Source organism: Arvicola amphibius, chromosome 10 (genome assembly GCF_903992535.2).
Source record: "Arvicola amphibius chromosome 10, mArvAmp1.2, whole genome shotgun sequence".
Classification (NCBI taxonomy): domain Eukaryota; kingdom Metazoa; phylum Chordata; class Mammalia; order Rodentia; family Cricetidae; genus Arvicola; species Arvicola amphibius.
In genome coordinates, this window is record NC_052056.1 from 96,933,586 (window position 1) to 97,005,674 (window position 72,089).

Below are 72,089 nucleotides of genomic sequence, written 5' to 3' on the forward strand. Positions count from 1 at the left end.
CATGGGTGTGTGCAGGTGAGAATCCGAGATTGTGATCAGAATAATGAGCAGGTTCCCAAGCACTGTGACCAGGTACATGGCCAGGAACAGTCCAAAGAGGACAGGCTGCCACCTTGGGTCTTCTGAGATTCCCAAAAGAAGAAATTGTGAAATTTGTGTTTCATTATTTGGCCCCATGTGGTTTATGTTACTAGAAATTAAAAACAAACAAAAGATAGAGAAAATTTTTAGGATGAGATTATGTAACCATATAGATACAGTTCATCTTCTAAATTCCATGCCCTAGTTTCTTGGGCTTTACATTGCAGTCTAGCTTCACAAAGTCCTCTCTCTAGTCATGTCTGATGTGGAAATCTTATGACACATGCAGCCTTTACTCAGTACATTACACACTGAAATATTTCAATATTCACCCTTGTGCTGAATGTGTTTTTTTTAACATGACACAAACATAGACATTTCTAACAAGAAAGAATCTTTACTAGGAAGAAAAAAAAAAACAAAAGGAAAAAGCCTCCATTAGATTGACCTGTGGGCAAGCTTGTGATGTATTTTCTTGATTTGTGATTGATATGGATGTGATAATCCAATGGCTATGTGGTTCTGGTATAAGAAACCAGACTTTCTTTTAGCAGTTCTTGTGCAAAAGAGGTAGAAGAATCCAAACCTTTTTAATCTCCCTAAAGAAGATGATATCTACCAATAGGTTATCTAAAAGTCCTTTAAAAGGAAGGTAAGAAGGACATCACAGAAGCAAACAAGGTCTAGTTCTTTATTATTCTACATACCCTGCAATGCAATGGTGATATATTTCTTTGAAGGAAGAACACACTAAAAAAAATCAAGGAAGAGATTGCAGAATATATTAAGCTTTTCGCCAAAGTAATGAAAGAAGGCAAAGAATGTGAAGTAGGGTGGGTGAGAGGAGGGTGAATATATGGGAATAAAAGAATAGCATCAAAATACAATGTACAAAAATTTTTTAAATTAATTTTAAAAAATAGAATCTTTAGAAGAAACAAATGATCAGAACTTGTAGCAGGGGAAAATGATGAGAAACAAAGAACCCTTGATGCTGCTGATACATGAAGGTACCAGTAGTGACTCAGATCACTAGTTTCATTTGCATCTTAATGTGGCTGAAAAGGGGTTTTGTCAGTTGAAAATACCTGCTTGTTATTTATATGTGTCATTTTTTTCATGTGTTTTATATAAAGTGTATCTTTGTACCTCATTTTGGAATATATTGAACAAACCTTGTCCTATCAAATCTACTTTTGCCACTACAGTCAAATAGACACACAAGCCACACAAACACACACACACACACACACAGAATGCACAGTTGTTGGAAACACGTCAGAAAACATGGTCTCATGATCTCATATGATTCTTGGTCTCTTATTAATAGTGTGTGCTTCTTGTCCCAGTAAAACTACGGACAATATTCCTGCATTATTCTAATTCTTTCAGTTTTGAAGTCTTTAAAAAATCCAATAAGCATATTCCACATCTGCCTTCTTTTTCCTCCAACATGCAAAAACCTACCAACATGTTCTCTGAAATTCTGCATTTACCAAAAAATTCTCCTTCACACTTAATTCAATTCTCTCTTTGGCTAATCCCTGATGCCGTCACATTGCACACCCCTATGTTCTGTTTCTGAGCTTTCAGGTGCAAGATTTATGTGAGGAAACCTCACCTACTTTTTTCAGTTTTACATTTTACAGTGATAGTAAACATGTGTGCATTATATAGAACAATAACAACAACAAAGAAAATTAGAGTTTGTGGTATACAAAGAATGCTAGGGACTATAGACAAAGTAAATAAGTTCCAAACATTTGTATGTTAAAGACTTTGATTTCTCATCAAGAATTAAATAAAAATACAATACCAATAAGTGATTGTGATTATCTGTCTGTCTATCATCTATCTATCTATTACTTAGCAGTAACCTACACTAAATACTCAGTGAAAAATTATCCTCTAATATTTTGACCAACTGAAGCAGCTTGATTATTACACATTGACGGTGTTTTTGGACATTTAATATAAGGTGAGAACACATTTTAGTTAACTTTTGAAACCTTCAACATATAAAAGCTAAAATTTGTTTGGGTTAGATGAGATAAGAAATTCAGAAGAGTGAACGCACCCCTCTCGTTCCTGACTTTCTCCCTCATGTTCTCGCTCCTTCTGCTCCTCATCGGGACCTTGGGAGCTCAGTCCAGTGCTCCAATGTGGGGCTCAGTCATCTTCCCCATCTGTCGCCAGCTGGAGGTTCCCTCACGGTCCTGACTTTCTTTCTCATGTTCTCTCTCCTTCTGCTCCTCATCAGGACCTAACGGTGGGACAGAACTAATGGGAGATCACCAACTCCAGTTGGAATGGGACTGATGGATCATGCGACCAAACCCGTCTCTCTGAGTGTGGCCAACAGCGGGGGCTGACTGAGAAGCAAAGGACAATGGCTCTGGGCTCTGATTGTTCTTCATGGACGGGCTCTGTGGGAGCCTTCTCAGCTTGGTCGATCACCTTCCTGGACCTGGGGGGAGTTGGGAGGACCTTGGTCTTAGCATAGAGTGGGGAACCCTGATGGCTCCTTGGCCTTGAGAGGGAGGGAGGGGAGGTATGGGTGGAGGGGAGGGGAGGGAAGGGGGAGAAGGAGGGGAGAGAAGGGGGAGAAGGAGGGGAGGGAGGGGGGAGGAGGAGGGAAGGAGATGGAAATTTTTAAATATAAAAAAAATAAAAATAAAAAAAAAGAAATTCAGAAGAAAAAAGATATATTTCACTTAGGAAGTTGTTTGAATATGTATAGTCGAATATGGAGCAACTCCAAAAGTATGTAAATATTAAACAGGAAAATTCTGGTGACATTCTTATAAGTAGAAAATAGTTATAGGTTAGCAATTCAGAGCAGTACTGGAACTCAGAAATAAATAATGTTCTAACTTCCTCCTCCTACTCACCATACGTAATGTGTAATTTTTCCTGTCCAACTAATGAACTATTAGTGTCTTTGACCTTTACCCTGCATATATGAAGTCTCCTCAAGCCTCTTTAGTCTCATTTTGATTAGCTCCCATTGCCGCCACTTCACAGTCAAAAATAATTCAGAATTGCTGACTTGAAGGTTCACTTCTGTTCCTAGCATACCAATCACACAAATTGGTGATTTCCTCAAAGAAGCAAGAAAGCATCCACAGCCACCACTAAGCCATCCCTCAGATCAACTTGGCTGGACTAGCTCTCAGGTGACTTTAAACAAATGATCGTGTCTTCTGTCTCTCAAAGTTTTTGCTGTGGTGTCCTTGAGACTCACCTGGATGAGTTGTCTAAACAAAAAGTTTCTGTGTGGAAAAACATGTTATCCCCTTGAAGGCTCACAGAGGAGACTGATACTGTGTAATAGAAGGCAGAGAGTCAGTCATTAGAGCCTGAAATATTGAGGACACTAAAGAAAATAACCATGTCCTCTGCAAACCAAAATTGTACACACCAAGGGAACACAGTAGGGGCAGTATTTACAGCTACGCATGTCTGCTCATTAGGTACATTTCCATCTCATTATTCCACCATTCAGTCATTTCCCCATGGGATGTGACTCTTCATAGAAATTGATTTCTTTCCTGCTGATTCCCTTTCCCCTAAACACCTGGTTGTTATCAAGTGAATCATTTGTTGATATTGTTACTTCTCTTTGGACTTTCCTGTTGTTCAGAGATCTAAAATTCTAACTCAGCCCACAGACCTCCAATTAAAGTTCTTTCCAGTTTCGATTACTGAATCTGTCATTGCTGAGTCCCATATATTCCAAACCCTCCCTTTGTACTTGGGAGACTGCAAGTGATAAATCCATGTTTTAATATTCCTCTTTTCTACAATGCACTAAGCTACGATCCCTTAATACAAAGCCATGAAGTATAGAATACATGTCTTTGTGATACATTTCTCAAAGCAATTACTAATATCAAGAGTTTTAAAAAATAGTGTTTCCATTTACTTTATAACTTAGAATTATTTAATATACCCTAAATATTCTATATTTAAAGTAAACATAACTTAAGTATTTAATAGGCAATTAATATATATTATTGTATAATACATAATTAAGTATTATTGCATCTTTCTGAATTTCATATATATTCTTAATCCCCCTCCTACTAAAGCCCTTCTTTCCAGCAATTCTCCCTAGTACTTTCATGTCTTTCTTTATATTATGCTCTGAGCTTACTTAGGGCCTCTTGCCTGAGCTGTGGGTTTCTATATTTGTTCCTATCTGCTGCAAGAGGAAGTCTCTATGATGAGGGCTAAGCAAGGTATTCATGTATGAATATAGCAGATTGTCATTGCCATTCATATTATTGCTAGGGTTTTTGGTGGGGGTGGGTGATGTTGTCTGCTGTTGTCTGCTTGAATGTTTGTTTATTTTACAATAGTAGTATTTGGTTTTATCCTAGGTCTCTGGGATATCTAGTTTTAGTGTTTTGGTTACTAAAGTAGTGTTGCTGCTGAGTAAATACTCCATTGTAGATAAACCATATTTTCTTTTTTTGATTTTTATTGAGCTCTACATTTTTCTCTGCTCTCCTTCCTGTCTCTCCCCTCCCCCTTTAGCCCTCTCCCAAGGTTCCCATGCTCCCAATTTACTCAGAAGATCTTGTCTTTTTCTACTTCTCATGTAAATGAGATCCATGTATATCTCTCTTAAAGTCTAGGTCCTCTGGGATTGTGATTTGTAGGCTGATTTTCTTTGCTTTATGTTTAAAAACCACTTATGAGTGAGTACATATGATAATTGTCTTTCTGGGTCTGTGTTACCTCACTCAAAATAATGTTTTCTAGCTCCATCCATTTGCCAACAAATTTTAAGATGTTATTTTTTCCCATTGTGTAAATATACCACATTTTCCTTATCCATTCTTTGGTTGAGGGGCATTTACGTTGTTTCCAGGTTCTTGCTATGACAAACAATGCTGCTATGAACATAGTTGAGCTTGTGTACTTGTGGCACAGTTGAGCAGTCTTTGTATATATACCTCAAAATTGTATTTCTGGGTCTTGAGGAAGGTTGTTTCCTAATTTTCTGAGAAATCGCCACACTGATTTCCAAAGCGGCAGTACCAGCTTGCACTCCCACCAGCAATCCAGGAGTGTTCCCTTTACCCTACAACCTCTCCAGCATAAGTTGTCATCAGTGATTTTGATCTTGGCCATTCTTACAGGTGTAAGATGGAATTTCAGAGTTGTTTTCATTTGCATTTCTCAGATGACTAAGGATGTTAAGCATTTCCTTAAGTGTCCTTCAACCATTTTAGATTCCACTGTTGAGAGTTCTCTGTTTAGGTCTGTACTCCATTTTTTATTGGATTATTTGTTCTTTTGATGACCAATTTCTTGAGTTCTTTGTATACTTTGGAGATCAGACCTCTGTCTGATGTGGGTTTGGTGAAGATCTTTTCCCATTCTGTAGACTGTTGTTTTGCCTTGTTGACCATGTCCTTTACAGAAACTTTTCAATTTCAGGAGGTCCTGTTCATTGTTTCTCTCAGTGTCTGTGCTACTGGAAACCACATTTTTTTATCCATTTTTCAGGTAAAGGGCATCTAGGTTATTTCCAGGTTCTGACTATTACAAATAATGCTACTGTGAACATAGCTGAGCAAGGGTCCTTGTAGTATGGCTGAGAATATTTGAGTATATTCCCAATAGTGGTAGCACACTGTATCTTGATTGATTCCCAGTTTTCTGAGAAACCACCATATTGAGTTTCAAAGTGGCTGCATTTGGACTCCCTACAGCAGTGAAGTGCTCCTCTCACTTCACATTCTCTCCAACATAACCTATCATTAATGTTTTTGATCTTGGCCATTCTGACAGGTGTAAGATGGTGTCTCAGAGCCATTTTGGTTTTCATTTCCTAGATAGTGGAGGATATTGAACACTTCCTTAAGTATATGTTGGTCATTCAAAATTCTTCTGTTGAGAATTCTCTTTTTAAATCTGTGCCTCATTTTTAATGAGATTATTTTGTAAATAATACTTCTTCTTCTTAAGTTCTTTATATATTTCAGAAATCAGCCCTCTGTTAGATGCAGAGATGGTGAATATCTTTTCCCAATCTGTGGGCTGCTGTTTTGTCTTACTGACAATGTCCTCTTCCCTACAGAAAATTTTCAGTTTCAAGAGGTCCGATTGTTGCTCTCAGTGTCTGTGCTACTAGTGTCATATTCTGGAAGTGGTCTCCTGTGCCAATACATTCAAGGTTACTTCCAACTTTCTTTTCTGTCAGTTTCAGTGTAAGTAGATTTATATTGAGGTCTTTGATGCAATTGGACTTGAGTTTTGTGCAGGTCTATACATATGGGTATATTTGCATTCTTCTATATGCCACCATCCTGTTATGCCAGCACCATTTGTTGAAAATGCTTTTTGTTCCTACTACTTTTTTTACTTCTTTGTCAAAAATTAGGTGTTTAGAGGTCTCTGGGTTTATCTCACGGCTTTTTATTCAATTCCATTTATCCTCATGTCTGTTTCTATGACAATACCAAACTATTTTTTCTATAGCTCTTTAGTAGAGCTGGAGTAAGGGATGGTGATACCTCAAGAAGTTCCTTTATTGTACAGGATTGTTTTGGCTATCCTGGGTTTTTGTTTTTCCATATGAAGTTGTGTGTTGTTCTTCTGACATCTGTGTAGAATTGTGCTGGGATTTTTATGAGAGTTATATTGAATCTGTTGATTGCTTTTGGTAATATTATCATTTTACTATGTTAAACTTACTGGTCAATGAGTCTGGAAGATCTTTTCATTTTCTGTTCTCTTCCATAATTTCTTTCTTTAAATACTCACAATTCTTGTCATATAGATCTTTCACTTATTTTATTAGAGTTGCCCTAAGATATTTGTATTATTTATGATTATCATAAAGGGCATTGTTTCACTAATTTCTTTATCAGTCCATTTATCATTTGTATATAGAAGGGCTACTGAGTTTTTTATTTAATCTTGTATCCTGCCATATTACTACTGAAGGTTTTAATCATCTGTAGGAGTTCTCTGGTAGAATTTTGAAGGTCACTTATGTGTACCTATTATCTGCTAATAGTGAAAGTTTGACTTCTTCCTTTCCAGTTTATATCCCCTTGATCTCCTTTCTGGGAGAAATAAAGAAAAGTGAGAGAACTGCCATAGAGACACCAGAATCAGACATGCTGAATCTTTCCCTGTAAGACACAACTTTATAATTATATACAGATTAATAGAAATGGATTAAATCAAGATTTGAGAGTTACCTAATAAGAGGCTAGAGATAATGGGTGAGGCAGTGATTTAATTAATACCATTTCTGTGTGGTTATTTAAGGTATAAGCTAGCTGGGTGGCTGGGACAGAACAAGGGCCTGCTTTCCATGCAACAGTTTGGGGCCCAATGTGATGGACTAAACCCACTTAAAAACCTGAGAGAGTTTAATTCTAGACACACAGAAAAAACAGAGTTTTTGCTGTTTGCTGGGGCATACTGCAGAGAGATTTTCCTGACTCAGCAATAGCCACAGAAAAAAGCCACGCCATTTTAAAACGAGGCTTGCTGGGCCCTGCTGCTGGTGCAAACTTCAGCTACAGAACATTTGTGGGCCCTGGTGTTTGTGTGCCCACTTGGGGTTTGGAGTAAAGTAGCTGAGACCATGCCTGTGGCACAGCTCTTCCTGCTGGGGAGTTGGCAGGATCAGGTCTACTAGAAAGTGGTGGCTTTGAAATATCAGTTTCTGGGCTGTTCCGCCAGCGCAACTTCTGACTCTTTTGGGAGAGCATTTGGATGGAGTTTGTGAGCAGATTGCTGCAGCTTGCTTGATGGCAATGTGGACCACTGTTCTTGGCTCTCAGAGGCATAAGCGGCTTCGCCATGCTGGACTGGGTGGGGCAAGCCCACTGTACCTATATTTGACCTAGGATTGTCACAGAAGAGATTCTTAAGTGCTTAGCATTTTAAATCATAAAGCAAAAGTGTTCCTGGACAGTAAAGAATTACAGATTTGCAATAGGACAGATTCAGACATAAAAGACTTCTAAATGGGTAACAGAGTTGGATAAATGTACTTAGGCTTGGGAGAGAGAAGAGAAAGAGTACAGAAAGTCATAAAATAAAGTTAATGCTTTAAAAAGGGTAAAGTCTTAAAGTGACAGGCAGTACAAATATTGATAGAATAAAAGGAGTAAAGAAAAATAAACCATGTAAAAATAAAAAATTCACAGAGAGTCTGGATTCTGTATATTATTGTTTTCTTTTTTTTTTTTTTTTTTTTTTTGGTTTTTCAAGACAGGGTTTCCCTGTAGTGTTTTCTTTGAATTTTTTGACTGTGAAGAAGCTAAGTACAGAGACACATTTTATTGAATGGGCTGCTAAGCTAAACCAGCATGTGTATTATAAAGGTATATTGACTTCAGAATTTGTGTCTAAGGATATGGTGCTATGGAAAAGAGGTTCTTCTTTTGTTTTCACAGAAGATGAAACCCTGTGGATTGCTTCTAAACCAATATGGTTTCATGGACCAAGGCCTCCTGAAAGGTCACTGTGAACAGCCTCAAAAAATTACCTTGCCCAACTGCTGAGATAAATCTAGCACACAGAATACACCATGAAAGACTTGATTAATAGCACCCCCAATTAGCATAAAGCAGTAAGGATAAATCTATGCCCATTTTCCAAATATTGTCTATAATTGTTCTTTTAATTTTAAAGGGGGATATAATATAGATATGAATAATTTACAATGGTATGGATATTGGTTTATTGATATAAATTTAAGGTCAGTGTTGTTATATGTATATTTCTGCTCTTGATTGAGGTGTTGTGATTGTGTAGTTCATTTTAAAAATGTAATGTATAATTAAGAAATATAGGTTAATAGATAATCATCTATAATAGTTTGTAATCATGTTCGTTTGATTTTCTAGATGTGCATAGATATATTTCAAATGGATAAGCATTCTTCATATCTTTCAAAGACTACAGAATATGGCATTTAAAATGTTTTAATAACTTAGAACTTTTCATGACAATGAGAGATATCTGCTCCTGGCAGCACCAAGCTACTTCCTGAGGAAGATGGGCATCAAAGAGGCTCCTTATGGAGTTGGTTAGCCATTTGGGCAAAAAACTGCTCTTGCCTTGACTGTTGCATAAGCTGGACATGAAGAACCCACAAAGAGCCCAGCGCCAATGTCCTTTGCTTCTCAGTCAGCCCCCGCTGTTGGCCACATTCAGAGAGACGGGTTTGGTCGCATGATCCATCAGTCCCATTCCAACTGGAGTTGGTGATCTCCCATTAGTTCTGTCCCACCGTCTCCATGAGTGAACGCACCCCTCTCGTTCCTGACTTTCTCCCTCATGTTCTCGCTCCTTCTGCTCCTCATCAGGACCTTGGGAGCTCAGTCCAGTGCTCCAATGTGGGGCTCAGTTACCTTCCCCATCTGTCGCCAGCTGGAGGTTCCCTCACGGTCCTGACTTTCTTTCTCATGTTCTCTCTCCTTCTGCTCCTCATCAGGACCTTGGGAGCTCAGTCCTGTGCTCCAATGTGGGGCTCTGTCATTTTCTTCATCTATCGTCAGGTGGAGGTTCTATGGTGATATGCAAGAAATTCATCAGTATGGCTATAGGAACTGGCCTTTTCAGGCTCCCTCTCCTCAGCTGCCCAAGGAACTAACTGGGGGCGTCTCCCTGGAAACCTGGGAACCCCTCTAGGGTCAAGTCTCTTGACAACCCTCAGGTAGCTCCTTAAATTAAGATATATGCTTCCCTGCTCCCATATCCACCCTTCCTATATCCCAAGCACCCCATTCCTCCGAGCTCCCCCCATTCTCCCCTTCACACTTTTCTCTCCCCATCTTCCCTTGGCCCAGTCTTGCCCAACCCTCAAGTTCCCAATTTTGCCTGGCGATCGTGTCTACTTCCAATATCCAGGAGGATTACTATATCTTTTTTTTGGGAGTTCACCTTCTTATTATCTTCTCAAGGATCCCAAATTTATAGGCTCGATGTTCTTTAATTATGGCTAGAAACCGATTATGAGTGAGTACATCCCATGTTCATCTTTTTGGGTCTGGGTTACCTCACTCAGAATAGTGTTTTCTATTTCCATCCATTTGCCTGCAAAATTCAAGATGTCATTGTTTTTTACCGCTGAGTAGTATTCTAGCATGTATATATTCCACAGTTTCTTCATCCATTCTTCCACTGAAGGGCATCTAGGCTGTTTCCAGGATCTGGCTATTACAAATAATGCTGCTATGAACATAGATGAGCATATGCTTTTGTTGTATGATTGGGCATCTCTTGGGTAGATTCCCAATAGTGGAATTGCTGGGTCCTGGGGTAGGTTGAACCCGAATTTCCTGAGAAACCGCCACACTGCTTTCCAAAGTGGTTGCACAAGTTTGCATTCCCACCAGCAATGGATGAGTGTACCCTTACCCCACAACCTCTCCAGCAAAGGTTATTATTGGTGTTTTGGATTTTAGCCAATCTGACAGGTGTAAGATGATATCTCAAAGTTGTTTTGATTTGCATTTCCCTGATAGCTAGGGAGGTTGAGCATGACCTTAAGTGTCTTTTGGCCATTCTAACTTCTTCTGTTGAGAATTCTCTGTTCAGTTCAGCGCTAACTGGGGCTTTCTTGAAGTGTCAGAGGTTTAGTCCATTATCATCATGGCAGGTGAGCATGACAACATGCAGGCAGATATGGCGCTGGAGAAGTAGTTGTGAGTTGTACATCTGGATCTGCATGCAGCACTAGAAGAATATCCACTGGACCTGGTTTGGGCTTTAGAAACCTCAAAGTCCATGCAAACTGATACACTTCCTCCAACAAGACCTTACCTCCTGCTCCTTTCAAATAGTGACATTTCCTAAACATTCAAATATATAAACCTACATGGTTTATTCAAACTATCACAGTGGAAATGGATGAAATATTCTAGTTGTATGTTTGGTTTCTTTATTTTTACCATTTCCTCCCACTACTTAATATTGTTTGGAATTTTTTTTATTTTTCAAGTCTTTTAGATTTATATTTTCATTAATTCATATGTATTTTTTAATTTTATGATCTCCATTTTAACATCAGATTCTGTTCTCAGAATTTTTAATCTTTCTTTCCCCCCTTTCATTTCTTTCCTTTCTGGTGTTTCAATTTTTATTTTACTTTATATTTTGTTGTTGTGACAAATACCCAAACAAAAAGTAACTTGGGGCAGAAAGGCAAGTTACAGTTCATAATTTTGTGTGTCAAGGCAGGGATTGAAGTGGTTAGTCACATCAGATTCATAGTACAAAGTATGGGGAGAATATACGCTTCCTGCTTGACTATTTAGTGAATAAAAAAAAGAAATTAAAGGAAAAGGAAGGAACATGACTGCTCCTAGGTGTGGTGGAGAAGAAAGTTTAGAAAGTTTATTATGGTTGTGTGGGAGAGCACATCCAGAGGCAGGGGCATCTGGGAGTTCAGAGTGGGCATGACCAGATTGAGCTGGACCATGAGGGGAAGAGAGGGAGAAGAAGGGAGAGGAAAGAGAGGGCAATCAGGTGCAGCAGCCAGAAGGCCAAAGGTACAAAGGAGTGGGTAACTGAATGTCTGGATTATACAAGGAAGAGCCACTTCCTATGCTGGAGAGATCAGGGTAGGGGGTAGGGTATACCAGCCATACTCTGTACCAGGTAGGGACTGGGAGGCTCTAGGATAACCTGGTGGCCAGGGAGAACTGATTTATTAAACAGGCACCTCAACTATTTGTCCCAGGTTTGAACCTTGATATTTAGCACTCAGTTAGTTTTTCATATTCTTACACAGTTCAGTGGCCAGAACATGAAATGGTGACCCCCACAATGGGTTGAGTCTTCTGACATCAATTAACAATCAAGACATATCCCACAAATATGCCCGCATCACAGCCTGATCTAGATAATTCCTCTTTAATACTCTCTTCAAGGTGAATCTAGTTCTTGTCAGGTTGACAGTATACACTAATGCACACACTAGCCTATTTTACTTCATCCTCCCAACTCTATTGTTTTATTTTTTTAAAAAACTTACCATCATAAATTGGTCTGTTTTTTTTAAACATATTTTTTGTAGTTACTGGTACTTTATGTGTCCTTAGTTTTGTTTGACTTCGGTCTGATTTATTCTGGTATTGGTGCTCTAGAAGTTCTTTCTCTCCATGTAGCAGTGGGAAGTGAGGGTATACACAGAGGCTCCTGAGAAGATCCTTTTTATAAAATAGGAGGAGCTCTTCATCCCTGCACAAATGGTAACATGGAAACCCGGGACTAGGACAAAAATCAGTCAAGTAACAATAGCTACTCACAAAGTGTACATGCAGGCAATAACTGATTCTGAAGATACAGAGGTGATGGGAGGCCAGGTCCAAGATGCGAAAGTGTAACTTTAGTGAGTTAGTAATTAATTGGGAGACTGTTCAAGTAGATGGATTACGTAGAGTCCACTGCAAGCTTCCACAACTCATTCAGCATCTCAGATGACAAATTCAGCAACGGGAGATTCTGAAAGAAAAATACAATCTGGAATCTTTAAAGGAAAAAGCTCAATAAGTAAAACATCCATTAAAAACTAGCAATGGAGCCGATGATGTCGCTGAAAGAATAAAAAGGAATGAAGATAAGGAATCCTTACAGCGAGACGGCTGTCAATGAACACGAACAGTCACGAATATGGCAGTTGGGACTCCCTTGTGAATGATGGATAGCACCTCTGAGTCTGTGGAGTACACGAGGATGTAAAGTAGATCCAAGACATTGAAAACATAATCTGTAAAGAAAATCACATCACTATAGTCTTCCTCCCAAACCAACTTTAACAAAACCAACACAAAACCAAAAGACAATCATCCAGCAATGGAAGCCCTTAGGATACACAAGTTGATGTGAATCAGTACCAAAAGGACTTTCTTCAAACCATCACTATACCGGTAGTTAAAATGTCAACAGCACAGAATAATGAAGGATGAAGGCAAGGATATAGTTATCTATTAGCATAATAGGTTTTTAAACTGAAACTCTAATACCAGAAAGAATGGGCTTACGTTTTTCATTCCCTGAAACAAACAAAATTGCTAAATGAGTAACTATATCCTGCAATGTTATTCATTAAAAATAAAAGAATAATTTACAGCCTTTCATGCTAAACTTAAGATGAATAATTGTTCAAATACTAAGGTGCCATTGCATAAGATCCTTAAAGGAATATTGAACACAGGGAAGAACAAAAATGAGCAAAATTGAAAGCTTAGGAAATTGAAAGTTGCTAATACCACACATTAGAATGAAGAAAGCACAAAATATTAGTAATTCAGCAAACTAGAACACCTTTCAGAGAAATAAGATATGATGTAAATGCCTATCATGCAAGAACACAAAATGTAATTGGTGTTAGGTTTCTTATTTAAAACTGAACACTGGCAACCTAGATTTAAAGAAAAACTTATCTGCTAGGAGGGGTCTCACTGCCTGTCCTCAGGGATCTACCTGGTCACATGGGTGTCGCCACCTCCATCCTCCGAAGGGATAGGGTACAGATAACTCCAAATGAGCTAGCTCCTGTCAGCACAGATCTCAGACAGTATAAGGTCTCAGTGCAATATGGCTGTGGTGGTGCACTACAGTAATTCTAGCACTTGAGGGGCAGATGCAGGAAGAAAAGGAGTCCACGGCTATCCTGAGCTACACAGGGAAAGCACTGTCTCAGAAGAAAGCAAGGAGCAAGGGAGAATGGACTGTAGCTCAGTAATAGAGCACCCACCTACCATGGACAAGGCTGTCTCTTGGATCCTGAGTACCACAAAGCAAACAAAACAAAACAAAAACAAAAACAAGCAATCAAATTCCTACTGCAGAGAACAAATACCTCCACAAAACAAAACAAAATAATGTGCCATTATGTGGCAGACAGAGCATATTGATCTGATTTTTTTCAATAAAGTATGTATGATGCAGCTGCTAAAAGATGTCATTGATGACACCTCAGTGGTGACTCCATTAAGATCCGCCACTGTTTGTCAGATGGAAACAAAAGCCTTCAGAACCTCTGGCATGGCAGAGCCAGCTGGAGATAGGAAGGTGCTGATGTTTCTACCCCCGTGGGTCTCCTTTGGAGGACGGAATCTGTCTCAGCCTGATGGCACTGCCACATAATTAAGTCGGGTCTTTCTTTCTACTGGGTGCTGTACCTCATCAATCTGTAATCCCCTTAGTGTTAGATAAATATTTTATATTTGGGGGTGACAACCCACCCACCGTACAGTTTTGGAGTCTCTGCTCATCCTCCTATGCATCTGTTCTTTCTTCCCCAGTTACCCCTTAGAGTCCTATTATAAGGGCAGTGAAGATTAGAATGTGACAGATGACACAGTTGCTGAGAGAAGCAGAGTCTCTGTGGAGCATCTGTCTGCACCTGCTTAAAAATCCAGGGTCCCGGCATCAGAGAGAACTGTCCTCCACTCTAATATCTGGCAGTGTGCCATCCCCAGCATCCTGTTTTCTCAGGGTACTTGGTGGTGGTGTTACTCATGGTCCCAAATGCACACCTTTACACATTCCTCTTGTCAAACCCATGGGAGTTTGCCAAGATGGCTCCTCAAGTAAAAACTTTCGCTGCCAAACTAAATGACTTAAGTTTGATTTCTGGGACTCATAATGTTCTGCAAACAGGCAAACTGTCCTGTGACTTTTCTATGCCAGTACATGCAAACACAGATAAATACATAAAATGAAATTTAAACTCATTGGTACATGTGGTGGTTTGAATAAGAATGCTCCCTATAAGCTCATATATTCGAATGTTTAGTCATCAGGAAGCGACACTACTTAGAAGGTTTGGGAGATACGGTCTTGCTGGGGTAGATGTGGCCATGTTGGAGAAAGTGTGCCACTGAGGATAGATTTTGATGTTACAGAACCCAAGCCGGCTCACTGTCTCTCTCCCTGCTGCCCACTGATCCAAATGTAGAACTCTCAGCTATACCTCCAGCAACATGGCTGTCTGTGTGCCGCCAAGTCCCCACCTTGGTGGGAATAGACTAAACCTCTGAATCTGTAAGCCAGCCCCAGTTAAATGCTTTCTTTTATAGGAGTTGCTTTGGTCATGGTGTCTCTTCGCAGTAATAAAACACAGACTCCGGCCGTGTACCAAGCTTTGTAGGAGTGGAACTGATTCTCCACTCTACTGTTTTTGTTCAGTCAGGGGTCAACTAGACATTTGCTTAGGAAAATGTCCTAAAACCTTTAAGAAGCCCCAAAGAAGCAATTTCATTAAAGTTGGTGTTTGCAAGCAGTTGTTTTGGGGATTGGGCTCACACTGAATTACTCTGGAGAGCTTTACACATTATTAACGTCAGTGTCCGAGAACCTGGACTCTGATTTCACCATTCCTTTATAAATTGACTTTGTCAGATTTTAAAAGCTCCTCTGGAAACAGTTGCAGAGTCAGAGGTTACAACCAGGAAGTCTGTACTTTGGGATGCGTGAGTGACGTGACCCTTTGCCTGATGCAACGTCTCAGCTCTAGAGGGAGAGACTACCTTGTCTGGCTAAAATCAAAGAACAAATTCAAGATGTGCTCCCTCGTTTGGCTATAAGAGGAAATGCATTCTCAGTAGACACATCTGTATGAATGCCGGTAGCTTCCAAGGAAGATGACTTAAGCACAGACACTGGACTATTGTCTGTGAGGGAAATTAAAAATTACATCCAGCAAACCCAAAAGGAATGGACATATTTAGCATGCATGTGGGATGCATTATACATATTTTCAAATTTCTCCTAAGATAAGCAATGAAAAGCACGGCATTGGTTTGCTAAATGGTAGTTTTTACAGTCCAGTTCAAACGCTTGTTTTGATTTTTTTAAAGTGAAAATTTAAAAAAAAAAGACACATAAATTTTCTCTTCTTGGAATCCATAGGACACGAACAATGCATATAGATTCATATGAAATTCATAAATTTTTCCTACTTTATTTACAAGGTTAAATACAGACCAATAAGAAGGAGGTCCTGTCACAGGCAGCCCTGCCTTAATTTACCTGCAAAAGCAAGGCCTTGGCATTCTGGCTTCACCCACCCGCGGAGTGAAGCGTGAACTGTCACTCAGGGTGGGACCTTAAGCATTACCCAATCAGAGGCACAGGACCGAAGGCTACCCAATCAGGCACACTGACGGGGCCTAGGGGGCGGGGCGTTCAGCTGCGCGTTCGTTGTTGCTGACCCCGCCATCTTTGGCGTCTGTGGCCGCTTTTCTTCTCTGCCTTGGCTTCCGAAGTGCACCAGGTGCCGTCGCCTTGTGACTCGGTGGTGCCTGGACACCCAGCGCGAAGGGGCCGCTCACCCGGAGTCCCGAAATGGTGCGTGTACCCGCGGCAGCGTCCCCAGCCCCGAGTCCCCGGTGGGAGCCTCCAGGCGCCCGGGCCCCCTGCGCTGTGGCCCGGCCAGGGCAGCTGCACTGGGGACCTGCAGTGACGTTCCCGTGGCCGGGGCCGAGCTTCCCTGCAGCCCCGGTAGGGCTCTGGTCAGCTGGGATGCTCGCTGTTCGGTCTCAGGGCCACCTAAGGCGGCCACCGGCCTCCCCGGGTTTTCCTACAGTCGCCCCGCCCCTCTCTCTTTCTTGCACCTCTGTGTTTGTGCCCGGCTGCCTGGGTCGCAATCTTGCGCTGTGTCTCCGAAGCGCTGTCTGTGGGAGTCTGAGAGCAGAACCTCCCACCCCTTTCCTCTGCTGCTAACGGTTCATCTTTCCCTAGTGTCTCTGGATTTCTCAGCATGTCTCCTCCGTGAGACCTTTCCTTCAGGTCCTGGAGACCCTGGTGACCTGGAGTAGGTACATCCCATTCTGAACCGTCTCCTTCGCTCTCCCACTGTGACTTCTGGCTCTGGCTCGCTATATGCTACTAGATGGAACCTAAGAATTCCTTCCTGCGAAATAGTGCATGAACGTGTACGGTAGTGCTCTGCCGAGAACCAGACTAGTTCCTCCTCCTTTTTTTCCGTAACGTTTTTAGTATCGTATTTTAATGGTACACGGTAATGGCTTTCATTACATTTTATACCTGTGTATAATGTATTTTCTTCACGCCAACCCCAGTTATTCTCCTGGTCCCTTCCACACTCCCACTAATCCCCTTCCTCTTTCCTAGTACTTCCCGTTATTCTTGGATGTTGTCAAGTATTTTTTTTAGGACCCCTGACTTTTACAGGCACATTGAAGGGGGGTTAGTTACAGGAGCATGGGCCTCAAACTGTTGCTTACAGTATTGAAAAAAGAACCCTCTCCCGAGCCGACCTTTAACTCCTTCTACATACATCCTGAAGGAAGAATGGGACCTTGTGAGCCTCTACCTAATTTGTACAGTTTTATTTGTTATTTATTTTATTTATTTTGAGATGTAGTTTTAACTGCAGCACACGGTGGCTTTGAACTTCCCATCCTCCTTTCTTAGCTGGGACGTAAAGAGAAGACCCCAAGATAGGGACTTATACTTGGCAGGAGTCCAGGTACCAGCCTGTTTTACATCTGTCTCTTTCTTGACCTTTCTGCTGTTCATGAAAGTTCTAGCTTCCACAGCAGCCTTGCCTGCAGTATCAGGAAGGAAGGATGTGGAATTCTAGCTCTTTTGCCCCACATCTTCCCTGTGGGTAAACTTTTCCCTGAGCCTTCCAGTTGTGTGGGAAGCAAGTTTTCAAATCCAGAGCCATGGCTAGTGTATCCAACACCCTCAGTGTCTCTGGCAGCAAATTCCTAAAATGACACTTCCTCATGTTACCAAATAATCAACTTTTTACTTTTGTGAATGAATTTGTATGTACCATATGCATGCAGTACTCTGAAATGGCCAGAAGATGGCATCATGTTCCATGGAATTGGAATTGTAGACAGTTCTGAGCTACTAGGTATCATTTCTCCAGCCCCCTCAACTTCATTTCCTACAGTACGATGAGCTGGCTATTTGTTCCTTGTAATATGTGATTTATTAAGAATAGATATGCTTTGTTATCTTCTTTTTTTTCCTGAGTCCTGGAGTAGTGGATATTTGAAGAATTTATTTCTGTTCATGAACATGTTACATTAGAGGAATGCTGAGAAAAATTCACTTGAGCCATGTGTACCCTAGGGGCAGAAACGTTTTCTGGTGACATTGTGTTGAGATAGCTCCTAGCAGACTTTATAGTGTTGTGCCCCTTTGTCCCAACATCTCTATTTCCTGGTCTGAATACCAGCCCTTGGGTTCTCTTCCAAAGGACAATCTTCATGTGTACTGTGGATCTTCTGGGAATAGGTGGATGCTCTGTATGTTGGAGGAATGCCCTGCCATACCCTTATCTAAGAGACAATTAACTATTAGCCTTCTTGGCAATGAATGTGAATGTGAAACCAGTTCTTAAACATTTAGCTGTTTGTTGCATACATGCCAGCCTTGGTGATAGTTGGATCATATGGAAGATCTGTTTCCATTTTTTGCAAAGCTTGAATACTACTTTGTAAAGCGACTGTACTAATTTTACACATCAACAGAAGAACACTGAGTTCCCTTTTTGCCACATCCATTATAATATGACCCTTGTAATCTGTCATTGTTTTGACATGGTCATTCTCACTGCTTTCCTGAAGTTGCAAGAAGTATGCTGTCTGCTATGTCTAATCCCTGAGGCAAATTGGTTACCATTCAGGCTGTCTAATAGCTTCTTAAAGAGCAGATGACTTCTGGGACTAGACTGGAATCTGTCTTGTCATTCTTCTCTGCAATATTTCTGGGTTTTAGACAGTTCCCCCCCACCCCCAGGCCCTAAATAGATTTGCATGTGTTAGATTGCTTTGTTCCCAGAACTTGGTTGGAAGTTTAGTATATATTCCCACAAACCGACCCAATTTAAAGCTGAGGCATTCAGTGAGTGTCAGCCTCCTCCTGTGAACAACTGGTGAACCTGGAGATGTGTGTGAGTAGTCTAAACTACTGAGTTTAGCTCGGAGTCTAAACTCCCATCGAGGCTATCAGAGGGTATTTATTTTTACATCCATGGTTATTATCTTCCCACCCACCCTTTGGATGACCTAAGGAGCATAGAATTGTTTTCCTTTTGTATAGTGTGATGCAAGTTGAGTTCTTGCTCATGTGTGTCTCACAATTTTGACTCATTGATGTGATTGGTGTCTCAGTTTCCCAGTATATAGAGGGCAACTCATTTATGCTTTTAAGAGAGAAAGGGTACAGGATGTTTTCCACTTATGATCCCTTTTTGCTTGAGAAACTTTGTATGAACTCAGATATATAGGTTCATATAAAATAGGAATACAAACCAAATATTTGTGTTTAATAAGTCCTATACATTTTAAAAAATAATTATGATTTTGTTGGTTGTAAAAGATGAAGTGAACTTTGCATATAAATGAACACAAGACAAATATATGCTAATTTCATGCTTAAAGAGTGAGAAATGAAGTTGGGAAAATACTTAAAATCTCTAATTTCCATGATTAAATCATTTCAATAAGAGTAGACAGCTGTATGGAGGGTAAAATTTGCAGTATAAGATAGCATCTCAGGCAGTGCTCATTGAAATTGCGTGGTGTGGTGGCATGAACAGTGCCTAGCGCACATGCTGTGTGTTCACAGCAAAGGCTACAGTGCCGTTACCCGATGAAACGCGGCCGAGTGCTGTCCTGACTCATCACGTCTTTCCGAGTTAAATTTTGGTCATGGAGTATTTATACATCCTCTCTGTTGCAAAAAATAATTTTACGACCCTAGATTCATGTATGGGGTCGTCATCTTGCTTTGAAGAATAAGATCTATTCTACTAAAGGAAGGGGGACTTGAGTTCATACCCCTATATCTTCTGCACTCTAGCACAGTGCTACCCTGCCACCCCAGCATCTGCCTTTTCATTGTGCTCTGCATGCCTTACAGATTTAATCTTGTTTTTATATGATTGGATTTCTAGAATCCATTCGCTTCCTTTTAGTGAAAACCTTACAAACCATGTCCCGATACAGTTTTGTTTCTAATATAATTCCGTGGAGAGCTCTTTAATTATGATTTCTTCAGTTAGCTCTTTAACACAGAGGTAAGATACTTGTGTTGATCTTAATGTGTCCCTCGATACAGAATACAAGTCAAGCCCCAGCTTCTATGTGACACTGGCAAGACACAGTCACCTAGAGAAAAGGATTTTTTTCCAGTTCTGAGGCCTTGGGTTGACAAAAGGTGTGTCATTACAGGGCTTGGTGTCATTTGAGGACGTGGCTGTGGACTTCACTTGGCAGGAGTGGCAGGAGCTGGATGCTGCTCAGAGGACCCTCTACAGGGATGTGATGCTGGAGAACTACAGTAGCCTGGTGTCCTTGGGTGAGTCTGACTCCCAGGCAGCTAACTTTTAATACTAAGTTGATAGACGTTTTAGCATTTGTGCATATATTACATTCTTCCTGATAGCTATTTTTAAAGATTTAATTGTCAAACATATTTATTACCACACTATGGAACATAAGTTCTGTGTCCTTTGCCCAGGTACCGAAAACAGACACTAACCCTTCCCTGTCTCCTCCACTCCCACGTCCCTTGTGTCTTTGCTCTGCTCTTATAACTGCCATTTTCTCTACTCCTTTGAGGTTACCTTAGCTTGCAAGTATAATGAGGACATGTGGAACTTCATTTTTTATGACAGATGTGGTTCATTGAACTTGTATCTTTCCTGTGTAAACATAGGAAATCATCTGTTTACCTCAATTGTGGAGTCAACCGCTCAATAAAACTTCCATCTACTCTAGTGTGGTCAATCAGAAAGTGTATTTGTTCTGGTCAGACAGCCAAAATGACTCTCAGACACTGGTAATCCTGACAACTCCACATCTTACTCAGTTTTGCCTTCTGTGGTACATACAGTTGGGCAGAAGGATTGGAATTTCTCTTGAGAGGTTCGTGACAGTCTTCTGAGGGAATTGGCGCCATCATTATTGTGGTGCTCTAGCTATTTTAATGCTACATTTGTATACCAAGTTCTTTTATGGACCACCAGTTATTTAGTTTTAAGATAGTGGAGGTAATCACAGGCTCAGAAATAGCGATTTACATCTTTACAAGTGCTCTCCAGTTCTGTTCCTGGATAAGTGTTTCTGTTTGTAGGGTGATGCGCAAAAAAAGGATGTTAGGATGTCAGCCTTCTCCCCCTTCTTTTGCTTTCTGGCTGTGGTAAGGTGAGGTACATAGCTCAGCCACTGTGACCTTTTCTGTGCAGGTGATTTTGAGTTTGATGTAATACGTTTTACTGACTTTGCTTTGATGGCTGTGCATCTGGCAGACATCAAAATACTCTTTGTCTGCCTCACTGTCCTGAGGAGTTTATTGTATATGCTAGAGATATCATTATGTCTGGTCTTACATTTAAATCTTTGATTTACTTTTGGAGTTTACTATGCATTTATAATGCAGTTTTTCAGGTTGGCTTTGAACTCACTTGATTTTGACCTTCTGATTCTCTTGGCTGTATCTCCTGAGTTCTGGGATTTCAGGTGTGTGGTAGCACACTCAGAACCTGAACTGTTGTAGTTGATGTCTATGTAAAGTTTAGAGAGAGGGGTCTCTTGCCTTTTATCAGCATGAATAGTCCATACTTCTCTGCAAGAGTTACAGATGAGAACTTCCCTCCAGGTTGAAAGGTCTTGAACCTTTGTTGAAAAGCAGCTGACTGAATGTATTAGTCAGCTTTTCATCACTCCAACACAGTACTTGAGTGAAATCGTAAAAGGAAGATTGATGTTGGCTCATAGTTTTCCAAGGTTTTTCCATGGTTTTACTTGGCCATGTCACTTCGGCCCTGTAGTGGGGTAGAGTCACATGAAGGGAGCACATAACTGAGGTGAGGCGCTTACTTCACTGACACTGGAGAGCAAAGAAAGGGTTCTGACATGTCAGCCTCCCTTTTGGGGCATCTCCTCATGGCCGCATTTCCTTCTGCTAGACTGTACCTGCTAACTTTATCAATGCTGTATTCTTTGGAATATGCTTCAAATCCGCATTATAACCCTGAATAGATATGGTTTTGTTTGGGGCTGTGTGTTCTCTTCCAGTAGTGTCTAAGTTTCTTTTGTGCCAGTTCTCCGCTGTGTCTTTGTAGTGGATTTTGAAGGTAGCTACATGTTGGTGCCTTTTCAACAAGATGCTTTGCTGGCTTCAGGTCTCTTGCACTTTTCCATGCTGTACATTGTTTAGGAAGTGCTCTTCTGTTTCTGGAGACGTGCATTGATTTTACTATGAAGATATTGTTAAATCTGTAAATCACTTTAAGAAGTATGGGTTTTGTGTCTTTTAATATTTTTATTTTATTTCTTCCATTTATTAACATAAAATGTGGTGACCTATTTTTTGTGTTTTTTTATTTCACAATATTAGTTTATTTTTACTCTGATAATCTCATACATGATGCAATGTATTTTTCACTTTACCGTCTGTTATCTTCTATGTCCTCCCCATTCCTCAGAGCACACTCCTCTACAGTCTCCCTCCACCTTTCCTCCTTTTGGTGTGTGTGTGTGTGTGTGTGTGTGTGTGTGTGTGTGTGTTATGACCACTGAGTTTGATTAGGATTCTTTGCATGAATATGGGACTGTGGATTTTGTGGATTAATTCCTGGATGGAGCACGGCAGTTTGTTTTCTTAGTTTTCTGAACCAGTGTTTCACTGTGTCTCCTGGGTGTCTTTGAACTTACTTTGTAGCTCAAAGTGTTTTCAAACTTACATCAGTCCTCCTATTTCAGCTATTGTATCCTGGGATTTTTCCATCTGGCGAGGAGGAGGGGGTGGCCTCTTAACTTCTCAGTGTTTAGGAATTTTCAGACTGGTATTAGCTTGTTGGTTAATAAGTTTTACATAGCTCAGTGATAGTTGGCCTGCAGCTGTTTTGAATAGGAATGTAAAATTGGACTTATCAACAATTAATGTTTTTTGTTTTTGATTGCATACATGGTGTTTTAGTTTTTGACTGTGTGTTCTCTAAGAAGTTTTTCATCTAGTGTCTAGGTTTTCTTTTTCTTTTGAGTCCTTTAAGTTTTTCTCTGTGCAGCTTCATTTACCATTCATAGCATGCCTCAAACAGCGCTGTCATAGCCCATCAGTGAAATGAACTTTCTGCTTGAGAACAATTTTTATATCGCTTTCTATTTACAGGGCACTGCTTGACGAAACCTGAGTTGATCTTCAGGTTGGAGCATGGATTTGGGCCATGGAGCATAGGAGAGACCTCACTCTGGAGTCTCCCAGGTCAGTGAATGTGAACTGAGGAAGGGAATTCAGCAAGGACAACTGATTGCTTATAGGATATGTTGAGCTGTCTTTACCAGCATTCCACAACTAGTCTAAGTAACAGCTAGTTTTTTCTGTCAGGCGTTTATTTTATGCAATTTCAACTGGGGAATTCTGTGTCAGTCCGTCTCCTTATTTTTATTATTGAAATCTGTTTTCCTAAATTTGCTTTAAAAAAATCAATATTTGTATAGATTTTCGCAGACATTTTTGTTGTTGCCTTGAGATGGGGTCTCATAGCTCAAACTGCCCTCCAACTTGTTGTATAGTTAATGCTGGGCTAAAAGTCTTCATCCTTTTCCCTCCATTTCCCACTACCCACATGTATGATCACACCCAGCATTATCTGTACATTTGTCAGTTAGATACTCTGTCTAAATATGTCATCTGAATTCTCACTTGTCATTCTTACCTTGTTTAATATTGAAGATTTATGTATTTCAGTGCTTAGTCTTGATCAGAAATTTTATTAACATTCAAATGCATCTCTTGAAGGGCTTGAGTTTAGTGAGAGAAAAGTGAAGCAGTGCTATAATAATGTGCCACAGTGAGGTAAGAGACACCAAGAATATTAACCTGAGGAGGGGGAAAACGCATGAAGTTTATTTTAGGAAAAGTATAAAGTAAGGCACTGTTGAAGGATTATTCATTTATTTTAGTTTAGTGTTATGATTACTCTTAAAATTTTTTTGAACTACCAGCACTCAGAGGCATAAGCAGGCAGGCAGATCTCTGAGTTCGAGGTCAGCCTTGTCTATAGAGCAAGTTCCAGGTCAGCCAGGGCTATACAGGTAAATCTTGTCTTAAAAAACAAAAAGAAAGAAAAAAACTATATATACATATATACACACACACACACACACACACACACACACACATACATGGATATAAATTGAAGACAGAGAGATTAGCATGGAGAAAGAAATTTGGAAATGTGGTGGCTTAAGGAAAATCAACTGCAGAATATAGTTTTAAATTAGGAAAGAACACATCGGAAGTTTAAGGGTAGGATGGCAGATAAAACGTTATTTCATGCTGATACACAAATGCCCAGTGCCAGAGTCAGAAAGGAGAGAATGTTTTCCAAAGAGAGCGTGAGAGAGTACTTGGGATCAAGAAGGAGGTGACAGGACAGTATTTATTAGAACAGAAAAGCTATTCTCTCTCTTTTTGAGAAAAGTGTGGCACAGAGTACACTTTTAATCTCAATCCCAAGTGGTAATGATCCTAATCCTACAACTAGGTAATGACCATAATAATGAGCAGAGTGCCCTGCTGCCACCAACCGGCATTTTTTGTCATGGGAAAAACCTGATACTGGCAAGTGTTAATATAGAGAAATAACTTCTCTGACAGTGTCTTGTAGATGTTGGCATAATAAGTTGAAAAACAAATTGTATTCATCTGCATATAGAATGCCATACCAGGGGCCATGCGCTATTGGGGCATGATAACTAAGACCAAACAAAATCTCAGGAGGCTGGGGACATACTGACACCTTCTGTGTAGTAGGTGAGCACAAGACGTAGTCATGGAAACTCATGTGGTAAAACGTAGGTTCCTCAAGAAAGGAGCACGAAATGTTAGGAATGGAGTCTTACATTTCTAGTGAGGAGTATGCCCTTTCCTCACAGACACTGGCAGAGAATAATAGTGGCCCAGTGTCAGCCAGTTGGTTGGCCTCAAGACCATTTTTTCCTTCTCCACTGTACTTTTCCATGTTTACTGTACCTTGGGATTTGTACTTAAAAATTTTGTACTAAAATTTTTGAGCCCAGGTCATTAGCCTTTCATAGCTATCTTCTTACCAGAATATGCTGTTTATTGAGCTTCAGAGGGCCTGAGCAGCCCAGAATCGCCTTACTCTTTGCTGTGTAGGCTAATTCTGGAGATACTTCATTCATGTATAGAGGTTTGCTTTCCATCAGTTAATATAGAATACTGACGTTTCTGAAGGAGTTGTATGGTGTCTGGCAGACACTCAGAAAAGCTTGAGCACAGCAGTGACTCCTGTATTGAGGTACATAGTTTTCATCATTGAATTCAGGCCTGTCACCAACAATATAAACTGTGTGGACTCAGTCCTTAACTAGTGTATAGTGCTTAAAAGTAAGTGAGAACAGAAAAATTAATGTTACTCCTCAGCCATTACTCAGCAACCTCAGCAGCCTGCTGATGGATTCCAGTCATAGTGGACGTGGATGAAATTCTTCTCCAGTACATCTGCTTTTTTTTTTCTTTCTTTCTATTTCTCAGACATTTTTAGTATTTTTATTTTTATTATTTTGTCCCAATTAGGGTTACTTTTAGTATGATGAACTGCCATGACCAAAAGCAAGTTGGGAAGCAAAGGGTTTATTTGGCTTACACTTCTACATTGTAGTCCATCACTAAAGGAAGTCAGCACAGGAACTCGGGTAGAGTTGGAACCTGGAGGCAGGAGCTGATGCAGAGGACATGGAAGGGTGCTGCTAACTGACTTGCTCCTCATGGCTTGTCAGTCTACTTTCTTATAGAACCCAGGACCATCAGCCCAGGGGTGACACTGTATCACAATGGGCTGGGTCCTCCCCAATCAATCATTATTTAAGAAAATGCCCTATAGCCAAATATTGTGGATGCATTTTCTCAAATGAGGTTCCTTCCTTTCAGAATACTCTAGATTTTGTCAAGTTGACATGAAACTAGCTAGCACATTTTGACTTTATCCTTTTTAAGTCTTTGATGTTTGTATTTTTATTATTCCTTACTTTTTGTAGTTTTATTTACCCTTTTTCTATATTTGAATATCTGGTTTGTTCTCTGGCTTTTTAACCTTTTCTGTATTCCTTTCTTCCTTTCTGCATAGTTATTTTAGCTTTTTTTTTTCATTTATCCTGCCCAGATTATTGTCTTACTCTTTAAACTTTATTGTCACAAATTGTTCTGCCTGTTTAATTTTTTTCTTATAGTTACTGATAGTGTTGCATTTGTTTAAATTTTTAAATAAATTTATTTTATAAAATGATCTTTTTTCATTTTACATGCCTATCCCACTCCCACTTTCTCTGTTCCTCCAACTCTTCTCACCTTTCCCTCTCTACCACTCCTCAGAGAGGGTAAGGCTTCCTGTGGGGAGTCAGCAAAGTCTGACACATCACTTTGAGGTAGGACCAAGGCCCTCCCCTCTATATTTAGTCTGAGCAAGGTATCCGGCCAAAAAGAATGGACTCTAGAAAGCCAGTTCAAGCACTAGCCTGGTCCCACTGCCAGTGGCCACAAAGACTGTCCCAACCAGTTATCTATTACCCACATTAAGGGGGCCTAGTTTGATCCTATTCAGGTTCCCTTCCTGTCTTTCTAGAGTCAGTGAGTTCCCACTAGCTCAGGTGAACTGTTTCTATGGGTCTGCCATCATGGTCTTGACCCTCCTGCTCATATTGTTGTTCCTGCCTTTCTTCAACTGTTCTCTGGAAGTTCAGGCCAGTGCTTTACTGTAGATCTTCATATCTGCTTCCATCAGTTGCTGGATGAAGGTTCTATGATGACAATCAAGGAAGTCATCAATCTGTCTACAGGGCAAGTCCAGTTCAGGTACCTTCTCTGCTAATACTTAGGGTCTTAGATGGGGTCATCCTTGTCATGGGAATTTCCCTATTGCCAGGTTTCATCCTAGCCCCATAATAGCTCCCATAATCAAGATATATCTTTCCTTTCTCTCCCTCTGTGTTCTTCCCCCATCTCAAATCTCCCGTTCTCTCATGTTCCCCTCCCTTTTCTGCCCTCCATTACCCCCACCCACATGCTCCCAACTCTCACAGGAGATCTTGTCTATTTCCCCTTCCCCATGAGATTCGTGTATGTTTGTCTCAAGGTTCTCCTTGTTCCCCTACTTCTCTGGGGTCATGGACTATAGGCTCATTCTTTGCTTTACATTTAATACATCTAATCTACTTATGAATGAGTACATACCATGTTTGTCTTTATGAGTCTGGGTTTCCTCACTCAGGATGTTTTTTTTCTAGTTCCATCCATTTGCATGCAAATTGCAAGATGTCATTGTTTTTTACTGTGGAGTTTCTGTAAATGTACCACATTTTCTTTATCCATTCTTTGGGTGAGGGGCATCTAGATTGTTTCTAGGTTGTGGCTATTACGAATAATACTGCTATGAACATAGTTGAACAGATGTCCTTGTGGAATGGATCTTCATCCTTTGGATATGTCAAGAGTAGTATTGTTGGGTTTTGAGATAGATTGATACCCAGTTTTCTGAGAAACCACCATACTGATTTCCATTGTGACTGTACAAGTTTGCACTCCCAGCAGCAGTGGAGTATTCTCCTTTCTCTGCAGTCTCGCCAGCAAAAGATATCATTGGTGGTTTTGATCATAACCATTCTGACTGGAGAAAGATGGTATCTCAGAGTTGCTTTGATTTGTATTTTCTTGGTTGCTAAGGATGTTGAGCAATTACTCAACTGTCTTTTGGTCATTTGAAATTCTTCTGTAGAGAATTCTCTGTTTAGATCTGAACCCAATTTTTAGTTGGATTATTTGTCATTTTAATTGTCTAGTTTCTTGAGTTCTTTATATATTTTGAGGATCAGTCCTCTGTCAAATGTGGGGTTGGTGAAGATCTTTTCCCATTCACTAGGCTGCTCTTTTGTCTTATTGATTGTGTCCTTTGCCTTACAGAAGCTTCTCAGTTTCAGGAGGTCCCGTTTATTAATTGTTGCTCTCAGTGTCTGTGCTACTGGTGTTATATTTAGGAAGTGGTCTCCTGTGCCCATGTGTTCAGTACTACTTCCCACTTTCTATGAGGTTCAGTGTGGTTGGCTTTATGTTGAGGTCTTTTATCCATCTGGACTTGAGTTTTGTGCATGGGGATACATATGGATCTCTTTGCATTCTTCTACATGTTAACATCCAGTTATGCCCACACCATTTGTTGAAGATGCTTTCTTTTTTCTCAGAAATCAGGTGTGTTCATATGTGTGTGTATTAATATCCGGGTCTTCGATTCGATTCCATTGGTCCACCTGTCTATTTATTTTGTTTTGATTTTGTTTCTTGAGACACGTTTTCTGTGCAACCTGTCCTGGAACTAACTCTTGTAGACCATACTTTCCTTGAATTCACAAAGATCCCCTGCCTCTGCCTCCTGAGTGCTGGGATTAAAGGCATGTGCCACCACCATCCAACTAACCTGTTTTTATGCCATTGCCAAGCTATTTTCATTACTATAGCTCTATGGAAGTTCTTTTCTTGTGCCCAATTGTTTTTACTATCCCAAGATTTTTGTTTTTATTTATTTAGTTATTTTTCCCAGAGGAACTTGAATATTGTTCTTTCAAGGTCTGAGAAGAATTGTGTTGTGATTTAATGGGGATTGCATTGAATCTGTAGATTGTTTTTTGTGAGATTCCCATTTTTATTATGTTGATCCTACCTATCCATCCAAGAACATGTGAGATCTTTTTGTTTTCTGGTATCTTCTTCAATTTCTTTCTTCAAAGATTTAAAGTTCTTGTTGATCAGGTCTTTCAATTATTTGGTTATTGTTAACCCAAGATATTTTGTTATTTGTGGGTATTATAAAGGGTGATGTTTCTCTGATTTCTTTCTCAGCCTATTTTTCATCTATATAAAGGAGGGTCACTGATTTTTGTTTGTTTGTTAGTTGATCTGGTGTCCTGCCTCATTATTGAAGGTGTTTATCAGCTGCAGGAATTCCCTGGTAGAATTTTTGGGGTCGGTTATATATAGTATCATACCATCTGGGAGTAATGAAAGTGTGGCTTCTTCCTTTCCAGTTTATATCCCTTGATATTTTTTTGCTGTCTTTATGCTCTAGCTAGAACTTCAAGTACTAGATAGAGTAGACATCCTTTTTTTTTTTCGTTCCTGATTTAGTGAAACTGCTTTGAGTTTTTCTCCATTTAATCTAATGTTGCCTGTCTCCTTGCTGTATATTGCTTTTATTATGTTTAGGCACATTCCTTGTATTCCTGATCTCTCCAAGATCTTTATCATGAAGGGGTGTTGGATATTGTCAGACATTTTTTTCATTATCTAATGATAGGATCTTATGGGGTTTTTTCTTTCATTTTTTTTTATATTATAGATTACATTGGCAGATTTTCATACATTGAACCATCCCTGCATTTCTGGGATGAAGCAGACTTGATCATGATGGATGATTTGTTTGATGCATTCTTCGGTTTTGTTTGCCAGTATTTTATTATTTTTGCATCAATGTTCATGAGGGAGATTGATCTGTAATTCTCTGTCTTAGATGAATCTTTGTGTGGTTTGGGTATCAGGGTAACTTTTAGGGGAGGCTGCTTGTTTGTTCCTGGCTGCCAAGACTCAAAATAACCAATCAGAAACTATATTATTTAAATCACCTCTTGGCTAATCACTTAACCCTATTGCTAGCTAGCTTTTATATCTTTGGTTAACCAATTTCTTTTAATCTGTATATCACCACATGGCTGTAGCTTACCTGCAAGGTTCTGGCTCGTCTGTTCCCACCAGCGGCTACATGGCTTCTCTCTGACTCTGCCTTCTTTCTCACAGCATTCAGTTCAGTTTTCCCTGCCTACCTCTGTTCTACCCTGCCAGGCCCAAGACAATTTCTTTATAAACCAATGGTATTCACAGCATACAAAGGAGAATCCCACATCTCTCTGAATGATGTTGGGATTTGAAGTCAAAGGTGAAAAGGCTGCTAGGACCCGTTTTAGAAAATGAGGGGTGCTTTCTATCCCCATTATTCCAAAGTGGCTGTCAGTGGCACACAAACCTAATATGCATGAGAGCAACCAGGTAAATGGTGATAATTATTTAAAAAACTAGGATATCTCCAATAACTGATTCTGAGGATTTTGTAAATAGTGGAATGTCAGGTATAAAATGCAAAAGCATGGTTTTAGTAATGATCCATACACTAAAGTAGGATTCAAATAAATAGGTTAATGGAATCTATTTAATGCTTCTGTGACAAATTCAGTGAACAGAGATCATGACAGAAAATACACATTTAAATAATTGAAGAAAGAAGTTCAATAAATAGGTCACTCAATGGAAAGCAACATTTGTTGGAGTAGACTGTGTAGAAGGAAGAATATCAGGAATGAAGGTAAGAAATTATTGTAATGAAAGAACTCTATAGGAAAAGGAAGTTCAGTCATGACTATAAAGGAGATGCAATCTATGACTGTGGTACAGAACAGAGAAATGAGAAGTAGACTAAAGACACAGAAAATGTAATCCATAAAATAGAGTTGAAAATTGCACAAATATCTGGAAAGAACAAAAAAGCAAAACTAAAAAACATGTATACATCCAGGAAAGGAGCCATTCAGAATCACTGACCAATATAAATTAGAAAGACTTGGTCAAACTTGGTTTTAGTTAAATGCAGATGATAGAAAAGGGAAAGATATCTTACAGTGTAAGAGGCAACAGCTTTGTTACTATAATAGCAAGCCCATTTAGCCTTCTAAATCTTTTTAGCTGAAACCTTGATACTGGAAACCCTGTGAGTTCATGTGTATAGTGACCCTATTGTGTATGGAATATGCTGCTTATCAACAGTCATCTACTACTTCTGGCCTTAAAATCTTTCTTCCCCTTCTTTTGTGGTATTCCTTGACCCTTGGGATTTAGGTGTTTGATACAGATGTCTCTTTAGGATTGGCCATTCTGGCAAATGATGGTTGAAAACTGTACTAATCTATGAATATAAAGATAAGTACTTAGTAGACTGTTTAATACTGTAACTATTTAGTGGAAAAAAATGGAAGTAGTTTGTGCCTGACAGCCTATGACCTACCCAGTCACAGGTTCTTGTCTCAGTTACCAGTATCAGGCATGACTTCTGTCTTGTGGAGTGGGCCTTAACTACAATTCAAGTGCTTGTTTCCTCCCACAAATTTCATGCCACTTTTGCAAAAGTAGGTATATCTTGTTAGGCCAGTTATTATTGTGGTCCTCAAGGTTCACAGCTGGTTAAGACCATTGATTACTTTTTTCTTTCAACACTATGATAGCACTTCCCAAGACTATGAAAAATAGGAAGTAGGGATGAAACTTTCAGATCAATATCAGCTTGATTTTTCCATGTCCTATAGTTAAAGTATGTAGTGTCTTCAGAAATTGGATCTTAACATCAAGTTCTAAAGGGTAACTCAGAGCAGTAGCAATATCTTATAATGTTGGGGCAAGAGAAGTCTTTGGAACCACACTGACAACACCTTGAAAATAGATAATCCCTATGCATTGAACATTTTGTTCAATAGCCTGTGACATCTGAGGCATTTTTCCCCATATAGGGTAACTAACTCCATTTTGTTTGTCTGTCTTCGGAAGCATCTAAAGTAGTTTCCATATGGCTTTAAAAGGTCTTTAGTGTTATCTTTCCCCATCCTTTTACCACCAACCCACTGAACCCTACCTGTAGCATTATTTCCTTTTACTCCTTTATAACACATGTGTTATATCCTCCATTCCTTACTCCCCCTCCCATGGCCATTCTTAATTATCCTAACTTCTACAGGTCTTCCAATTAAGCACACACATCTAAAGATTCAAAGCTAGGATCTACATATGAGAGAGAACGAGTCATCTTTCTGGATCAGGGCTACCTCCCTCGGAGTAATTTATTTCCAGCTCCATTTATTTACCTACAAAGCTCATAATTTCTTTTATGAGTGAATAAAATCTTTCGCTGTGTATACATACCACATTTTCATTATCCATTCATCATATGATGGACATCTAGACTGTTATTTCTATTTTTTAGTTTGAACAGTAATGTATGTGTTTGTTAACCACCACCCAGTGCAATAAGAAACTTCTCTGATCAAGTTTTAGAGTAGCACAGATGTATAGATAGAAACATAAATGTTTAGGATGCAGTTTGATAATATGGCCATTAGAGGACAAAATAGGTTCTCCCTTAAGGACTATGACTTCCCTAGCCACGAGTTTGGATAAATTATGCCCATAATCCTGTACAGTTGATATACAGTATAAGTCACCTAAAAATATGTACTTGATATTCTCCTATATGTACAGGCACAAACTAATCTGGATTTGCAGCATAACTATTGCTTAGTATTTATTTTTAATAAGTGGTTTATTTTCAAAAATGTATTTATGTCTAAGAAACAAAAGAGATTTGTAGAACAGAAGATGGATTACAAAGGAATTTTTGAAGAATCTGTCCTCTAGTGTGAGAGAATGGTGATTTTATACATTGACCAATGAAATGCTGCTGCAGATTTTCAGGGCAAATTAAACAAATTTCTATCACATACATTATAATCCTTTTAAGAACCTACATTCTTGCTCATAACAGACTATGAAACCTATGTCAAGTGGGTAGATAGTGAAAGAAAATCTTTCCCCCTCACATGGGAGAGATGTGATGTGAGGTGGTGTGTATATGATTAAAGTAATGGAGAAAAGGAGCTCAGAATAACCCCAGCAGTTAAAAATGAGTGTGCCAGAAACGACAGAGAAGGAGGTGGATGACCTCTTTCCACGTGTTTCACAAGAGTAAAAGCAGCAAAGGAACATGACTTGGCACCACCTTATCTGTTCATGTAATCTTCCCTTATACTTAGAAGTATCTACTGCACAGTTTTATTTGAGCAGAGTAAACAATGTATTTGACTAATGAATAGTAATTTTTAATATATTGTTTCAGGTGTTCTTGAAGTGTATGCTTCAGATAAGAGTTGCCTGGAAAATCAGGGGAGTCGTGTGTGGCCAGTGGGAAGCATCAGCAGGAATCTGTCAAACAGAGAGATGATTGAAGTAGGTAAAACATGGATGTAAGCAGAACTTTCACACCTTGAATCTGGGAATAGGACTAGAATTTTTTCCTAGGAACCTAACCAGTGGTAGGGTGTCCATAGTAAGGCTAATCTGATGCTGACAGTGCAGAAGCTGATAATACAACTGAGAAGCCCCTCTGGCACCCTGAGTACCTTAGTCTCCCTAAGAAGTTTGAAAGGTCACATTATGATGTTCAATATATTTGACCAGGGATATACATCTATACGAAGACTGTTATGAAAAATGTTTGATATTTGAGAAACCTCTCATTTCATGCATTGGAAATCTTTTGTTTGCATAATATTTACTCTGCAAAACATACCTCATGAAAGAAAAGTATTGCATTTAACAGGACTCAGAACAGAACATGGTAAAGTGTAGGACTGAGAGATAGCTGAGCAGTTAAGAACATGAGCTGCTCTCACACAGGACCCGAGCTAGGTTCCCAGAACACATGTAATGCTGCTCCTAACTGCCTATAACTGTAGCTCCAGAGGAATATGATACCTCTGACTTCCATGGGTACCTACTCCTAAATGCATATACCCTACACATATATGTATAATTAAAAATAATAGAAAAAAATAAATATTTTTATAACAAGCTGTATACTGGGGAAAATATTGGAAATGGACTTTTTATAAAACTTAAGAGTTTATTATCCTTACAGAACATTAAGTACATGCTAGAAAATAGCCCTACTGATATAAAACCTTGACATACTCTTTTGTCTCAAGGCAGAAATGAAGGTTCACTTGGAACTTCATCGAGCTATAAAGCCCTATGAATGTAAACCATGTATGAAATCGATTAACCTGCCATCACAGCGCAACAAGCAGCGTGAATATTACTCAAGTGTGAAACCCTACGAATGGAAGGAATGTCAGAAAGCTTTCTGTTATAAGTCAACGCTCACTGGACATCAGAGAACTCGTACAAGATTGAAGATCTATCAGTGTACAGAATGCAGGAAAGCTTTTCCCTCCAAATCAGAACTCACTGTACATCATAGAATTCATACTGGTGAGAAACCTCATGAATGTGAAGAATGTGGCAAAGCTTTCTATCGTAAGTCAACCCTTACTGTACATCAGAAAACTCATAGAGGTGAGAAACCTTATGAATGCAAAGAGTGCTGGAAAGCTTTCTATTATAAGTCAACCCTCACTGAACATCAGCGAATTCATACAGGTGAGAAGCCTTATGTATGTAAAGACTGTGGCAAAGCTTTCTTCTACAAGTCAAACTTAACTCGCCATCATAGAACCCATACAGGTGAGAAGCCTTATGAATGTGAAGAGTGTAGGAAAGGTTTCTCCTCCAAGTCAGAGCTCACTTCACATCATAGAACTCATACAGGTGAGAAGCCCTATCAGTGTGAAGAATGTGGTAAAGCTTTTTACTGCAAGTCAACCCTCCGTGTACATCAAAAAATTCATACAGGTGAAAAGCCTTATGAGTGTAAAGAATGTCAGAAATCTTTCTATTATAAGTCAACCCTGACTGAACATCAGAGAACTCACACGGGCGAGAAGCCCTATGAATGTAAAGACTGTGGCAAAGCTTTCTTCTACAAGTCACAGTTAACTCGCCATCATAGAATCCATACAGGTGAGAAGCCTTATGAATGTGAAGAGTGCAGGAAAGCTTTTTCCTCCAAGTCAGAGCTCACTGCCCATCATAGAACTCACACTGGTGAGAAGCCCTATGAATGTAAAGAATGTGGCAAATGTTTCTGTCGCAAGTCACATTTAACTCTACATCATAGAATCCATACAGGGGAGAAGCCCTATGAATGTAAAGATTGTAGAAAAGCTTTTTTCTGCAAGTCGGGACTTGCCCGACATCTGGGAACTCATACACATGACACTAATACAAAGAACAGAGAAAAGCATTTTTCTGCAACTCACATGTCAGCCAACATCAGAAATGTCATACAATTAAGAAACCCTGTGAGTATAAGGAATGAAGAAAAACTCTCTGCTGTAAATCAGTCCTCACACCATACCATGGATTTCTTACAGTTGAGAAGTCCTATCGATATGCATAATGCAGGAAAACTTACCTTTGTAACTCATGCCTCACTCAGTATGAATGAACTCAGATGAGACACACAAATAGTGTAGAGAAGGCAAGAAAGCTTGCAATCAACCAAGATGACTTGACATCAGAGAATGTAGAATGATGACAGCAAAGAACATGTGAAAACTGCCACAAGGGAGACCTTTCTCAACATGTGAAAATCCATATTGGTTGGTGTGTGACGCTGTCTGGGAAGAATGTGGGAAGCTCTATTGTAATTATCTCACCGTGAGCATCATACATGGGAAGAAGCTTAGGGATTTCAAGTTTAAAAGTTTTGAATGACAATTCAAATCTCATTTGATATGAGTGTACATGCTATGAAGAATCCTGAGGATGTTAAAAATCCAACATTTTATAGTGTAGAATATTGTATATGTGCTAACCTTGGAAAACAAACATGTAAGGGACCTTGCTAAAGAACATAGGAAAACTTTGATAGTCAAATCACATTCTACATCAGAAAAGTTATATAGGTGAGTGACTATGTATGTACAAATAACAATTTTGTCCTGTATGATACTTACATTCCATGGTCATTGAGACATTACTATTCAAACTAGAAATATAGCCACTCCAACTCTGGTGGGCCTGGAGTGGCATATAATAGCATGTATAGAAATGGGATATAGTTCAGAAGTGGTGCTGAGGTATGTTGGATGTGACTGTGACATTGTGCCTGGTAGGCACTGTCTTTTGTGGGACTGTTAAAGTCACTGATGCTCTGTGTTTTCTTATTTTCATCTGGCAAGAGAAGAAATGGTGGACCTCAAAGTCAATTTACTCGGACCGTCACTGGCATAGGAGTCAAGGAATTAACAGTACCTATTTCCCAATCCTCAGAGAAATGACAGTTTTGCGTGGTAACAGTTAGATTAGGAGCACACGAGAGACCAAGGTACATGGGGTTTTGTACCACACTTTGCAGATACACAAAGTAATTTAGATCATTGCCTAAGATAACAAATGAAGTGTGTGTTAATAGCCAGGATCAAATATCCTATCTGAGCACAGTGGTGGTTTGCACTAGCTTTGCACCATTTTAGTTGGGCCAGATACACACAGTTTGAGGTCAAAGGACAGTTCTCGTTGTTACTGAAGGGAGAATAATCTTCAGTAACATTTTTCAACCCTCTCAGAAAAGAATCTAAATAATGGTGTCCTATGTGACTGTCCTCGGAGCAAAGCAACTGCCATTTTGGGGAATTGAGCTGTGCCACCTTGCAAAAGCTCATCCCAGCTGGGCTTGTTGATGGTTTATAGCCTCCTCTCCTCCCCTCAGTAGCCAGCTGCTCCCTATCAACTGGCAATTCTATAGACTGTCTGGAGAAAAGATTTAGACAGTATGTATGTGTATGTATTTGTATCTGTATGTGTGCATATGTGTATGCATGCCAGGGAAAACTAGGGAAGGCACCATATCCTCCATCTATGCTGTTTGGAAGAAACCCAGTTCCTGCTGGGTAAAGTTTTCCAGATGTGGCCCATTAGGGATGGAGAACCCACACTTTTGGAAGTAACCCTCACCATCCATGCTTTCTCCATAAGGAAGCCAAATAAACTCATCGGTTTATTTGGAACTTTGAATCATGCCTTTGTTTGCCATTAGGACCTTAGGCTCTTAGAAGAGGTAGACACTGATTATGTCTCCCCCTGGAAGGAATTTATAACAATATAGGGTCATCATTAGATGAACCCCCAGCCAAGATGAGACAGTGGCAGCATAATGTGAGTGTTCCTCTAGTAAGTTGGATCTTCAGGAATTCAGGGTGATTCTTTTTTCTGCTATAGTCTCTAAATCCAGTCTTTCTTACCTTTCCCCATGTTACTTACTGATACTCCAATAGTGAGTAGGTAGTGCAAAAAACTTTTGGGCTTAGAAAATTTCATGCTCAGGTTGAATTAGGGTACAAGGTACTGATCTGTAAAGTTAGCATGAGATATGCTATAGTATTACTATTTACCTTAATAGCCTCCAAGAATTTTAGTAATCCGCCCTCACTCACTGGAGTGAGAAAATAAGATAAATAAGGAGACAAATAGGGGCTCCAGTAACTCCCAAGTGGTGTATCGAAAGTGAGTTTTCAGTTGAGCAGTCATCTGGGCCTTGAGTCGGCATCCAGGCATGTGTATTCATCACTACTGTGGTGGCACAGTGTCTTCTCTTTACATGCCACCTTTCTCATTGACCTGGCAATTCTGGATCATTGAATGATTATGCGGATATGGTGATCCTGGAGCCAGAACTTTTGGACAAGGAGTATGGCTGAGGCTTAGGAAGAAGTCTCAAAACCTCAACACATAGAAAAACTCCCTTCAGAGGACTCAAGACCCGAGATTATGCTCTGGTGCATATTGTCTGCTTTATCAGATGTCATATTGACAAGATTCAAACCAGCCAGATATTAAGGTGCCTGAATACACAGAAGTGTGAGGTTTTTACTGACTTAGTTTCTAGTGTTAGTAGATTAGATATAGAATGTGTCCCTGCTAAATCGAGGAAAACCTATTGGCCAGTACACATTTTCTATGTGAGCTCACATTTCCCCAGCCTTTGATCAGAGGTTTAGATTTATGATAGTTCCCATATTTTGTTTTAGAGCCAAAGCCTGGTGTATACCCACACATTTTCCACACACAGCTGCAAACACAAGGTCTGGGAAATAGTGCAAATGATAGCAGGTGTGGTAGCAGTGATGCGGGGGATAGGGGTGGAATTTGGATAGACCTTGGCTGCCTACCTCCCTCCCATCTTACATTGGTTTCATATCTACCCTCGGCGTGGGTACAGGACCACCATCTCTTAGCCACCACAGCTTAAGCTCTTAGACTCCAAATTTATTGACTAAATGTAGTTCTTATATACAACTACCAAATGTTTTGAGAATCACAGTGAATGGAATATAATAAGTGTGTCTATATGTATGACATACTCATTGAAAAAGTGATGGAAGGTGCTAAGTCATACAAGCAAGCTTTTGACTGTTTTCTCCAAATATCAGACTACACAAACTGTTCCAGTTGCCAGGTACTTTAATCGCAGGGATATGAATTTGCACTTGTGAAGGTACTCTCTAAAAGAAATACTTTGTAGATAAGTGGGATTGATTCCTGCAATCTAATTGAACAGTTTGTAAATAAAATGAAAATGCTCTAGTAAGCATCGTCTGCCTGTGTATAATTGGGATCATTAATGTGAACATATAGTTATTGTACATTTTAATTTCTTTGTGACTGTTTTTCTTTGCACTGTGGGGTTTTAACTCTTTGAACCAGTATTGCTGTGCATGGACACTAATTTCTGTATTGTGTCATTGGTAGGAGAATGTCAAATACATTCATGAGCTTTCCTAAATGAATAACTTAAATACAGTATTATTTTCCCTCTTCCTTTTCCTTCCTCCAACATTTACTTTGTAGTCCCTTGCTCTTTTAAATTCATGGTATCTTTCTCTTTAACTTTTGTTACTGATGTGTGTGAGTATATTATATATATATTCCTAAATATATAAATGCACCCCTTTCAGTCTACATGTTACTTATATGTGTATGATTTCATAGTATTGGATAACCAATTTCCATGGGTTTTTTTTTCCAGGAAAGACTGTTTCCTGTTGTCAACATTTTTTAGTTGTCTGTAGTTCTTTATCTAGAGTTGGTGTGTTGTGAGATTAACCTCCACCCCCCACTCCACTAATGTGTGTTGATGCTATCCTTTTAAAAGACTTTCAAAATTGTATGTGTATGAGCGTTTTGCTTGTGTTTATGTGTATATACCACATACATGCCTATTACCTGCAGATACCAGAAGAAGATGTTGGAGCCAAGGGAACTGGAGTTACAGATGGTTGTGAGTAACCATGTGAATGCTGAGAACTGGATCTAGGTCCTCTGAAAGAGCAGCAAGACTAACTGCTGAGCTGTCTCTCCAGCCAGCCAATGTCAGTAGTATTTTAATTTGTGTATCTGCATTGCTTTTGTTTCTCATGTTGAGGATATGATGATTGAACACTTAGATATGTTCTATAAAATGTGGCTGTTCAAGTCTCTTGCCTATTTTTTTCTTCTTGGACACTTTGTTTTATCCTTTTTTGTCATCACTTTAGATGCATTCGGCTTTTATGAATTAGTGAGGTGTACTTGGAATAATACTTTGAATATAATATATGTTTAATCTGTTTTTTATATGTAGCATTCATAAAATCAGTGCTAGTCAAGATAATTAAGACATCCATCTCACTAAATTGTTTTCTAGTAGCTTTATAATCCTTTGTGCACCTTTCCCACTAGTTCAATTTTTGTAAGACAAAAAGCAATTTTGACAAATGATACAATTATATAGATCAATGAAATAGCACAAAGGAACATATGATGTAATTAACTACCTATTTCAAAAAATTGAAAGTTCATTGTAATTCAGAAAACACTTTAATAGGCTTAAAAACTAAGTTGAATGCTGGGAGAAAGAAGGCAGAGTCAATGGAATGCCATGTAGCTACCATAGGAGACGGACACCACAGAACCTTGCCAGTAAATGAGGAGCCTCATAGTAAAATATAAAAAATGGAAATGGGTTATTTAAGATATGAGTTAGCCAGAAATACACTTAAGCTATTGGCCAAATAGTATTGCAATTAATACAGTTTCTGTGTGGTTATTTCTGGTCTGAGTGACTGGGGAACAAACAAGCATGTTTTGCCCACACCCCATATTTATTTGAATCCCTCTCTGTGAAGTTGTGGATTCTTAAAAATTGTCATCTGTTTAATTACTCCTTATCCTCATGATCTGGCCCTAGAGATTGTTGGTGAGGAGAACTACTGATAACCTAATGGCTGATATAGTAAGATAACCAGAATAAACTGGTAATAAAACAGTGATTAAAATTAACCTCCATTCATACACAGATCTAAAGAGGTATTTTAAAGGATGAGTTTATGCCTGAGTTACTTTAACTGATAATTTGGGTACACAGATTGTGTGTGACAAAGATCCATTTCTTTATCAAATTACTTTTTTAAATCTCATGTTGATCGATGGACCTGTGAACAAAATTCTGACATACTTGGAACAACTGAAATGTCTGTCCCCGAGAGAAACTAGCACCCAGTACAGCTGTGCACTTGAGTGAATAGCTCATACATCACTAAGTATTCAGTTTCTTGAGGACAGTTTTATAAGGGGGCTTTTTTACAAACCCTTAGCTCTTCTGGAGTTCACAGTATAGAACAGGCAGCCCTCACCTGTGCGGCAATCCTTTTTCTGCCCCTCAAGTGTTGGGATTATATGCATGTACCATCATACCCAACTGCATTTAGTCTTTAGATTGTGATTATTATAGGGACTCCCAGATGCAGTTGTGAAGGTCTATATGATACTACTATCTATATAAACTGCAAATCAGTAATAATACATGCAAAAGTTGGTTGTTACAGTTTTGACATGTTTATTCTCTTACAGGTTCTTGTGTTTGAAGCCTGTTTATGTATGTGACAGTGTTGAGGTGCTGGGTTATAGTATGAGGTCTCTACTGTTCCCTCCCATTATCACTGAAGTTTACTCCCTGCTTCCTTTCCATCCCTCTCTCCTTCCCTTCAGCATTGGTGCTGGTTATAGGACCACCATCTTAGCCACCACAATATAAGCTCTTAGACTCCAAATTTTTTAACTGGATATACATATATAAACTACCAGCTAAAGTATTCCATTATTCTAAAATAATTTTACATATATATTTGTGGGTTGTTTTTTAAGGAAGCACTTGTTCTCGATTTTTATTAGGTCTCTCTTCCTTGAGAAAAATGACCAGTGATAAAAACTAGAAGAGGAAATGCTTATTTTGCTTCTTGGTTTTCAAGAGTTATTAGTCCATCTTAGCAAGACAGGTGTATTAACAGGATTCGCTAAATACCAGGTAATGAGAGCTGGAGGTATCCACTCCTCATAATGGTAGAGAACAAGGAAACAGAGATTGAAGGCCAGAATGAGGAGTAGGTATAAACTTCAAAAGTCTGTGAGAAATGACCCACTGCCACAGGCTCAAAGTTTTACCACTATTTTGAGAACCATGAAAGACTGAATTAAAGCAATAACAGCTATTGTTGCAAGCACCCAAAACTTCAGTTCCATAAGCAGTATCTAAGAGTTTTATTAAGATCAATTGTCTGACTCCATTTCCCAGCAGCCATCAATTGCCAGAAGCTCTTCATGTTTGAGTGGGAATTCATGTCTACTTTCTTTCTCCATGGTGGGATTTGGTCTAGCTAGGGCTTGTACTAGGATTCTGCATGCTGTCTCACTGGTTATGAATTCCTATGTGCAGCTGCCTTGTGTTCCAAGGCGGAGTCCAACTGTATCTTTTGACTTTCAGCTAAATACTTTTCTGACACAAGGCAAGACACCAATATTTTGCTGAGTATCTTTAAGTCTATCTGCATCTCATCCCCAAACAAGGTGATTGTGGCTATCAGTTTATGCAAAAATTCTTGTCTCTCCATCAGGTTTCTGTTGTTAAATACCTTTTAGCTCCCTTCAGCAGTTGAGACCTAGTTATACCTTTAAATTTGTTTTTAAGTTTTATAACTATTTTTTTCTAAATTCTGGGGTCAACTGGGTGACAAAGGAAATTTTTTGAGCAACTGTCTTTAATCCTAAAAATTACCTAAAGTCTCCATGGTCAGTGTTTGGCAGAAGGGATATCCATTCTATACAGGCAGCATTGTCCAGCAGCAATTCCCTTGCTGGACCGGGGAAGTTTTTTCTAATTTTTAAGAGAATGGTAACTTTTGAGTTTTCTGATTATACAGATCACCCTTTAAAGGAGGCCATAAATCATGGAACAGAAAGAAGTGGAGCTTCCTTTCCCCTTTCTTGGGACTGTTTAGAATGGACAGGGCAGTGAAGGGAATGCATGGCCCAGAAAACTATTCCTCCCTCCCTTTGTACCTTCCACATAGAATACAGGGTACAGGGACCCTGGATGACGGGCTCAGCCCCTCCACACAGGGACCAGTATGTCATTGGAGACAAATGATGAAACAAACAGCACTACATGATTGGGACAAGTGTTGTTTGTTTGTTCTTATTGTTGTGTTTTGTGTGTTTCTCTAGGTGACCTGGCAGAGACAAAAGGATTCAGGTCCCCAACAAGATACATAAAGATCCTAAGCTAGGAGGGTTGTGTTGGGGGAGGTTTTCTACTAGAGAAAGGCACTGGGAAATAGAACTGACAGACATACATAGAAAGACAGAGAGAGACTATAAAGACAACCAGGGATGGCTAAAATATATTCATGCACCTGAACAAACATGGATTTGTTGGAAGAAGAGACCAATTGTTTTCCAGCTGCCTGGCTAGCTCAATTGGTAGAGCATGATACTCTAAATCTCAGGGTTGTGGGTTTGAGCCCCACATTGGGCGCCAGTTTGTAGTAAGGAGGCCGGTTGTTTGTCCTGGCAGCCCAGAACTGAAATAATCACACAGAAACCATATTATTTAAATCACTGCTTGGCCCATTAGCTCTAGCTTCTTATTGGCTCTTATATATTAATTTAACCCATTTCTCTTAATCTGTGTATCACCATGTGGCTGGGGCTTACCTGCTAAGGTTCCAGCATCTGTCTCCGATGGCAGCTCCATGACTTCTCTTTTACTGCCTTTTTTCTCCTCCCAGTATTCAATTTAGTTTTCCTCCACCTAGTTCTGTTCTACCCTATCAGGCCAAGCCAGTTTTCTTTATTCATTAATGGTAATCACAGCATACAGAGGGGAATCCCACATCAGGGATTTAACAGCAGTGTGTGACCTATGTGTTGAAACAGAAGGCACTCTAACCACTCTAACCAGATTTCCCTCCAGAGGTGATAAACCAGGCAACTTTCTAATTTGCCTCTTCTGGGGATGGAGGTATCAGACTCCTCCAAAGCATTAGGAAGCAATTGATCAAAGGGATTCTAGTGGACCTGGGACATCTCAAGTTGTGTATTCTTCAGAAGTTCCTTATCCACCATGCCCTTTCCCACCCTGAGGGGCTCTGAAACCAGGTATCTTCAAGTCCAGTACATGGAGATCTTGGTTGAACCTCTGGAGATGTGGGCTCTACCAGAGAAGTCTTGGACACAAGTTTAGGACAATAGAAAGCATTAGCTGGGCAGTGAATATACTGGGTATTCATGATCACAGTGAAACCCTGAACCTTTCTCAGGTTGACCTTTTATGTACAAATACCATATCCTGGGTTGATATACTTCATTAAAAAGACCAGTTACTCAGAATCAGAGTTACCAAAGCCACAAAATAAGCTTAGTAGTTTCCCAGAACTGTGAGCTTTGATGAATTAGGACTTTATTTTTGTTTTTGGTGGTACTATTTATGTACTCAGTTTTATGGCCTGAATAGTATTTCTGTCATAAAGTCAGCTATACTAAGGTCTATGATTCTGTTAAAACATAGCTACAACACAGTAAAGTGAGAACAGAGGACACTATTAGACATGACCTATACTACACAACAACCATAGACTCCTGTTTACAGTTTATAGATTCAAGTGTAGGTCCAATATTAGTGAATATTGACAAAGCATTTCTCTAGTGCTTTATTTTATTCTCTACCCATTTTTATATTTTAAATACCTTTTCACTTTATTTCATATTTTGAATTATTAAGTATGCATTTTTCTTCCTCTTTGTAAATATGTAATTTTATTCATGTTTTTCCATATTTTATCATAAGATCCTATCTCTGGCTTTCTTGCTCTTTTATCTTTCTTTGCCAATGAGCCAGCACACAGGCACCCTGCACCATGGGAAAAAATTGTTCCTGTTCTACTTCAGAGTACTAATATGTGGAGTACTTGAAGAAGAACAAACATTGAACACCAAAATCAACAAAAATTAAAACCACCCCCAAACAATTAAACAGAAGCGGGCATAATCCTGACAATGCAATTTTCCAAACAGTTCAGATGTTCAGCAACCACATTTTAAGATGTTTACAATCTTTACCAAAGACAATAATGCAAATAGAACTTTAAGAGGCTGGAAGTGTCTATTTGTAAAAAATCATTTTTCTGTACAAACATGGAGACCTGATTCAAGTCTTCAGCACACTTAAGAATTTTGATATGGTCTTGTGGAAGCCTACAATCCCAGCTGGAGAAGGAGATACTGGGCTTCAGCTGCCTGCCTCAGTGACAGTTGTGATATCAATGGCTTCAGCATGTGCATGAGCTCCTGGAAACATGGCACTCGTGTACACACATGACCCACAACCACATATTCCCATGTGCAGAGATACACATATGAGCACATAGAAAGTTAGAAATGCTTATGTTGAAACTCGGTTTCCACCTTGTCAAAATGGGACAGGAAAGAGAGCTTAGAACGTCAGGGTATTTTCTACTTTCATAGGACTGTGGTTTAGTTTCTAGCATCTGCATGGTAGCTTAGAGCTCTCTCTATCTCCAGTTCCAGAGGATCTGTGTACTCTTCTGCCTTCCAGGACATCAAACAAACAAACAGTGCACTTACAAACATTCAAGTAAAACATTCATACACATAAAATAAAATGAGATAAATCATCAAATAGCAAAACAATACAAGGCAGAGAACCAATGATTATAAGAATGCTAGGAATTAGAAAAACCCTCATACATTGTAGCCATTTTGCTGCAATGGAGAGAACTGGAGGAGTTTCAAAACTAAGCATAACACAACTTATGGCCATTATCTTCCACTTGTGGACATGCACCTAAAGACCCATATGCCCTCCCACAAAGATACCTGCCCAATAGGATTTATTATGGCCATTCTTTTCACTACAGCAAGAAAATGCAGCAGCCTAAATGTCCATCAACAAAAGGAGACTAAGAATATGTTTCCTCAATGCTTTCGAATTTTTTCCAAGGAAAAAAATTATAATAGAACTGGAACGTATGTTAATTGAAGCAACCCAGGCTTCAAAAGACAATTACTACATGCTCTGTCTCATAATAACATCTTTGTATTAGTAAATATTTGTGTTCTCATGCATATGTGCATAGAAGTGGGAGAAAGGGGTCAAATGGTGGGACTAAATCATTTGTGAAGGGCAGATAGTAATAGAACACGAAATGTGAGAGTGGAAGGAGAAATACTGGGGCAAAGGGTTCTGTGAGGGTGTGTAGTGGAGCAGGAGCAGGAAGAGAATCAATCAAACCCAAGCTTATAGGACAATGCTCTAAAGCAACTCATTACTTCATGAGCTAATTTTAACATCTAATGTTAAGTGTAAGACAAACTAATTCAAGATCTTTGTTCTGCATCAGGTCCTAAAATTATTCTCACTCTCAGTGTTTGTGGCTCCATATTTCCACAGTTCTTTCCAGACTACCATGCCCACATAATGGGTTCTAATTTCTAATCTCCCACTGACATATGAAGACTTACTTTGGCATACAAAGGATAGAATATAGAATAAAATCTGAACTATTCAGAGATAATGTGGAAAACCCAGTTTGGACACCTGATGAAAAAATGAGAAGAAAAATTTATCAGCTTCATAGAAGAATTGATGACTTATTGTGAATTTTATAGGGCACTCTGTGCTTAAAATGAGTTGTATAAGCCAATTCATCAATATACTTATAGAGTATTGTTTCAGTAGTTCTATGACAAATACCTGAAAGGAAGAGTTTGAGAACATGAGATATTTACTCTGCCACAACACAAGGACACAGAATTTCAATCTCCAATACTCTCTGGGCCCACTCGTACTCTGATCCTCAGGCACAAAATGATGTGTCTTCTCTAAGAATCAAGTGATGAAGTCTCAGCCATCCTTGCATTGAAGCAGAAACATTTCCTTCTTTGTCAGGGCCATACCATAGGAGGGTCTTTATGTTATAATAGAGTTTTAACCACATCTGATCCAACCATAATGACCTTATTTACACTGGTCACATCTGAAAACAATATATTGTCAAACAAGAATTGCATGATAGAGCCCCTTTGGGCGCTGGAACAGAGTGGTGAGCGCATTCAGGCGGGAGTTCCTTTGTTTCAATAGCCTGCCTGCAGCAAGGTAGGCCTTTTCTCAGCGAGGTTCCTGGACACCTAGGGGCTCTGATCCTGTATCAGATGATCCATCGGAGGGATGAGTGAGTTTCTGACCCATGGCAGCAGCCCAGGAGATGGAGCACAGACATTCCTCAACCCCCTTTACTTCCTGGCCATCCTGCAGGGGCTACTCTCCCTGGCTACTGCCTCCCTCTTCCTATCCCCTCCCAGCTTGCACCCAGTAAACCCCTCCCATCTTCCTCCCTTCTTTGGGGCCATAAGATCCCCCAACTCAGCCTTTTTGGGTGCTGGGACAGACTGGTGAGTGCAATCGGGCAGGAGTTCCTTTGTTTCAATAGCCTGCTTGCAGCAAGGTAGGCCTTTTGTCTGTGAACTCCCTGGCCACCTAGCAGCTCTGATCCTGTACCAGAAGATCCATCAGAGGGGTGCCTGGCAGGCAAGGGGAACTGATCCTGAACCAGAAGATCCACTGGAGAGAATTCAGAGGAAGAGATGGGCAGGCGCCAAAGTAAGAATCCCTCCAACAATCTGAAAAACAACATGAAACCAGAACCTAGAGAACTTACAACAGGAGGACTTGAACACCCTAATCAAGAAGAAGTAGAAAAAAATGACTTTATGAAAGTGATAGAGTCCCTTAAACAGGACGTGAAAAACTCCCTTAAAGAAATGGATGAGAAGAATAACAAAAATTTTGAAGAAATGAATAAATCTGTAAACGATATCCTAGGAATCCAAGAAAAAAAACAATCAAACAGATAATGGAAACAGTTTAAGACTTGAAAACTGAAATGGAGGCAATGAAGAAAACACAAACCGAGGGCCAGCTGGATATGGAAAATCTAGGTAAACAAACAGAGACTACAGAAACAAGCATAGCCAATAGAATACAAGAGATAAAAGAAAGAATCTCAGATTCTGAAGACACCATAGAGAAAACAAATGCACTGATCAAAAAAAAAAAAAACAGCAAATCCAACAATTTCTCATCACAAAACATTCAGGAAATCTGCGACACAATAAAAAGACCAAACCTAAGAATAATAGGGGTAGATGAAGGAGAAGATTTACAGCTCAAATGCCCAGAAAATATATTCAATAAAATTATAGAAGAAAATTTTCCCAACCTAAAGAAAGATATTCCTATGAAGGTTCAAGAAGCATACAGAACACCGAATAGACTGGATCAAAAAAAAAAAAAAAAAACCACATCCCCTCACCATATAATAATCAAAACACAAAACATACAGATTAAAGAAAGAATATTAAGAGCTGCAAAGGAAAAAGGTCAAGTAACTGAAAAAGGTAAACCTATCAGAATTACACCTGACTTCTCACTGGAAACCATGAAAGCCAGAAGGTCTTGGAGAGATGTGCTACAGAAACTAAGGGAACATGGATGCAAGCCCAGACTACTATACCCAGCCAAGCTTTCATTCACTATCAATGGAGAAAACAAAATATTCCAGGATAAAGACAAATTTAAACAATATGTAGCCACAAATCCAGCCTTACAGAAAGTAATAGAAGAAAATCACAAACCAAGGAGTCCAACAATGCCCACAATAACCCAGACATCTAGCGACCCTTTACCAGCACAACTTAAAGAAGGGAAACACACAAACTCTACTACCAAAAATAAATAAATAACTGGAGTTAACAACCACTGGTCATTAATATCACAGAATATCATTGGACTCAATTCACCTATAAAAAGGCACAGGCTAAGAGATTGGATACGAAAACAGGATCCAACACTCTGCTGTTCACAAGAAACACACCTCAACCACAAAGAGAGACATCTACTCAGAGTAAAGGGTTGGGAAAAGGTTTATCAAGCAAATGGACCTAAGAAACAAGTGGGTGTGGCCATACTAATTTCTAACAAAGTTGACTTCAAACTAAAATCAATCAGAAGAGATGGAGAGGGACATTTTATACTCATAACAGGAAAAAATCATCAGGATGGAGTCTCAATCCTGAATATCTATGCCCCTAATATAAAAGCACCCACTTATGTAAAAGAAACATTACTAGAACTCAAGGCAGCCATCAAACCACACACACCAATAGTAGGAGACTTCAACACTCCTCTCTCACCAATGGACAGGTTAATCAGACAGAAACCTAACAGAGAAATAAGAGAATTAATGGAGGTAATGAACCAAATGGACTTAACAGACATCTATAGAACATTCTACCCAAATAGGAAAGAATATACCTTCTTCTCTGCAGCTCATGGAACCATCTCGAAAATTGGCCACATACTCAGTAACAAAGCAAACTTCCACAGATACAAAAAAATATTAGTAACTACCCCTGTCTTATCAGATCACCATGGAATAAAGTTAGAATTTAACAATAATTCTACCCCCAGAAAGCCTACAAACTCTTGGAAGCTGAACAGCCAACTACTGAACCACCCCTGGGTCAGGGAAGAAATAAAGAAATTAAAGTCTTCCTTGAATTCAATGAAAATAAAGACACAACATACCCAAACCTATGGGACACTATGAAAGCAGTGCTAAGAGGAAAGTTCATAGCACTAAGTGCCCACATTAAGAATACGGAGAAAGCTCACATTAGAGACTTAACAGCACACCTGAAAGCTCTGGAAAAAAAGAAGCACACACACCCAGAAGGAGTAGAAGATTGGAAATAATCAAACTGAGGGCTTAAATCAACAAAATAGAAACACAGAAAACAACCCAAAAAATCAAGGAAACAAAGAGCTGGTTCTTTGAGAAAGTCAGGAAGATTGACAAACCTTTGTCCAAATTAATCAAAAGGCAGAGAGAGAACATGCAAATTAATAAGCTCAGAAATGAAAAGGGGGACATAACAACAGACACTGAGGAAATCCAGAGAATCATTAGGTCATACTACAAAAGCTTATATGCCACAAAGTTGGAAAATGTAAAAGAAATGGACTTGTTTCTAGATAAGTACAATTTACCAAAATTAAATCAAGACCAGGCGAACAATTTAAATAGACCTATAAGTTGTGAGGAAATAGAAGCTGTCATAAAAAACCTCCCAACCAAAAAAAGCCCAGGACCTGATGGTTTTAATGCAGAATTTTATCAGAACTTCCAAGAAGAGCTGATACCTATTCCCCTTAATGTGTTTCACATAACAGAAACAAAAGTCATTGCCAAACTCTTTTTATGAAGCTACAGTCACCCTGATTCCAAAACCACATGAAGACCCAGCCAAGAAAGAGAATTACAGACCAATCTCACTCATGAACATCAATGCAAAAATTCTCAATAAAATTCTGGCACACAGAATCCAAGAACACATTTAAAAAATTATCCATTACAATCAAGTAGGCTTCATCCCAGAGATACAGGGCTGGTTCAACATACACAAATCTATTAATGTAATCCTTAGTGTAAATGAACTGAAAGAAAAAAAAACCATATGATCATTTCATTAGATGCGGAAAAAGCATTTGACAAAATTCAACACAACTTTATGATAAAGGTTTTGGAGAGGTTAGGGATACAAGGATGATACCTAAATATAATAAAAGCAATATATAGCAAGCCAACAGCTAATATTAAATTAAATAGAGAGAAACTCAAAGCCATTCCACTAAATTCAGGAACAAGACAAGGCTCTCACCATATCTCTTCAACATAGTTCTTGAAGTTCTAGCAATAGCAATAAGACAACTGTTGTGGGAGCTTCTTCCACTCCTTCAGCCAATAGCTGCTGAGATACCAGCCCATTAGGGATGTGGTCTCTCTCTCTCTTTAAAAAAGTTGCCACTTCCCTCCGCTTTCTCTCTGGTTTCCCACTCCACTTCCGGCGACTAGTCTCCCTTCCTGATTGTGCAGAGGGCTGTTGTGTGGAAGGGTGATCTGTAAGTTTTCCCCCCTTAAATAAATAACCATTCTATTAATAATAATTCCAAACTGGTGTGGGATTGTTTGTGACTTATGCCTTCAGACAACATCAGGATATCAAGGGGATTCGAATCAGAAAGGAAGAAGTCAAACTTTCCTATTTGCAGATGATATGATAGTGTACATTAGTGACCCCCCAAACCTCTACCAAAGAACTCCTACAGCTGATAAATACCTTCAGTGAAGTGGCAGGCTACAAGAGCAACTCAAAAAAAAATCACTAGCCCTCCTATACACAAAAGATAGAGAAGCAGAGAGGGAATTCAGAGAAACTTCACCTTTTACAATAGCCACAAATAGCATAAAATATCTTGGGGTAACTCTAACCAAGGAAGTGAAAGATCTATTTGACAAGAACTTTAAGTCTTTGAAGAAAGAAATTGAAGAGGATACCAGAAAATGGAAAGACCTCCCATGCTCTTGGATGGGTAGGATCAACATAGTAAAAATGGCAATTCTACCAAAGGCAATCTAGAAGTTCAATGCAATCCCCATTAAAATCCCAACAAAATTCTTCACAGACCTTGAGAGAACAATAATCAACTTTATTTGGAAAAACAACAAACCCAGGATAGCCAAAACAATCTTATATAATAAAGGAACTTCTGGAGGCATTACCATCCCTGACTACAAACTCTATTACAGAGCTACAGTAATGAAAACAGCTTGGTACTGGCATAAAAACAGAAAAGTCGACCAATGGAATCAAATAGAAGACCCGGATATTAACCCACAAACCTATGAACACCTGATTTTCGACAAAGGAGATAAAAGTATACAATGGAAGAAAGAAAGCATCTTCAACAAATGGTGCTGGCATAACTGGATGTCAACCTGCAGAAGAATGAAAATAGATCCATATCTATCACCATGCACAAAACTCAAGTCAAAATGGATTAAAGACCTCAATATCAATCTGAACACACTGAACCTGATAGAAGAGAAAGTGGGAAATAGTCTACAACATACGGGCACAGGAGACCACTTCCTATGTATAACCCCTGTATAGCACAGACAATAAGGGCAACATTGAATAAATGGGACCTCCTAAAACTGAGAAGCTTCAGTAAAACAAAGGACACTGTCATTAAGACAAAAAGGCAACCTACTGACTGGGAGAAGATCCTCACCAACCCCACAACAGACAAAGGTCTGATCTCCAAAATATATATATAAAGAACTCAGGAAACTGGACATTAAAACTCTAATTAACCCAATCAAAAAAAAATGGGGTACTGATCTGAACAGAGAATTCTCAACTGAAGAAGTTCAAATGGCCAAAAAACACCTAAGGTCATGCTCAACCTCCTTGGCAATCAGGGAAATGCAAATCAAAACAACTTTGAGATACCATCTTACACCTGTCAGATTGGCTAAAATCAAAAACACCAATGATAGCCTTTGCTGGAGAGCCTGTGTGTAATTGGAACACTCATCCATTGCTGGTGGGAATGCAAACTTGTGCAACCACTTTGGAAAGCAGTGTGGCAGTTTCTCAGGAAATTCGGGATCAACCTACCCCAGGATCCAGCAATACCACTCCTGGGAATATATGGAAGGGATGCCCTATCATACTACAAAAGCATTTGTTCATCAAGGTCTTCAGGAATCTTTACAGCCTTTGTCAGGTGGTGCTTGTGTCCTAGACATCAACAGTAAACACAAGTGTGCTGTTGTCTTCTGTCTTCTTTGTGGCTGACTGGTTGAACAGGGGGATCTTAATGATGATATAAGGGTCAAACTTGTTTCTTCTTCTGGGTCTGTTCTTTTTTTAAATATTAAATTTAAAAACTTTTTCATTTATTTCACATATCAACCAGTTTTCCCTCCCTGCTCTCTTCCTATCCACTCCTCTTTCCCATCTATTTCCCTCATCATCCACCCCTACTCCCTCTCCATTCAGAAAGGGACATGGGTCTGTTCTTTTAAGAGTATTTCTAGAGTTTAGAAGCTGAATTGCATAGTGCATTTTATCAGTGTCTGCTGAGCCTCCATGGCTCTGCTCCCAGTGTGCTGTGTTTTTAACACTATTCTTTCTGCCACTCTATCAGACACTCTCTGCCTGCTCTTAGGTCTCAGTTGTCTAAAAAGATGCTTTTATCTTGTGTCCAATTGTGTATTCCACAGGAGGAGACTGGTTTCTATTTACCCAGTGTACAAAAAATATTATGGGAATATTTAAAGGAGCTCCTGTTGTTCATTTGCATCACACAAATTCCTTCAGAAGTTAACAAAGAAATAGTCACTGTCTAAGCCAATTGTCAAAGTCAAAATCTGGCTTGAATGATTTCTATTCAAATTGTAAAATTTAATACAACTTTCCCTGTCTTCTTCTTGAATATTTATACTTTCTGAACAGCTAAATATGAGGGAAGATACCTGACTAAAATAAAGGCATACACTAGTAAATATCTCACAGACTTGCATACCTATACAACATGTAATAGAGAAATCACAAACAAATACTCAGTCTTACTGGAGTACATGTCTTCTATGAAAAGTTGACAAGTTACTGGGAAGTAGGTAGTTATAAAATTATAAGATTCACCAAATACATGCTTTCAACTAAAAGAATACATACTAATTAACCAAAAGGAAAGAATTTAGGAGGAGTGAGTAGATTTTGAAAAACTATATGGCTATGTAGAGACAAAGAAAATGCTAGGACATTTAAGATAATCTGGTTCAAGGTGGACATTTCACATAGGCAGTCACAGTTCAAACAGTGGATTAATGTAATTATCTCTATGTTTTCTCTCCTGGGAATATATCATGTTAAAAGCAAGGTTATAAAGTTCTGAAAAAAATTAAGTGTAAAAGTTTGACATTGAATCATTTGTATAAGCTAACTGAGATGAGAAATTAATTTATTGAAATGTACTTTCTAAAATAAAAAATTTTATATGAAAACCTAAGAAAATTAGAACATAAAAATGCATCACATAAACATATTATATCAAAAAGTAAAAAGAACAGTAGCATAATCACAGAATATATAAATGTGCGTATAATCACAGAATATATAAATGCAATATAAATTAAAAGCACTAAATCTGATGTTTGCAAGATGAGGGCAATAAAATTAGATCATGAAATGCTAATGTGTGGAATCAAAACCCAAATTATGGTCTTGTGTTGGACAATGAAAGTGCTGCTTGTCTTCTAGAATGTTATTAAGAAAGAAATGAACTAAGCTTGATGAAGAATATTTCGCCTAGAATGTGCTTTGTCCCTGATGCAATGAAGCAAGTTCCTATCTGGTCTCGACAAAATAATGTAGCACTTGTGGACAAAAATGCAGCCAAAAAGCCCTGCACTGGAAGCCAAACTAGAGAAGACTTCCATGGCCACAATGAAATTTCCTTTGGTGCTTGTGGTAGACAGGGAGAAAGGATATCCACACAGTGAAGAACACAAGCATGCCAAATGATAGGAATTTGGTTCCATTGAATGTGTCAGGCAGGTTCCTGGATGGATAAGCCATAGTGTAACTCACAAGTGCCAAGCAGCAGAGGTATCCCAGGACAGAATAGAAGGCAATAGTGGATCCCTTGTTGTATATAATAATTATGTGGCTGTGATCAGAGGAAGCATCTGACTCAATAAAAGGAGAGGTGATCAGCCAAATTCCACAGAATACAAGTTGAATAAGGGTGCAGATAGGAATTATGATATTATGAGCCCTTGTTATCATTATCCATCTTATCAATCTTGCGGAGAACCCCCCTGGCCAGCAGGGAAGAACGACCACCGGGTCGAGGATTCTTCTCAAATCACACTTTATTGGAGCCTCTTGGTTGAAGGGAAAGCAGGAAGCGAAGGGCCCAGAGCACTAAATGGCAGCCGCTTATATAGGGAGAGCGGACATGGGTCGTGCCTGGATTGGCTACTCACTTGTCTTTCGATGCCCCCGGCCACGGGATTGGCCAAGATTACTGTGCACTACTGCGCATGCGAGAGGTTCCGTCTACAGCCTTGCCTAATATGGAATTGTTTACTCGGTGGTGCAGGGGCTCGGCAGCGCCATCTTGTAATGGCGGCCAGCAAATTGGCTCCCTGCACAATCTCCCTGGAACTGTGATTTTGGAAAGCCAGAACCACAGTAAGAGCTTTGGCCAAGACTGTGGAGAGAGCCACCGTGAACAGCACTGCAAATGTGCTCTGCTGCAGGATGCAGGTGGCTGTGTTGGGATGGCCGATGAAGAGCAGTGGACAGAGCAAACAGAAGATGAGAGTGGTAAGCAGGATGTAAGCGAGAGCCTGGTTATTGGCTTTGACAACCTGTAGAAGAATGAAAATAGACCCATATCTATCCCCATGCACAAAACTCAAGTCCAAATGAATTAAAGACCTCCATATTAAGCCAAAGACACTGAACCTGATAGAAGAGAAAGTGGAAAGTAGTCTAAAAATACATGAGCACAGGAGACCACTTACTAAATATAACACCAGTAGCACAGACCCTGCAAGCAACAATAAATAAATAGGAACTCTTGTAACTGAAAAGCATCTGTAAAGCAAAGGAAACAGACAATAAGACAAAAAGGCAGCCTACTAAATGTGAAAAGACCTTCTCCAACCCCACATCAGACAAAGAACTGATCTCTAAAATATATTTTTAAAAACCTCAAGAAATTAGACATCAAAATTCTAAAAAACAGTTTAAAAATGGGAAACTGAACAAAACAGAGAATCTCAACAGAAGAATCTCAAATTGCCAAAAAGTACTAAAGGAAATGTCCAACATCCTTAGCCATCAGGGAAATGTAAGTCAAAACAACTCTGAGATAGCATCTCACACCTGTCAGAATGGCTAAGATTAAAAACACCAATGATAGCTTCTGTTGGAGAGGATATGGAGTATGGGGAACACTCAGCCATTGCTGGTTGGAATGCAAACTTGTACATCCACTTTGGAGATCAGTGTGGCAGTTTCTCAAAAAATTGGGAGTCAACCTACCTCAGGATCCAGCAATACCACTCTTGGCCATTTACCCAAAATATGCTCAATCATACTATAATGGCATTTGCTCACCTATGTTAATAGCAGCAATATTTGTAATAGCCAGAACCTGGAAACAACCTAGATGCCCCTCAACCAAAGAATGGATAAAGAAAATGTGGCACCTTTACACATTAGAATACTACTCAGATGTAAAAAGGAGTAAATCTTGGATTTTGCATGCAAATGGATGGAATTAGAAAACACTATCCTGAGTGAGGCAACCCAGACCCAAAAAGATGAATACGGTATATACTCACTCATAAGTGGATACTAGCTATAAACAAAAGATATTGAACCCATAGTTCATGATCTTAGAGAAGCTAAGGAATAAGGTGAACCCTAAGAAAAACATATATAGATTCACCTGGTAAATCAAAATCAACAAGATTGCCTGGCAAAATTGGGAGCATGGGGTTTGGGAGAGAACAGATTGTGGAAGAGAAAGGATGGGAGAAGGGGAAGGGTGAGGAGAAGGATATTCGAGATCGAGGAAGGACAGAGATGACAGCAATGAATAAGGTATCCTGATTAAGGGAGCCATTATGTGGTTAGCAAGATACCTGGCTCTAGAGAAACTCCCTGGAATCCACAAGGTGAAACCAGCTAATACCCTAAGCAAAAGAGTAGAGGGGGCCTGATCTTTACTTACCCTATAGCAGACTAATGAATATCTTAAATATCACCATAGAATCTTCCTCCAGAAACTGATGGAAACAGAGGCAGAGACCCACATTGGACCATCGAACTGAGCTCCCAAAGTCCAACTGAAGAGTGGGAGAAATGAGAATGTGAGCAAAGATGTCAAGACCATGATGGGCACACCACTCAATCAGTCAATTTGAGATAATGGTAGCTTACCAACTTCAGCCAGACTAGGAACAAACAAGCATAGGACCAAACTAGTCCCTCCGAATGTGGTTGACAGTTGCATGGCTAAGGCAGACTGAGGGGCCACTGGCAGGGGCACCAGGATTTATCCCTACTTCATGTACAAGATTATTGGGAACCTACTCTCTTTGGATGGATAGTTTTTTCAGCCCAGATATAGTAGGGAGGGCATTGGGCTTTCCCCAAAGCAATGAGCCTTATTCAAAAACCTCTCTGAGGTTTTGATGTGAGTGGGGTGGGAGGCTATGTGGAGGGAGTGAAAGGAGGGGAAGAAGTGGGAACTTATATTGTTGTGTGTAATGAAAGGATATAGTTTGCTTTCTTTTTTAATAAATAAATATGAGTACAAAGACTCTAAACAACATTGGAGAGGGTGCCTAAATTGGCCTTCCCCTGTAATCATACTAATGACTACCTTAATTGTCATCACAGAACCTTAAACCAGCAAGTGACAGAAGCAGCAGATAAAGTGATCTACAGCAAAACACTGAGTTGAGCTACCTGAGTAGAGCCCAAGAGAGGGAGGAGCAATAATGTGAGCAAAGGGGATAAGAGCATGATGGTGATACCCACAGAAACAGCTGACCTTAGCTAGTGAAAGATCACTGACTCTGGACTGATAGCAGGAACATCTGTAGAGGACCAAATTAGGCCCACTGAAAGTGGGGTACAGTTGTAAGGCTTGGACAGTTTGTAGTGCCACTGGTAGTAGGACGAGATTTTATCCCTAGTGCTTGAACTGGCATTTATGAGCACATTCTTTTTGGATAGATACCTTTCTCAGCCTAGATATAGGGGCAAAGGCCTTGGTCTTGCCTCAAACTGAAGTGTCAGAATTTGTTCATTCCTCATGGGAAGACTTAACCTTTCTGAGGAGTTGATGGGGAGATGGGTGGTGGGAAGATGGAGGAAGCAGGAAAAGGAGAGGGAGCAGGAATAGGGATAGTTATATTAAATAAAAAAGATTGTATTGAAAAATTCTTAATAAAAAGAAAGAAAAATGGGAAAAAACAACCACACTGAACCTAATAGAAGACAAAATGGGAAGTACACTTGAACACATTGGCACAGGAGACCACTTCCTAAATATAACACTAGTAGCACAGACACTGAGAGAAACAATTAATAAATGGGACCTCCTGAAACTGAGAAGCTTCTGTAAAGCAAAGGACATGGTCAACAAGACAAAAAGGCAGCCTACTGAATGGGAAAAGATCTTTACCAACCCCACAATGGACAGAGGCCTAATCTGCAAAATATAAAAAGAACTCAAGAAATTGGTCATCAAACAAATAATCCAATAAAGAATGAGGTACAAGCCTAAACAGAGAACTCTCAACAAAGGAATCTAAAATTGCTGAGAGACACTTAAGGAAATGCTCACATCTTTAGCCATCAGAGAAATGCAAATTGAAACAACTCTGAGATTCCATCTTACACCTGTCAGAATGGCTAATATCAAAAACACTTATGGAAACTTATGCTGGAGAGGATGTGGAGTAAAGGGAACACTTATGCATTGCTACTGTGAGTGCAAACTAGTAGAGCTGCTTAGGATATCAGTATGGCAATTTCTCAGAAAATTAGAAAACAACCTGCTTCAAGACCCAGCAATACTACTTTTGAATATATAACCCAAAAATGCTCAATCACACCACAAGGATATGTCCTCAACTATGTTCATAGAAACCTCATTGCCATGTCCAGAACCTGGAAATAACTTAAATGCCTCTTGACCTGAAGAATGGATAAGGAAAATGTGCTACATCTACACAATGGAGTACACAGCAGAAAAAATAATGACATCTTGAAATTTGTGTGCAAATAAATAGATATAGAAAACATCACATTGAATGAGGTATCCCAAACACAGAAAGACAAAGATCATATTTACTGACTCATAAGTGACTTTTAGAAATAAAACAAAGAAAAACAACTCTACAATTCACTATCCCAGAGAACCTAGTCAACAAAGAGGACCCTAAGAGAGACATCATGGATCTAATCTGCATGGAAAGTAGAAAAATACAAGATTTCCTGGGTAAATTGGGAGCATGGGTACCATGGGAGATGGTAAAATGGGCAGGAAGAGGAAGGGAAGGGAGCCAAGAAAAATATATAGCTCAATAAAAACAGAAGGAACACTACCCAATTCAATTTTAAGGCCACAACAGCTACCATCATACACAAACTACATAAAGAGAAAACAAAGACAAATAATTACAAACTAATCTTCCTTATGAGCATACATGCACATATTTTTCAATAAAATATCTACAAACCAAATTCAAGAATACAGCAAAAGATCATCAATCATAACAAGTAAACTTCATCCCAGAAATTCAAGGATTGTTCAGCAGGCCTAAACTAATCGATAAAATCTGCCATATAACTAAACAGAAAGACAAAAACCATGTAATCATCTCATGAGATGCAGAAAAGCCTTTGAAAAAAAAGCAAATACTCCTACATAATAAAAACCTGGAGATATTAGATATAATCTAATCCCTAATATGAGGACATTTCTCAAATTATTATAGGCAGTTTACAGCAAGCCCACAACCAACATCAACCAAAATAGGGAGAATTCCAAAGCAATCCTACCAAAGTAAAAAACAAGACAAGATTCTCTAATCTCTCCATACCTCTTTATTACCATACTAGAAAATATTAAAGAGGAATACGACAACTGAAGAAGTTCAAGAGCAAATGAATTGTGAAGAAATAAGCAAAGTATTTTTATTTGCAGATTATATGAGCATATAAATAAGTGACTAGGAAACTCCTATAACTAATAACCACTTTCAACAATGTAACAGAATACACAATTAACTCACAAAAATCAGTAGCCTCCTTATATACAAATCATAAACATACTGAAAAAGACACGGCACCCTTTACAACAGCCTCAAAAAATATGAAATATCATGGAGTAAGTTAAACCAAGCAAGTTAAAGACTTGTGTGACAAAAGCTTTATGACAATGAAGAAAAAATTTGAAGATGATAACAAAAGATCTCCCAAGCTCAGGGATCAGTAGCATTGGTACAGTTAAAATGGTCATCTTACCAAAAGCAATCTACAGATACAGTTCAATCTCCATCAAAATTACAACACAAATCTTCACAGATCTTAAAAGGACAAATTTACACCTGTCAGAATGGCTAAAATAAAAAACACCAATGATAACCTATGCTGGAGAGGATGTGGAGTAAGGGTGGGTGGAAATGCAAACTTGTGCAACCACTTTGGAAATCAGTGTGGAGGTTTCTCAGAAAATTGGGAGTCAACCTACCTCAGGATCCAGCAATACCACTCTTGGCCATTTACCCAAAATATGCTCAATCATACTACAATGGCATTTGCTCACCTATGTGCATAGCAGCAATATTTGTAATAGCCAGAACCTGGAAACAACTTAGATGCCCCTCAATGGAAGAATGGATAAAGAAAGTGTGGCTCATCTACACATTAGAGTACTACTCAGTGGTTAAAACAACAATGACATCTCGAATTTTGCATGCAAATGGATGTAAATAGAAAACACTATCGTGAGTGAGACAACCCAAACCCAAAAATATGAATATGGTATGTACTCACCCATTTGTGGATTCTAGCCATAAACAACGGACATTGAGCCTATAGTTTGCGATCCTAGAGAAGCTAAGTAATAAGGTGAACCCAAAGAAAAACATATATAGATCCTCCTGGAAATTGGAAGCAGACAAGATCGCCAGGCAAAAGTTGGGAACATGAGGGTGAGAGTGGGGTGGGGGAAGGGGAGATGGGGAAAGAGAAGGGAGAAGGGGAGGATTGGGGAAATCTTGGGGGAGTAGGATGGTTGAGATGGAGGAATGACGGATATGGGATCAGGGAAGAAGATACCTTAATTAAGGGAGCCATTTTGGGGTTGGCAAGAGGCTTGGCTCTAGAGGGGTTCCCAGGAGTTCACGGGGATGTCCCTGGCTAGGACCCTATGCAGTGGAGGAGAAGGTGCCTGAACTGGCCTTGTCCTGTAGTCAGACTGATGACTGTCCTGAATATCACCATAGAAACTTCGACGGGTGATAGATGGAGATAGAGACAGAGACCCACATCAGAGCAGAAGGAGGGAAAATATGAGGAAGGAAGTCAGGACCACAAGGGGTTGGTCCACTCACTGGGACAGTGTGCATGATCTAATGGGAGCTCACCAAATCCAGCTGGACTGGAACTGAACGAGCATGGGATCAAACTGGACCCTCTGAATGTGGCTGACAATTGGGGCAGACTGAGAAGCCAATGATAATGGCACTGGGATTTGTCTCTACTGCATGTACTGGCTTTTTGGGATCCTAGTCTATTTGGATGCATACCTTCCTAGGCCTGGATGGGGGGGGGACAGGCCTTGGACTTCCCACAGGGCAGGGTACCCTGCCCTCTCTTAGGATTGGAGGGGTAGGGAGAGCAGGAGTGGGAGAGCGGGAGGAAAATGGGAGGAGGGGAGAAAGTGGAAATTTTGAATGGCATTATTTATAAAGTAAAAAATATAAATTCAGGTCAGACAAGATGACTCAGCAATAAAGTGCTTACCATGTAGTTCTTAAAAAAAGAAAAAAATAATAAAACCATGTCATGGTTCCTCAGGAAAATGGTAATTGATCTAACTCAGGATCCAGCTATACAAGACTTGGTTATATACCCAAAGTACTCTACATTCCACTACAGAGACTATAAACTGTTCCAAAGTCAATCTACACCACACCAAACCAAAGAACCCTGGACTTGCTGAAAGCTGATGTGAAACAGCCCAGCTGACATAATTGCTGTCTTTTCAGCAGGGTCAAAGAACCAGATGCATCTAATGAATCCCATCCTAGCCTCCCAGCCTTTAACTAACATTCCAACCTTTCTGGGCCCTGATAACAACCTAATTTGTGCTAAAAAGGAATATGTTGCCTTCAACAAAGGCTAGAAAGGAAACTCCCTGGCAAAGAGGAAGAAATAGCTACATAAATACCTATTAGTATACCAAACTCCTTGTCAAAAAAAAATGTTAAAACTAAATAGATCGAGATCTATCAACAGAAGATTTGTTAGCTAAAGCAGTTTCACAATATGAAAGGATACTCAACCTGCTCTATACAGAACAAAGAACAATCTTAAAGCAACAGGAAGGAAACAATGGGTAGCAGTCCCTGTTCACTTGGATCCCCCGGGGAACTACTCTTGCTTCAGCTGCTGCAGGCTCCTAACACTCCTCATAATGCTACTCACAATCAGGGCCTTCTATCTTCCAAAGTGTTACAAATTCTAACACCTGACAAAAGTGCTAAGATACTTGTCCTCTGTTGGCACTAGCAGCCCATACAATAGCTAGGAATGACTGTTCCCTAGCAGGGATTTGAAAGGGACACATAAGACAATGGGGGAATGATGTAGCAGCCTAACTTGATGTTAAGATTAGAAGCCATCTTATCAAATGCTCAAAATAAGTTAATTCCTGTTTTCCATAAAACTTAAGTTGGACTGTGCCTTGACCACTTTTCTGGAATTTGACATGTTCAACACCCTATACCCTGACCTTCACCCTGATAAGATGCTCTACCAAATAGTTTTGAGATGTTCTGCCATGTTCCTACTTAACTAAAAATCCCCTGGAAACCTCCTAACCTTGCAGTTTGGGGGCTATAAAAATTTTCTATGTTTGGGCCTGTTCTCTTAACCCTGCTTTGGGTGATAGCCCTGACAGAAAATAAAGCTTGCTTAACTCAACCAAAAATTTGGGTGTAGTAGGAACAGCAGACTGCTTCCCGCCACCCGGCTAGCTTTACCCGAAATAATTACACACAAATTGTATTCATTTAAACACTGCCTAGCCCATTAGTTTCAGCCTCTTGTTAGCTAATTCTCATATCTTGCTTTAACCCATACTTTGTAATCTGTGTAGCACCATGAGGTGGTGTCTTACCAGGAAGGATTCAGCATGTCTGATCTGGTGGCTGGCTTCATGGCAACTGTCTCAGAGAGGAGAGGCATGCGTCTGACTAACTTCCCAGCATTCTGTTCTGTCTACTCCACCTATCTGAATCCTGCCCTATCAAAAAGCCAAGGCAGTTTATTAACCAATGAGAGTCCTCCATCATTTGGGTTGGTAGTCTTTACTCTTTGTAATATTTCAGTGAAATTCACATGACTGATCAGGGACTGAATCACCCTCTTCCAGGAATGAACTCCAACTAATTAGATTGGTAACCCACTAGAAAGTAGTCAGTCCTTAAACTGCATATACACCAAAAAAAAAAAAAAAAACCTTATTGGGCTGTACTTATGTATTTGTATGTATACATATAACTGTAATAATAAAAAAGGCTATCAATTTGAGGGAGGGAGAATTGGAGGGTCTGAAGGAAAAGGGTAGTGGGGTGATACAATTATTAACTAAAAATGTCAAAAATAAAAGATGAAACAAGAACTATTGGCCAAAAATGCTTTAATTCAGATGTCAACTATAAACAATTGTGGACCAGATTTCTGCATTTCAACATGAATTGTTGAGATTAGACATGATAAGTAACAGGTTCTATGTTGGTTAAACACTATAAATACATTAGCAATTGCCCTCTTGAGGCAGTAGACAGAACTTCAGTTTCAATCTGAATAGTTTTATAAAAATACCCATACAACTCTATATGAACATGATATGTTTAACAAAAAATAAATGGGGTAGCTGTTTAATGTGAAAACTGTACATTCTGACTTGAATCTAAAATGTTGCCCAAAGGCTTCTGTGTTGGATGCCTGGTTCTAAGATTGTGGCAATGCTTTTGAGATGATATAAACTTCAGGAAGATTTTTTTTAATGTATGCCACTGTTAGTATACCTTTAAAGAATAAGCCTGATACTCAGCCTCTTCTTTGCTGTGTCCTATCTAGAGGATAAAAAGTGCTTCTGCCAACCATGATCTACTCATGGTCAAAGAGTTAAGAAACTATTGACTATATGAAACTATGACCTAAAATAAATATGTACACCCTTAAATTGGTTCTGTCAGCTAGTTGCCCACAGTAATACCAAGTTAACTAATATGACCACATTTTAATACTCTGTATCTGTAAGTCTGAAACTGCAATCAGAATCACATACCATAAAAAGGCATGCACCCTACCTCTTAATAGTATCCCAATGTATTTGTTAAACAAGTAACAAATACTCTGTACTTAGGCTGAGTGCCCTCAATTCAGATTTCTAAAACAAAAATATGTAATATAGAACATACTTATACTTCACTAAATCTGAGCATTAAATAATAAATTTTCATTTATGTCAACCACAAATACTGCAGGTTGGAGGTCAATTTATGCTTACTGGGAATAACCATCCTGCTTGTACACATAATGAACATGATTTGAAATAATTTTAAATATTTTATTATTTCCAATTAATGCCCAAGTTATATGAACAGAAGTTTTTTACATTGTAGGATTTTAACACAATCCAAATGAGGGCATGTTTCATTTCAACTCCTTCATTTTCTTCTTCAGCTTCCTTGACTTCTGCTTGTCTGTGATGATCAAGGTATAGGTATCTACTGCTATGAACTCTGAACTTCACATTACCCTCTTTTTTTTTTTTTTTTTTTTTTTGGTTTTTCGAGACAGGGTTTCCCTGTAGTTTCTAGAGCCTGTCCTGGAACTAGCTCTTGTAGACCAGGCTGGCCTCGAACTCAGAGATCCGCCTGCCTCTGCCTCCCGAGTGCTGGGATTAAAGGCGTGCGCCACCACCGCCCGGCTCCTCATTTTTCTTGATCTTGACAGATTTGGCATCCTATCACTGAGCTATGAAATCAAATCTTTCATTTGCTCAAATTTTTGTAACACAGTGATGGTACATTTAGACATACAGACAACAGCCAAAAGAGCTTTAGAAGTTCTCAGTCTTAACTTTTTTAAACCTTAAAATTATATGCTGGGCAAAAGAATAGCACATACATGTAATCTAAGCACTTATAAGAGAGGAAGAGCAGGACTTTAATATCAACCAGGGTGTTTGTAGCAAGACCTTCTCTCCAAATTGAAAAGTTAGGGAGATTTTCTTCAAAAATGATCCAACAAATGTCCTTGCTGAACTGGATGGGCTACCTCCAGAACTTTTGCTTTTATTTTATCAAACTTAATTAGTATAAGATACAGGCCTAGAGATAGCTCAGAGGGAGGATAAAGACACTTGCTGCCAAGTCTAACAACCTGAGTTTTATACTAAGGACCCACGAGGTAGGAGGAAACCAACTTTGGAGAGTTTGTCCTCTGCCCTTGACATATGTGATATGGAATAGACACAAGTAAATACAATAAAACTTTTAAGGTTATAACAAGCAATCTACATGAAACACAGCTAACATTATTAGTGGTCAAGCACTCTGCCACCGAGCTACATCCATAGCTCTAACTGCTTAAATTCTAGTGGTCTCACTTTTAAGTGAAGCGATGCCCAGTACCATATTTCCACAAAATTCCACACGTTTCCACAAAACTCCTAAAGCATACTTGATTCAAATGAAGTATGGCAACATCTCCACTAATTGTGTTCTTGTTCTTTGTCACATATAGGGTTTATGATACCATCAGATTCTCAAATTCTTGTATTTTTAATCATCTGGTTGTTTTTTTTTTTTTAAGGTCTCATGTAACAGAGGCTAGGTTTGAAATAGCTCTGTAGCCAAGGTTAGACTGTAATTCCTGATCCTCCTCCCTCAATCTCCCAAGTATTGAGATTATAAGCATGCACCAACACACCCAGCAATGAGTTCCAAATTCTATTCAGAGTTGGGGACAATTCTTCACCATCATTGGTTTCACATCAAGTTCTGATAGTATGTTAGAACCTTAGGTAGAAAACTTGGCCCTATTTTCTTTAAGTCATGGTGTCATCCTCTGCTGTCAAAGTACAAGTGACCCCCTACCATAAACATATTATGTTGGGTTAAAAGCAATCACTAATGTACCAGCTAAATTACTTGCCACAGTCAATTGTGAGTTCAGTTTAAAAAAAAAAGCATAAATCAAGGTTTTTCCTTCACTGTTTATTTATAAGGTTTAATCTCTCATGTGGGTACTCCTATATACAGTAAGATCTGTTATGTGGGTAAATGTTTCCCAATGTTCTTTACATTCACAGGTCCCCTTACCTGTAAGAAGTGTTAGATGTTTAAGTAAAGTTTGTTTTATGGTGCAAGGCTTTCTTGCATTCTTCGTGTTCATAGTACATTGTCTGATGCTGCAAAGTGTTACTCAGCAAAGATTTGTTGCATTGTTTGCATTCACAGGCTTTCTCCATGGTATGAATCTTCTGATGCCTTCTAAGGTTTGACTTATCATAGAAAGATTTCCTACATTCCTTACATTCATAGGGTTTCTCACCTGTATGAGTCCTCTGATGTACAGTGAGGTGTGAAGTGCAGTAAAAAGCTTTCTCACACAACTGGCATTCATAGGGTTTGTCACCTGTGTGAGTTCTCTGGTGTCGAGTCAGGCCTGACTTCCGGTAGAATGTCTTCATACACTGCTTGCATTCATAGGGTTTCTCACCAGTATGAGTTCTCCAATGATGACTGAAACTCGACTTACAGATAAACGACTTCCTGCACACGGTACATTCATAGGGTTTCTCGCCTGTGTGAGTCCTCTGATGTACCGTTAAGTAGGACTTGGTGGAGAAGGCTTTCCCACATTCCGTACATTCGTAGGGCTTCTCGCCTGTATGAATTCTCTGATGTAGAGTGAGTTGGGGCTTTTGGCAGAAAGCTTTCCCACATTCCTTACATTCGTACGGCTTCTCGCCTGTATGAATTCTCTGATGGTCAGTGAGCTCTGACTTACGATAGAAAGCCTTCCTGCATTCTAGACATATATATGGTCTCTCGCCTGTATGAACTCTCTGATGCTGAGTGAGGTGTGACTTTTGGCAGAAAGCTTTCCTACATTCATTACATTCATAGGGCTTCTCACCGGTGTGAGTGCTATGATGTCTGTTGAAGCTAGTTTTCCAATGAAAGCACTTTCCACATATTTTACATTCATAGGACTTTTTCCCTCTGTGGATTTTCTGACGGAGATTCACTTCTGACTGCTGAGAAAACTCGTATTCCTCCTGGGCAAAGAGTTTTTCTCCTGCATGCTGTACCTTATGTTTTGGAAGGTATGATTCAGTAATGAAAGGGTTCTCAAAGTCACTACATTTGTAATGTTTCTCTCCAGGGCGTCTTTGCTCCTTTTCATCAAGGTCAGACTTGTTACACTTTATTTCTGATATATTACATTCAAAAGATTTTCCCCTTATCTGAGCCATCTCTTTGCCAATAAATGCTGTATCACCTAAAGATTTTGCATATTCACTGAATTTATGAGTCAGTAATAATGCTTTTGTGTTGAAGGATTTCCCTGGTATAAGACTCTGAAAATAACTTTGTGAATTTTCAGACTTGTATAGAGTAACATGCTCTGGATGTTTGATGGATTTTACAGTTCCATTCAGGTCATCTGGTTCAATTTCTAGCTCATCAGCATCACTATGAAAATAAACATTCTTCCACAGAATAAGCTTTCCAGGACTCATTCCTCGAGGGTTCTCACTCTTTCTATTCTGATTTGAAACATGGTTTGCACTCACATCGAAAGCCTTCCCTACTCCAGTCAAATCCTTTGATGTATCACTGTCGAGTGCAACTTGCCACACATGTCTTGCTTTGGCTTCTGGACAGAACTTGCCCAGGGCATTCAATTCCTGGAAATCTGAAATGACATTAAAGTAAATTTCTATGCACAAACTGGACTATCTTCCTTCCCACCACAAAGATAAACACTCCCCAAATTCCTATTATGCTTTAGCCATCTACTTGCTTCCTACTCATTTTATCAAAATAAAAAAACTAGAAAAATATTATATAGTATACCAAAATGATATCATTTTCCTTTGTCTAACTCAATGTCATATGTGACTTCTAAATTTAACATACATTAATTATACAAACTAAGGCATAGTATGTTATTTTTATATATGTACACAATTGAATACTTTTCGCACCCAAAGAGGTTTCCTTGTTTTGTTTCTATATATGTACACAAAGTACTCTGATAATATTCATGTCTATCTTTCTCTGCCCAGACCTATAGGCTCTCTTCCTCCTTCCACACACTCCTCAGTCTTGCTTTTTTAAGTTTACTTCATTCTAGGAAAATTAACACCTATCTTTTTTACTAGCCACTGATCATCCAAAACTGCATTCAACCACATTATTTGTTTCACTTCTTTTCTCTGACTATTGCTAGTTTTGATTTTTAAAATATACCCAAAAATATTTCCAATGTTATCTGTTCATTAGGGCTTGCTTTATGACGTCAAATTTGATTTGTTTTAGAGAAAGCTCAGATGTAAATCTCACAGCCACTGGATAGTATATACTGTAGATGTCTCTTTAGTTACACTGATGCACTCTGTTAACTATAAAGTTTCTGTTAAATCCTGTTCCTGAGTTAGTTATTTATGATAGTAGACTATTTTAATCACTCAACTCCAGTATTTATTTCACTCATGAAAGGGGATATTGTCTAGTTCAAATTTGTTATATTAATTAGTGGTATATTATACACTCCTGGAATACTGAAGTCACTCGCTATTGCTCTATCCAGAACTTCTGTCTTCCTTTGTGTCTAGAAATAATTTCTTATGGAACTCAGCACACCAATATTCAGTGCATAAACATTTGAAATAATTATGAAATAATTGTATTTTAAAGGATTGGTTTCTTTATGAATATTCAGTAAATTTCTTTATACCTTCTAAGCTAAATAATCATGAAGTTGGCTTACTCATGTGAGTAGAGCTACTGATGAGTCCCTTACATTGTTTAAGAAACATTGTTCTTATTTTAAATCCATATGCACTTCTGCCAGTGACAGGAAATGCTGCAGAGAGCAAACAAGATCTTAGTTTTTATTCTGTTCTAGTCATCTGCTTTAAAGTTTAAAATACTTAGATTTAGGATTCTTATTGGAAGATATACATTAAATCTTTATCTTAAAAAGTCGTCTGGTTTGCTAAATTAATAATAGTGATAACATGTCTATACCCTCTACAATCTGTGATTAATTGATTTCATGTCTATAGCATAGCTCAGTCTCAAAAACTGAATGAGTGCCCTCTCAAATGCCTCTCTCAAGTTGGAGTCTAGGTATAGCACTATAACTGATTTCTTCTCTAGTGCTAGTCTATTATGAAGAATTTACTTTAAGACAAGGAATGCTCAACTGGATTTAAGCCTTCTGAAAACTATTCGTTTCTCCTGTGTCTAGTTGTCCCTAAGGCTGACTACACACTCCAGGCTTCTCTTATGCTTACGGCTTTTGGTTTTCCTCTGCACAGGGAAATAGTGAGAGGCTATCTCCTCTTGGTGTGGTGTGGTACGATGTGGTGTGGTATCAGGTGTGGTGTGGTGTGGTGTGTGTGTGTGCATGCTCACATATTATACTTTTGCTTTTCAGCTGCCCAGGAGACTTGGAATATTTTCTCCTTTTACCATATCTCTCTTTATTTCAGAGAATCCTAAAACATTTTTAATCTACAGCTTTACTATGGAGCATTCTGATGCTATTCATGCAAATTCCACCTGTAACTGCCAAATAACTGATTAAATAGTAGCCTTAAGCTACTCATTTTTAATTTGTAACTCTGTTATTTAATATTCATGACTATTATCAAGTCTGTTAGTCACCTATATATTATGTAGCAAACTTGGAAAATACTCATCTCATAGTTAAATTACCTCAATAAACATAAATGCAAAGCTACTTCCTTACAACTCAGTTTATTAGACTTTTCCTAAATTAGCACTATAAATGTTCTTTCTCCAAGATCCACATAAGATTTATAGTAAGTTTAAAAACAACATAGGATTTATAATTGGTCTAAAAAAAACAGTTCAGTAACAACAACAAAAACAGTCTTCTTTGGAGAGTGTATTAGACAAATGTCTAATATACAAGATTAGCCATTTTTAGGGCTGGGGTGGGTAAATTTGGTGACCATATCTGATTAGTTCTCATCATCCTAATCTCTAAATATTTTGCACTGATGTACCTGGGATGCTCTGGTCTGAGGCTTCTCCTACAATCCATGATTGCTCCAAATTGAAGATCAACTCAGGTTTGGTCTTGCAGTGCCCTGTAAATGGGAAATGTTAAATTACTAAGTCAGGCAGAGAGAAAAAAAGAAAATATCTTCATTTCAGGAGACATCAATGATAAAGAGTTTACATTCCATTCTTCACTCACCCAAGAACAGCAAGTTGCTGTAGTTCTCCAGCATCACATCCCTGTAGAGGGTCCTCTGACCTTCACTCAGCTCCTCCCATTCCTGGCACGTGAATTCCACAGCTATATCCTCAAATGACACCAACCCCTGTAATGACACATTTCTCTTCAGCCTAGGAGCTCATCCTTCTATATGGGTATCTGTCTAACATAACACAAAACTTACCTAAACATGAATTTAATATAATTCAAGAATATGTAATTACCCAGTTTCCCTTATGGATGCTGAATAATCTTTTTTAGTAGAAAGAATAGAATTAATAAAATTCTTAGGAAAGAACATGATATAGTTCAAAGACACAAGTACAAACACATTGTTGATGTGTACAAAAAGTTAATGTTCATGTACAACAGAATGATGAAGTAGAAAACATTTGTTACTTACATACAGCAGAATTCATAAATGTTTACATGGATGTGTTCTCACGAACAAGAAGCAACAGAAGTCCAGTTATGATAGCACAAAGGACACAAGACAAGCTAACAGAACCACACAGAATACCATATCTGTGAATTCTCATGTTGTGATAAGTGAAAATACCAGTAAATGTTCAAATCATTTATTATCCAATGATTTTGCACTTAAGTAATTCTAGAAGTTTAATTTCATGGATTTGTTAGTAGTTCATTACATACATAAATAACTGTTCAGAGGCTGGCAAAATGGCTAAGCAGTTAAGAGCACTGGCTGTTCTCCCAGTGGACCAAAATTTGATTCCCACATTCTGGTCACAGTCATCTAGAATTCCAATTCAGAGGATCAAAAGATGTTTAAGGGCACAAGCACACTCCTGTCACATAGACATGCAGACAAAATGTCCACACACCAATATACATAAAACTTTTAAAAATTAAACCTGCTATAAAAATAATTGCAGTTATGGTCATTCTTGTATTTTTTTTACTAATTCAAAAAAACTGCTAGGGTCCACAAAAAAGTGACTATTTTACCCATTTCCTAAATCAAAAGGTATTTTTTTAAAAAAGGCTTGGGGTTCCATAAATTATGTAAATTACATGAGCCAACTGACCATCTACATCACTAACTCTGACCTCTGATTTATAGGCAATTGATGGTTACAAGGAGAGGCATTCACAAGGCGCCAAACATTCTCAAAGATTTATAGACATCTAGCAGAAAGTCATTCCCTTCAATTTTGTAACTGCTTAATATTACCCATGTGCCTATTAAGTAACTCTAACTAAGCTCACTGGTTCACCAGGACTTAAGTGGAATAGTTTTTTTCACCTGTCATTGGTGTTTTTAAGGGTGAATGGAAATTTGATGTCTTCCCAAGAAATATTCACACAACTAGAGGGTTAACTTTTGTGCTCAATCACAAAAGTATTCAGCACTCTATAATGAGTACTGGAAAATCTAACAAAACATAAGAGCGAGCATCATCTTTACAACATCTACCTAAATCCCAAGCGAACTCCCTAGACATTATTCCAAATAGGAGGATTCAATAAACACTCTACAGAAATGGCACAAGGGCTGGGATGTGGGTCAGTGGCAGAGGGCTTTCCTAGCACACAGCTTCCTGGTTTCAATATCCAGCAATGCCTAAATAAACTGCACAAGAAACCATTTTAATTGCTTTCTATGCTTCGATAAAACATTGAACAAAAGCAGCTGTGGGAAAAAGAATTTACAACATCTTTCAAGTTAGATAGAGCCTATCATCAAGGGATGCCAAGCCAAGAAAGAGCTCAAGCAGGAACCACAGAGGAAGGAAGTTTACTGACTCGCTCCCTCTGGCTTACTCAGCTGCCTTCCTTACACAGCGCAGGCCCACCTGCCCATGAAGGCACCACTCACAGCGAGCTGGGAGCCCTACATCAATCAGCAATCAAGAAAATTCCCAACAGACATGACCACAGGTCAATTTAATGGAGGCAATTTTTCAATTAAAATTCCCTCTTCCTAGGTATGTCAAACTGACAAGCAAGATTAGTCATCACAGAAAATGTTTACATATAAGAATATGTTCAGACAATAACAAAATACTGAATTAAAGGTACCTACTTTAGTAACAAAAACAACTTCTCAGATAATAAAACTAAGATTATAAAAAAAAAAACTAAACACTACATTCACGGATGTAAAATTATCACAAAAATACAATAACTAGATAATGTCTTTATTGCAATATCATTAATTTTCCTTAGGTCTGTTGATTTCAATGTTGTTATAAAAAATTTATACACTGGCAAGATGGTAAAGATGTCCATTAAAAAATCTGATGACCTGGGTTCAATCCTTAGGCTCCATATGAAGATCAAACTCTCAAAAGTTGTTCTCTGATCTCCAGGTACATGCCAAATAATAATAATAATGATGATAATGATAATGATAATAATAATAATAATAATAAACAATTCTTGAAAAAAATCAACACAAAAATAGCAAGAGTAGTACAGGTTAAATTCCCGTGCTTCCAAATCTAATTCTTCCCCCTGCATTAGTTGCTATGGGTTACAATAAAAACTTATAGATAATGGGTGAAAGATAATTGTTTTCACAGTTGTGTCAGTTAATAGCAAAGACTGCAGGTGGTTCTGTACCTGATAAACTCTCCTTTCCTGATAACCACGTGACAGCCCAA

At 39.0% G+C, this 72,089-nt stretch overlaps 3 protein-coding genes across 7 annotated transcripts in view; 1 reads left to right on the forward strand and 2 right to left on the reverse strand.

The window, feature by feature from the left end:
* LOC119824448 (olfactory receptor 7A17-like) overlaps positions 1 to 177 on the reverse strand; it is a 921-nt gene extending 744 nt beyond the window's left edge. The window contains exon 1 of the mRNA XM_038344580.1: positions 1 to 177. This exon is cut by the window's left edge and continues 744 nt beyond it. Coding sequence (XP_038200508.1) covers positions 1 to 177 — 177 coding nt within the window.
* A 16,096-nt stretch (positions 178 to 16,273) lies between these two features.
* On the forward strand, positions 16,274 to 39,318 carry LOC119824442 (zinc finger protein OZF-like). 3 transcript variants are annotated; one of them, XM_038344570.1, is made up of 5 exons: positions 16,274 to 16,419; positions 20,286 to 20,412; positions 23,230 to 23,322; positions 33,062 to 33,171; positions 33,930 to 39,318. In XM_038344570.1, exons 1-5 carry the CDS (start codon positions 16,417 to 16,419, stop codon positions 35,298 to 35,300), a joined length of 1,704 nt encoding a protein of 567 aa, XP_038200498.1. In that variant the 5' UTR covers positions 16,274 to 16,416; the 3' UTR covers positions 35,301 to 39,318. The 3 variants fall into 3 exon arrangements, with proteins under 3 accessions (XP_038200498.1, XP_038200499.1, XP_038200500.1); XM_038344571.1 differs by lacking the exons at positions 16,274 to 16,419; positions 20,286 to 20,412 and having other exon boundaries at positions 23,309 to 23,322; positions 33,062 to 33,175; XM_038344572.1 differs by lacking the exons at positions 16,274 to 16,419; positions 20,286 to 20,412; positions 23,230 to 23,322 and having other exon boundaries at positions 33,060 to 33,171; positions 33,934 to 39,318.
* Positions 39,319 to 65,174: 25,856 nt separating this feature from the next.
* LOC119824439 (zinc finger protein 39-like) overlaps positions 65,175 to 72,089 on the reverse strand; it is a 12,315-nt gene continuing 5,400 nt past the window's right edge. For 2 of the 3 annotated variants that reach the window (XM_038344567.1, XM_038344566.1), the window contains exons 4-7: positions 69,442 to 69,568; positions 69,248 to 69,331; positions 67,981 to 68,076; positions 65,175 to 66,903 (exon numbers count right to left, since the gene is read on the reverse strand). In XM_038344567.1, the coding sequence (XP_038200495.1) occupies positions 65,321 to 66,903; positions 67,981 to 68,076; positions 69,248 to 69,331; positions 69,442 to 69,568 (1,890 nt within the window). In that variant the 3' untranslated portion in view covers positions 65,175 to 65,320. The remainder of the gene's footprint in view (positions 66,904 to 67,980; positions 68,077 to 69,247; positions 69,332 to 69,441; positions 69,569 to 72,089) is intronic. The other variant, XM_038344568.1, reaches the window with a different exon arrangement.

Coding starts and splice junctions, on each gene's coding strand:
- LOC119824442 (XM_038344570.1), top strand. Junction 23,323..33,061: donor CTCACTCTGGAGTCTCCCAG/GTCAGTGAATGT, acceptor ATATTGTTTCAG/GTGTTCTTGAAGTGTATGCT. Junction 33,172..33,929: donor CAAACAGAGAGATGATTGAA/GTAGGTAAAACA, acceptor TTTTGTCTCAAG/GCAGAAATGAAGGTTCACTT.